The sequence below is a fragment of the Nelumbo nucifera genome, chromosome 4 (assembly GCF_055504915.1).
Source record: "Nelumbo nucifera cultivar China Antique chromosome 4, China Antique-T2T, whole genome shotgun sequence".
NCBI lineage: Eukaryota > Viridiplantae > Streptophyta > Magnoliopsida > Proteales > Nelumbonaceae > Nelumbo > Nelumbo nucifera.
The window spans coordinates 64,606,977-64,679,065 of record NC_142652.1 but is presented as its reverse complement, the minus strand read 5'-3'; the positions used below and the strand labels follow the sequence as shown (position 1 = coordinate 64,679,065).

General features: G+C 40.5%; 1 protein-coding gene and 1 non-coding gene across 2 annotated transcripts; one reads left to right on the top strand and one right to left on the bottom strand.

The window, feature by feature from the left end:
* The first annotated feature begins 2,459 nt into the window (after nucleotides 1-2,459).
* On the top strand, nucleotides 2,460-7,503 carry LOC104588955 (uncharacterized). The gene is made up of 3 exons (XR_002022224.2): nucleotides 2,460-2,634; nucleotides 4,931-5,850; nucleotides 6,919-7,503. It is a non-coding gene; the product is annotated as an uncharacterized LOC104588955 (transcript).
* Nucleotides 7,504-42,735: 35,232 nt separating this feature from the next.
* Nucleotides 42,736-60,080, bottom strand: LOC104588956 (SNARE associated Golgi protein family). The gene is made up of 5 exons (XM_010247103.3): nucleotides 59,888-60,080; nucleotides 44,704-44,985; nucleotides 43,950-44,186; nucleotides 43,618-43,835; nucleotides 42,736-43,113 (listed from the first exon to the last, which is right to left on the bottom strand). The coding sequence occupies exons 2-5, from the start codon at nucleotides 44,953-44,955 to the stop codon at nucleotides 42,843-42,845; spliced, it is 978 nt and encodes a 325-aa protein (XP_010245405.1). The 5' UTR covers nucleotides 44,956-44,985; nucleotides 59,888-60,080; the 3' UTR covers nucleotides 42,736-42,842.
* Nucleotides 60,081-72,089: the final 12,009 nt, after the last annotated feature.

Below are 72,089 nucleotides of genomic sequence, written 5' to 3'. Positions count from 1 at the left end.
CTCCATCTCCTCTGTCTCATTAACTCCTTTAATTATCTTTTCTCATTAATTATGCCATTAACTCTCTTTCAATAACTCATGCCATTATTTCTCTTTCCTATTCATTACTCCATTAAATTGCCTAAAATTCATTACCTTTATCTATATCTATATCCATTTCAATTTAATTATAATTTTGTAGACATTAGATATATTTATATTAAATTATAATTATCAATAAAAAATAATTATATTGAAATGGAGATATTTAATAGTATATTATTAGGCTAAATAATCTATTTCAATTTAAAAGATAATTAATATTTTAGTAATTAATTAAGTAATTTATATTTCAGAATAAATATTATTTAATTCACCTCAACAAATAAACCAGTGTTTTAAAATTTGACTTTGAGGTTGAATAGTTTTCTCGCCTCTAGGCCACGGGTCAACGATTCATTTGTCTGGATTGGACAAATCAAACATGACACATCATTAATCTATATATGTATAATATGATATAATATATTTACATTTTGTGTGTGTGGTGTATTATTTTAGGTTCAATTTGTACTTTTCATTTTAGTTTTTATTTTTTATATATGAAAGAGCCGAAAATTAAAATATTAAAATTTGAGGCTATAAAATGAGTTTTTTTTTTTTGTATAGTGGGGTTGTAAAGATTTTGAAAAGTTACCCAAATAAGAAGATCAACTTAATAAGACAACTAAGCACAAAGTTAAGTCCTCTAGAAGTTTTCAATACATTGAATATTGTAACCCATGACCCAATGACTATGTTGAACGGATTTTGATCTAATCAATGTTTTTTGACAAAATAATAGGTTTTAGGAAACCCAAAACTAGAAATAGGGCTAGGTAATGGTTCAAATGGTTAACTGTTTGAATCAACGATGAGTTGAAAAAATTGCATAAAGCATCATAAAAAGTATAATCCATTTATATTCCATTTGAAATAACAGAAATTAATTAACCATAGTAGAAAATAAGGTAAAATAATTATTAATTATTATTATTATAATAACAACAAATAAATTAATAAAAACTAATAAGATAAATTAGAAACCAATATATATTTAAAATTAATATAAAAAACTATACAAACTTATCTAACAATTATTACTTTTATAATTAATTTTTAATAACAAGCTTAAATTCCATTTAAAAATAAAAATTTAATATAATTAATTAAATTTAATAAGGATTAATAAAAATAAAAGTCAATAAAAATTATTAATCTTAAATATAGTTTAATTAATTTAAAATCAACTTAAATTCTATTTAAAAATGGGGAAAATTATAAAAACCTCATTGGGTTTTCTAACAATCCTATGAACCTCCCCCTATATATGTTTTGACCTTAACAAAAACTTCCCATATTGTTTTGAAAAAAGGTGCAAATACTTTCCTTCTGTTAACACTCGAAATAGAAAATGTTGATGTAATACATTAATTTTCTTTAAATACAAAATTTACCCTTAACCAACTTTATTTAGAAATAATTATAAATAAAAAATTACCTAAAAATAATACAAAAATAACTACAAACCATAAAATTTAAAAAATTAATAAAAAAATAGCATAAAAATAAAAAAATAATATAGATTTATCTAGAACATAGGAAATTAGCCACTCTCACTAAAGTGCAACTTGAATTGTGATCATGAATAAACTAGACATGACCCAGAAAAAAAATGCTTGAATTAGACTTAGATGAGCACCAATTAATTGGAAATGCCATAAATCTCTTTTCTCAATTCTTTTTAATAAATCCATTAACAGTAATCGAATAGTTTTTAAGCCTTTTGTGAATGTACATGAAGCTTCAAAGGATGCAATTGCTTTCTTTGAAGCTAAGTGTTTTTTAACTTTTTGAAAAAGCTAAATAAAACCACAAGAAAATCCAACCAAAGCGTGAAGATAATTTTTCATATTTTGTAATTTTGGGCCCCTAAATGCTTTATAATTTATACTTTTTAAATGTGTGCATCAATTGCATGAACTATTTGCTCATAAAATAAAATAGATGCTTTTCTAATAGTCGTTGTGATGAATTTAAAAATAATCAGATCATAGATTTACAAGCTGTGTCATCAACCATTATGATCCCCATCTCTGTTTTGTTCCTTTCTTCTCTTACACTGCATTTGGAGGTGCGAAGTACACTAGCACAGCCTAGCTGTATTTCCAAAACGGCACACTAGCACAGTTTCTCCCACAGTCCATTTAGGGGAAGAAACTGACTGTCCACGTTAGGGCTCTCTTTGCGTGACACGTTAGTTCACTTTGTTGCAAATGACTGAACTACCATGTCGTTAACTGCTTACTCGTTTTAACTGCTTACATGGTGATGGGTTTTCTGGTTCATCTATTTTAATTACTAATAAACCCTCATATCAAGGAGGGCCTTTCTGGGTATTTCTTTTGTCGATTATCTTCATGTCTGGTGAAGGGAAATCCGAGGATGGTGATGGCGATGACGAAGAACCAGTTCGCAGAGGGGACGCGAAGAAGAAGCATAGAGGGTCTGGAACTGGAAGGAATATCAGAGATGCTAAGCAGTTGGTTACGCTTCCATTCAGAAAGGCCAAGAAGCTTTGCAGAAAAAAGAATTATTCTTCCGCAAGGAATCCAGGTAAGGGCGGATGCTACCTATGTTTTTTGCAACCTCCTCTTACATCGGATTCAACGGTTAGCTCTGAGACAAGCGATCCAAACAACCCAGCTTTCTCTTATGGGTCATTGAAATCTCTAATAGAAAAGAACGACTTTTACTCAAGGGAATGCAATATCCACTTAGGTAGCTAATATGGAGGGTAAGACACTTATTCCTTTTCTTGTTTTTTGTGATGGTTGAAGATTTAAGGTTCAGAAAGGTTGGAAGTTAGGAATTAATCAAATTGGTGAAATGGGTTATCGGATTTCGTGATCGTTAAGCTTCAGTTGGTCTTCTTCCTTTTTTTTTTTTTTTCTGAATTTGGTTAGATGGGCCTGATAAATTGCAGGACGAAACTATCGATTAGTTAAAAACTCATATCCTTGGGAATGCTCATAGCTCACTGAGATTCGTTAGTCGGAGAGGTTGAAGTTGATATTATCCTCATCCCATGAGTTTGAATCAAGACAACCTTTTGCTGGGCTTACAGAAGAAGGAAAGAGGACAAACAAAAGATTTAAGTGTTTCTGTTTTTGAAGGTTTTAAGCAGAAATCCATGAAGAGGAAGTGCATGTGAAGATTTCGAGGAAAACACATTGATTCTCTAATGCGTGGGCGGAGTTGTTCATTCTTTTTTCTTGTAGAATTTTGTAAATTTTCTTTCATTTTCATGGTATTGTCTTTACCAAATGCACATAAGATTTCAGTTTACAAGAATAAAAAATGCCATTCGTTTGTTCTGTTTTGATTCAATTAGCAGGACAGTCTTTCAGAAACCCTCAACTGTTGCCTGTTGGACAATGAGGAGAATTCTCTCCATTCATCTTGGAAGTAGTTAACCACAGTAACAGCCATGCGACTTTTAAGACCTAGTACTAAGTCTTGCATTCAGAAAATTGCTTAGAATTGCAGATAATGAGTATTGATATACCTGAAATTTTAAGCGTGATGAATCTTAGTCTAAAGAGGCTTGGACCTGATCTTGATGATTCGGTAAGTGGTAGAACTTATAGGTAGGGGGACCAAATATTCGGGAATAAAAGTCATGCCATCAATCTCATAGAGAGGATGTGATTACTAATATACTTCAAGTTTGAAGTTCCACTTGTTCTATTGAGGACCAAAAACCGGACCAGGTATGTATTAATTTCTCCAATTGGGGAAAGAGTTGGAAATTGCATTTGGTGTGGGTAGATACACAAATAATGAAAGTACCATCTGGTTGCATTTGGATTTTTAGTTTAGCTGATAGTACTTGGAGGCTTGGAGCAACAAGAAACAGAAAGCTACTTCAGGAGTTGTAGCTTCATTGAACTACATATCTTGGTGCCTTTGATTGAATGTTGGTTTCCTGGAATATTAGCTGTACCTTAACCTGCAATATTTGTTAATCTTTATAGAGAGAATTTGATATTTAGCAAAGTTTATACAAGGGGAGATCAGATACTTTTCATTTATTAAATGGTTTTACATTCAAATGGCCTTTATATCAATCCTAGGCAATCAATTTAATGTCTCTGGCTGTAGATTCTGTGGGTAAACTACTTTATCTTGCCTGGTTCAGTGCAATAGTTCTTGATTGTTATTTTTAGAAGTCATTTGTGTTTGAGACTGGAATCTATCAAATAAAGCATCTGAGCTATGCATTTTCTTTTAATCCAAATTAATCTGGTATTTCTTAACTCCTTACATCCACCACTTCATACTTCTTTGTTTCTTGCATAAGATACAATGTATCTTTTATTATTTTCCCTAGGTAGTTCACTATAGATTTACTATGCTCTAGTAATTTCTCTAAGTTCCAAGCAAACATGAAATCTTTACACAAGTGAGCACTGAGCACTCTAGCTACTTTTTTGTTCTACTGATCAACCCTTGAATAAAGGCCATTACCCAATGTTGGTCCCAGCTTTCTTGGTCCAGGGATGGGCAGACTGGTGGATACGGACCTAACCTTTGTCATTTTGTTGCACAAAATGGCCACCTTCAGACTTGAACCTGCATTCTCATGTTTGTCAGTTTGACTTTGACATTTTACTATTACACCAAGTAATGGCCCCTGGTCTTCTGATCTACCTTTGAATGTATATATGGAAAAGGTTTGGCTAATCAGGTCAGGTAGGGCTTTTCCCTACATGGCCTACCCTAGCTGGGTCTTCTATGTTCTAGTCACCTCTCAACAGTTTTCTATTGTAACCTGAGGATCAATCAAATACCTGAATGACTCGATTATTATATGTGAATCTGAAAGAGCATCAATTTGTTTTGTCTGCAGTGGGAAATGTTGAGGTTGGAGCATTGCAGGTGACTAGGACAATCCGTGGCTGTCATTCTTTCAGATACCTCAATTGAATACTGAATCATGAGAGTGATTGATTCTCTTTGCCAAGCATTGGTGCCAATGACTGAGAAAATAAAGGCTTGATGCTATCTTCTCATTGCCTATAAATAATGGTAATAGATCACCAATTATTGAAATTGAAGTAATCCATTGACTGAGAAAATAACTGAAGTATCATGTTCCTATTTTCACAGGTGGATTAACCTTCCCCCTCCCCCTCCAGGATCATTCATCTTTTCATAGCATTCAATAGGTTCCCTTCAAAACCCTGTGACAGTTTGATGCAGACAAAGAGGGAATTCCAAATGAACTATGGTTTTGTTGGGGAAAAATGAACACAAGCTTAATATAGTTGGGGGCATCTTCTTTATTAAAAAAAAAAAAAACACTTGAATTATTAAATTGTCAGAGCACAAATATTGAGTCGTTTGCTCATTACCTAATATTTTTTTTAAGAAAAAGAAAAGATTTATTAAGGATTAAAAAGAATGGAGCTTTAGACATTACCCTCAAAACAAAACTAGGAGCAAAAGCTTGATACAAAAATCAAAAACAGACAAAAAAACTAAGAAGAATATCAGGGTGATAACCTTTGTTTATTCTAAATGATCTTCATGCAGTTTCTGGTTGAATCGTCTCTTGGGCCTTCTTAAACTTAGAATTCTTTTTCTTCCTCTTGTTTTCCACTGTCAATCTTGATTTGAATCATTCTTCTCCTTGGAAATAGTAGGTTTAATTAGATTTTCACCAACTTGATCACCTTTCTTCGCAGGAGTAGCTAATTGATCAAAGTTCACTTTGTGCCTTGCTTCAGAAACACCTTGAGCTCTATATCAATGAGATAAACCGTAAAGGTATTGCATGTTTTCATTGATTTCAATCTCTATATCATCCCAACACCATTAGTTCACAATAGGCCAAGGAAATTTCAGCCATTTACCACTGCACTTCTCTTATGCCTCTTGCAACAATGTTTTTTTCCACTGGAGCCTTCTTAGGCTTTGGAGAAAATTTTGGTTGGGTACTATTACCTTCACGTGCTTATTCCATCACCTCTTGCATTTCTATGTCGTAGTGCTTCTGATTATTTCTATCTTCCTGCTCTTTCTATATATCCATACTAGCATTGTGTTGAACACTATTTGTGCCATCCTCTTGTTCAGTCACATGTGGTTCGAGGGTTTGTGCAAGTGTGACCTAGTCTGCACCGTTATCGTTCTTTGATTCCTTGAGACACTCCAACCTATTATCTCCTCTTGTCCAACCACCATCTCTGGCTCTCTGTCTAGGATAATGGAAGCCTAAGGTCTGCTTTGTTTGGTCACACCAGTCGGCTAGAAGATTTGCTTCTCCTTCTGTTAGAGGATGGTGACTACTTTTTAATTCTTCTTCTCATCATGCTTCTTGTTCAAGCGACAGACACCCTCGCCATGCCCTATCTTGTTGCAATAGATACAGTGCTTTGAGAGATTGTCATATACAATCTGCTACCAAAATCCATCTTGGCCTGTGCCTATCCACAATCGTTGGGGGTTATCTTTCAACAAATCCACTTCTACATAGAGACATGGGCTTCAGTAGTACGAGTTAGGTTCAGAGTAGCGGTATCCACTTTTGGATTTTCCTTGCAACTTGGGCAATCAACCTGATATGAGAGTGGTTATATAGATTAACAGGAAGATTAGAGAAAGAAATCCAGACCGAAGCAATGGAGGGTTCAATCCCTAGGTCAAATGAAAGGATCCATTTGAGTAGACAAAACTGGAAATCCTTTATACAGACTTGTTCCCACAATCAAACTCTCAAATACTTTTCTTCATGAGCAAAAAGAATGATAACATTATAAGAATCCAAAGCAGTAATGATTAGGCTCTTCTTTAGGTGAAACATTCTAATAAAAATTTCTTTTATTTCTTGCAAAGGAGGACGACCATGGACACATTTTCCAATCAAAGCATACTTCAGCGGTGAGAGGGATCTCTGTATCTCTTCAGGAAATAGCACGGCTGGCTCATCCCAATGGAGAGTAGGGCTTCTCTCTTCAATAATGATATTCTCAGGGACTACAGGCGTTAAGACAGTATCCAACCGAAGTAATTAAGCAAAAGACGGCAGCTGGGTATGGGGAATACCTGGTGGATCTGATGGCTTCTCTAGGGTTCCCATCCTAACGAATCGATGCTTGCAAACTTCAACAACCTGATCTCCAACCCCCCAAAAAAGTGGAGAGGAGGAACTCAAATCATCACACTTGCACTGGAAGTAAAGAAAGTGGAACTAACCTACCATTTGCTGTGTATTTACCAACAGAAAAAAAAAGAAGGGTATCTATTTACTAACAGAAGAAAAATTAGGAAGCCCCTAGCCCTGAACTAACCTACCATTATCTTTGTTGCTACCTTCCTTTCAAATTTCAATCAATTATTCGTCAATAAGCTTTAATGTCTTCTCTTCCAATACCAATCATTGTTCATCACAATCAATAGAAGTACTTGTCTTTGTGCTTATTTAAACTTTAACAAAGTGATTGCAAGTATGAGAGATGGGAGTCTAGCATCGATCACGTTGGAACTTAAGCTTTGATATTTGGATAATCGGATTTTAACATTTAACATATAATATTAGCAGTTAGGTTTTCGGTGTGTTGGACATTCTCACTTGATGGTTTCAGTCACAACTGTAGGCTGTAATTTATTAAATCCTAAGTGTTAAGTGCCGTCATCTCCTTTACCTTGTGCTCTCGAACAGAAGTAAACAAAGAGTGCTCATGACCCTGTATTTCAAACTGCAAAAAAAAAAAAAGGTATTTCAAACTCTTATGGAACCACCCAACAGAACCATCAAAAGAATATGTTTATCAAATGCAACAATTAATAAAGAAATTAAAAAAGTTAAAACAAAAGGAAATCGAACTCACCATCTTTCGTGAAATGTAACAGAATAAAGATGCCTAGGTACGTCAAGAGTCTTCTACTATGCTCCTGGTGAAGGAACTTGGATTAACTTGTTGCTCTTTACCATGAACATGCTACTTCAATTGGGCAACGACGTATGGATGAAGAGTTTATCAATTTCAATCGCAACTAATATCAATTAGCAACAAAGGACTACCTTTGAGCTTCCACAGCATTTATACTTTCAGAAAGCCTTAGGTTGTGTTTGGTTGCAATGCAAATTTATTTGTACTGATGCAAAACCAAGGAAGTACAAATGATTTCAATGTAAATTGTGAATTATTTTTTATGGTGCGCGATCTGGTCACTCCTAGCTGGACGTGGCTACGCTCCTAGCTGGTGACGGACGAGAGATACGTGAGGAAGAAGATGAAGGAACTTGGGGGGCTCATCCGGTGGGAACACACTGATGGTTAAGTTAGTAACCGGACTGAAAGCGGGGAGAGAGAGAGAGAGCTGCAGAGAAATCAAAGAGATAGAGTGATGATCACGATACCTTCGCCCCTAGGGGTCAGGGTCCTTATATACTAGTATCCTGACATGTTTGGTGCAACCACCTCCGAATCTCTACTGCGGCGATTTGCTATCAAATAACGGCTTGGAGTGGTTGGCCGTTATTTGTCAGAGTTGAGCTGTCGGGAAAGGTGATCGCTACAGAGTACGGTCCTACTAAACAAGAAACAACCTCCAGGGTTGGCAGGCACGACGCCGCCAGGCGAGAGACATGGGTGCAGTCTCCAGGTTTGGTAGGTACGGTTGTCAGGCAGAAAATCCCCTGCGATACGCCGAACTTCTCTACAGCGAGCTACCTTACACCGAGCTATTGGTGAGGCATCGAGGTGCTTTTCTACCTGAGGCATGTCTCCGAGGTAGCCTACTTAGGTTTGGACAGGAGCGAACTTATTCTAGTTAGGGAGCTGACGAGCTTAACCCGAAGTGTCTTCAGTTCGGGGTGCTCCCTACTTGGGAGAGTCTTAGCTCGGGGTGACGGAGTATTATCTTGTAGCAAGCTGCCATTCATGGCGAGCTGTCAGGCTGGGTTATAGCGAGCTCGTTACGCTGAGTTGGAGCGAGCTCGTTATGCTGAGTTGTCACTCACGTTGAGTCACGTCCACGTGTCCCCTCGTTATGAGATCTAGCCAAATCACTCTCCATCAATTGCCCCCTACTCCCCAGGCCAGGGGTCCTTACCTGGTGCGGGGAGTTCACGGCGTGATGGGTGGATTTGGCTCGAGGTTCAGGCCGTCCAGTTAGACAGTTCGTCGGTCAGACCAGTTCGACTGCTCGGCTCAACCATGTATAACCCAGGTCGCATGCGGTTTACGCGCGGATGTCACACGATCTATAGACTCCGCGGATGCCAAAAAATGCGCTAAACTGATTTCGACCTTGAGGGTCATGCAACCGGTTTTCTTAGGAACCGTCAGATCTTCTTGATTTCGACCGTTGATCCCCTGACCTTGTGGCCATAAATATGGGGGGACCCGAGTCATTTTCTCCGCCATAAGTTCACTAGCATTCGCCTTGAGGTCGCGGTTAAAGTCCTCAGCTCGGGTTTTCTAGTTCGTCAGTTTTTCAGTTCGGTCTCTCTTCTTGGTGAGTCTCCCCTAGCTTTTCTTTTTCAGTTTGGTTCAATTCGTAGTTATCTCGCAACTTAGTTTTGATAGTCTCTTGGATGAGCCCGAGGAAGGTACCTCGGCTCAGGTTGGTCCTCCCGAAGTGGAGTCATCCTGGGAGGCACGAGAGGCCACGGATAACCCGACGTCCACTTTGTTAGACAGTTTGTATGCCCTTAGCTCCAATCAGTTTTGATGTACTTTAGACATTTAGTGTAAATGAATAAAGTGCATGTTTGATTCATGTTGTGTGGTATGTTTTTGTGTAAGACCCTTAAACTGGACACTTAATGAGAATCATGTTAGTTTAAAATGTTCATAGTTAGTGGATCGGTCTGGGGAGACCTATCCTGATAAGGATGACACTGATGTGCCGCCAAGTTGGTTGGGGAGGCTTGTCTTAGCCACCAGGGTGAGACCCGAGGTACGTGTAGTGAGGATTCAACTTGAAACCTTGAATTGGACCAGATTTCCAATATTGTCTTGGACCTTAGTGATGAGTGGGCAAAACTGGAAAGTTACACCTGACCCCTAGACTCGATTTGATACTACATTAGGTGGCGGATTTGGGTTGTCTTTGATATGCCAATCAGTGAGATCCTTAGAGGGGGTCAAAACCTAGGTATGTTGGGATGGTTCATGAACCCATCTGAGTGGGTGATCATAGTGATAGGATAAGCCCCTTTGTTAGACAAAGGTAATGATCGGGGATGCACTCTCTTTGATGGAAACCAAAAACTGCTGGCAGTCGATTTCAACCGTTGGAATTTTGTTTTGCAAAATATATTTATGATATAACATATGTGTACGGTTTCAACTCGTTTGCAAAAAGGTTTTAATCCCCGGGGTCCATCTTAGAGGAGAGTGCAACACTGTGCCTTGTAGTCGAGGGAGAGGTCCTCTCTTGTCGGGCAGTGTTTTGGATCATTATGGGATGAGAGGTTAAGTGTAAGGCCATTTAGGGTTGTACCTGATGGGCTAATCTTGCATCTGCCCACAGTCCCTAGGTTTTTATAAGATGGCTTGGCCCAGGGACCACTTAGTGTAAGTGTTGGGCCCATAGAATCCAGGTGATGGGCTCAAGGGGTTCACTTTCTAGTGAATTCGGCTAGGCCTTGGCCGAACCCATGTGGCTGATGTGTAGATCAATGCTTGGGTCCCACGCCATACAAAGAAGCCAAACTGGGTAGCAGTTTGGAAGCCTATTGAGCACTTGATGCATATTGGGCCTAAAGCCCATTTCGAACTAGGCTGATTTTATCAGTCACTTAAAGGGGCAAATCTGAGGTTAGGTCAAGCCAAAAAAGGATTGGGTCTTAACCGTATCCACTCATGGAAACCAAATTCAAATTAGGATTTGAATTTGGTAACCTCCTAATAAGATCAGGAGTGGGCTGATCTAATCTGCATATAGGATTAAGAAGACTCCTTATCCAAATACAGATTTGGATTAGGATAACTCCTAATGAGATTAGGAAGTTTCTTAATCATTAAGAAAAGAGGAGAAACCCTAATTTCGAATTACAAGAATTCAAACCTTAAGGGTATTCGCAGAACACACTGCATCTTGAGATAAGATCTCAGAGAAAACCCTAGAGAGAAGAAAGCTATTCACCACCTTCTGCTCTAGCTCTCTCCTCCAGTAGCCGCCGCCATCTACTGCTAGTTCATTTTCTCTGTGAGGGAAAGATCAAGAAAGGTTCTTGACATCAATCTTTACTGAAAGGTTGACCGTGTGTGGTGCTCATTGCTTCCATCGAGTTCTTCAGAAGGACTTGGTTCGTGGGACGAACACTGCTGGTTCTGCTTCATTATCACTGTGTCATCTTCAGTGGGAGCGATTCTTGTGAGTTTCTTTAGGTGTGAACACCGACATTGGGAGATACTGTTTCTCCGGATCAGGTATATCCCTTCCCTTCTCTTTTGGTTCAGATCTGGTTCGGTTTTGGTTCAAGTCAGATCCTTGAATACTGTATTCTAAATTTAGGGAATATGATTCCCAATTGGAAGAAAGGTAAGAAATTTTTGAAATTCGCCCACCCATTCTGCACCATTTTGGCATCCATATGATGGATCTTACCATTCTTTCAGTGGTATCAGAGCCACAGGTTCAAATCTTGAATCAAATAAAATCAGATCTGAACCTGCGCAAATGGGTAGAAGGTGTTCTACCCGAATTTGCGCAGATAGAATTTTATTTCTAGAAAATTGTTTCTAGATGTGGGGTGATTGATCTGAAATTAATTTTATAAATCTGAAATTGATTTAGAACTATTCTTTATTTATTTCTTGATTTATTGGGATGTTCGTATATGGAGATCGAAGTGCAGTTTCAGCGCAGAATGTCTGCGCATTCTATTAGCAATATTCTATTCATTCGGTTTGTAATATTTTTTTTCCTAGACTGAATGTATAGGATTCAATAAAGTTGTAATTAATTAATAGAAATTAGGATTTTTGTTTTTTTTTTATTTCTTGATTGAAGTTGGCGGCGGTGCTGGAGATTCGTAGATATCACTATCACAATCTGCGTTTTTGTAGTTTATGAAACTGCAACCTTGTGTTCTAATCTCTGTTTTGCAGGTGGATTTTGTACGAACAACCCCATATCTGATTTATGATTGTCTGTAATCAGATTTGTTAATTTCAGATCTTTCTTGAACTTGATTCTTGAATTGAAAATTAGCTTCAGACCATTTTCTGGGGCTTCCTCTTTGCCCTCCTCTTCTTAACAGATTTGCCAGTTTCAACAAGCATGGCTATCGGCTCATCCTTTCTAATCAGTTCCTCGGCTCGTTGCAACATCTTGCTGAGCTCTTGAACGCTGACATTCAGCTTGTTCATATTATAGTTCACAATGAACGGATTGAAGGACGAAGGCAAGGAGTTAAGAATGACGTTTATCTGTGTGACCAGATATAGCCCGGACCCAAGGGCCTCTAGCTCGTTTATGTAAACCATCATCCGGAGACAATGGTCATGAACTTGCTGCCCCTTGGTCATCTGTGCGGTCATGAACTGCTTAAGGACCTTTTGGCGAGTAGAACAGTTCTACTCTTCGTACATAGTTTTTAGACTGTCCAATATGTCTTTGGTGAGTTCGATCTGATCGAATTGCCTCTGCATCGAATTGTCAAAAGAGGCTATGATATAGTAGCAGGCTAGGGAGTTTTTCTCCTCCCATTCTTGGTATTCGCTCCTACGGGCTTCTGAAGCCCTGTCTCCCGGACGATCCGGTGCAGGATTCATTGCCACTTTATCTAACTTTTTTGAAGTCAGGACTAGCATAAGGTTTTTGTACCAGTCAGCATAGTTTGGGCCCTTAAGTTTGTTGTCGTCAAGCAACTTAGCAAATTGTCCATTTGATATTTTCTGGTAAAATAGCAAAACGTTAGTCCACAACCTTAGTTTGATTCACGTTACCTACATAGATATGGCTTTTAATCTATGTTCCATTTCCATTTGTTCATCTCTAAGATTTCCCTCTTATCTCAATGACGGAGACGGCGAAATGTCTCTGGAAATGTGGGAAATCACATAGGGTGCATGGAGCCAACTGTTTCAGCTGCATAACCCCACCACCTTTCTGTGAAGGATCGCATCCACTCATCGTATGAGTTTTCCCTTTGGCCTCTGTCAGACAAGGTTCATAGCCATTTTAGGGTAAACCTTTCTGTCCAATGAGTGCTCACTCATCATATTCAGGTTATGCCAAGGTACCGTGAGAGAGTTCCCATTTTCTGGTGAAGCCCCTCCCACATCGGTCTGTGACGCCCCTATCATCTTGACAGACCCAACAGCAAATAGATAGCCCAATTTTATGGTGCGTTTCCTCATTACTGAAGGACCCATCATCGTGCTAAAGACGAAAGGCCTTTAGAGAGTCCATCATATGGATCTCCCTATCACATGCACTCATATTACTACAGGGAACAAGTGATTACGCCCTAGTTAATTTAGGTCAAACCAAAGTGGCTCCCACTAACTTTCATAAAAACAAATTTTTGGCGGCCCAATTCGGCTAAGGTTTCCGCACGTGTCCCTTTTCAGGGTTGTGGGGCCCACCACAAAAGGAAGGGGTCATCCAATGACCGTACGGGACATCATGGCAATGATATGCATTCAGCCATGGTCTGTGCGAGAGCCACTAACGTATCATCATGGGCCAAGTGCTTATGGCCCATGGTCGCAGCACATCAAACATCCACACATCACATGTAAAGGAAGAATTGATCCAATTAATTACTTGTTGTAAAGTCCATTAATAAGCCCATTTATAATCCATAATATTAACAATTAACATTATCTAGGTATATGGGTTGAATAGTAGTTAGCAGTTCGGTCCATATAGCTTTTACACAAAAGTGGGCTTTTGCAGTTTTAACTCTTTAAAACTGGGCTTTACAGGTTGGGCCAAATTGGTTCTTCCAATTAAAGATTAGTTTCAAACCTGAAAGTGGGAGAAATCAAGGCTGAGAACAGCCCCGTTTGAACCCTAGATTCAGTCAAACAGCTTTGGTCCAATCTGGTCCAAAACGGTCCAAAACCAATTTTTAATTCAAGAAACAATTCAAAAAAAATCTGAAATTAATATTTCTAATTTTAGACAATCATAAATCAGATATGGACTGTTCGTACCACCTAAAAAATAGAGATTAGTAATCAAGGGTGGTAGTTTCATAAACTGCAAAACGCAGAATGCGATATCACGATCTGCAAATCTTCAGCGCCGCCGCCATCTTCAATCAAGAAAATAAAAAATTACAGAAACCTATTTTCTATTAACATTCTTGATTGAATCCTATACATCCAGTCTAGAAAAATTAAAAAAAAATTATTTTACAGACCGAATAGAATAGAAACTGCAAAAAGATTGCGCAGACTATCTGCGCCAAATCTGCACTTTGATCTCCATGTACGAACAACCCATTTAAATCAAGAAATAAATTAAGAACATTTCCAAATAAATTTCAGATTTAACAAAAATTAATTTCAGATCAATCGCCCACATCCAGAAACTATTTCTAGGAATAAAAACAACAATATGCGCAAATCCAAGTAGAACAACTTCTGCCAATTTGCGCAGGTTCAGATATGATTTTCTTGGTTCAAGATTCGAACCTGGCTCTAATACCACTGAAAGGAGGGAGAGATCCATCGTATGGATGCCAAGAATGCAGTGGAATAGGGTGGGCAAATTTCAAAAATTTCTCTCCTCCCTTCCAACTAGGAATCATATTCCCTGATTTTAGAATACAATATTCAATGATCTAATCGAACCAAACCGAACCAGATCTGAAACCCAAGAGAAAGGGAAGGGTTATACCTGATATGAAGAGTCGGTATGTCCCAACGTCGGTGTTCACGCCCAAAGAATACTCCCAAGATCTGCTTCCACTGAAGATGACAGAGTGATGCTGGAGCAGAACCAGCAATGTTCGTCCTACGAACCAAATTCTTCACATGGATTCCGTGGAAGCGAAGAGCACCGTACATAATCAGCCTTTCAGCAAAGACTGATATCAAGAACACCTTCTTGATCTTTCCCTCTCAAAGAGATCAAACCAGGCAGTAAATGGCGGCGGCGGCTGGAGGAGAACTCTGAGATCCTATCTCAAATCGCAGGAGAATTTTTCTGCTCAAAACCCTTGGTTCGAATTCTGATAATTCAAGATTAGGGTTTCTCCTCTTTCTTAGTGATTAAGAAACCTTCTAATCCTATTAGGAGTTATCCCAATCCAAATCTGTATTTGGATAGGGAATTATCTTAATCCTATCTGCAGATTAGGTCAGTCCACTCCTGATCTTATCAGGAGGTTACCAGATTCAAATCTTTATTTGAATTTGGTCTCCAAGAGTGGATAGGGTCAAGACCCAATCCTTTGGCTTGCCCTAATCTCATATCCGCCCCTTTAAGTGGGTAATTAAATCAGCCAGTTCGAAATGGGCTTTAGGCCCAATATGGATTAAGTGCTCAACAGGCTTCCAAACTGCTGCCCAGTTGGGCTTCTTTGTATGGCGATGGACCTAAGCATTGATCTACACATCAACCACATGGGTTCGGCCCAGCCTTTGTTACAAGGCCTAGCCGAATTCACTGGATAGCTCAGTGAACCGCTTGAGCCCATCACTTGGACTTTATGGGCCCAACACTTACACTAAGTGGTCCCTGGGCCAAGCCATCTTATAAAAACCCAGGGACTGTGGGCAGATGCAAGATTAGCCCATCAGGTGTAACCCTAAATGGCCTTACACTTAACCTCTCAACCCATAATGATCAAACACTGCCCGACAAGAGAGGACCTCTCCCTCGGCTGCAAGGAATAGTGTTGCACTCTCTGCTCACATGGATCCCGGGATTTAAAACCATTTGCAAACATTTTGAAACCATACATATCTATATATCTTATATATAAATTTTTCCAAACAAAATTCCAACGATTGAAATCAACTGCCGGCAGTTGGGTTTCCATCAGAGAGAGTGCATCCCCGATCATTACCTTTGTCCGACAAAGGGGTTGATCATGTCACTACGATCACCCACTTAGATGAATTCTTAGACTATCCCAACATACCTAGGTTTTGACCACGCTAAGGATCTCACTGATTGACATATCAAAGACAGCCTAATCTGACACCTAGTGCAGTATCATAATCGAGTCTAGGGGTCAGGGGTAACTTTTTAGTTTTGCCCATCAATCTCCAAGGTCTAGGGCAACACTGGAAATCTGGTCCGGTTCAAAGATTCAAGTAATCCTACACTGCATGTGCTTCGGGTCTCACCTAGGCAGCTGAGACAGGCCACCCCAACACTTGGCAGCACACCAGTGTCAGTCTTGGCAGGATAAATCTCGCTAGACTTATCCAACGGCTGTAAACATTCTAAACTAGCACGAGTCTCATTAAGTGTCCAGTTTAAGGGTCTTACATAGAAACATACCACACAACATGAATCAAACATGCACTTTATTCATTTACACAAAATGTGAAAAGTACATCAAAACTGAATGAAGCTAAGGGCATAAAAAACTATCTAACATCCTTATCCAAATACAGATTTGGATTAGGATAACTCATAATGCCAACTCTAGCTCTCTCCTCTAGCAGCCGCCGCCATCTAGTGCCAGTTTGTTTTCTCTGTGAGGGAAAGATCAAGAAAGGTTCTTGACATCAATCTTTGCTGAAAGGTTGATCGTGTGTGGTGCTCATTGCTTCCATCGAGTTCTTCAGAAGGACATGGATCGTGGGACGAACACTGCTGGTTCTGCTTCATTATCACTGTGTCATCTTTAGTGGGAGCGGTTCTTGGGCGTTTCTTTGCACATGAACATCGACATTGGGAGATACTGTTTCTCCGAATCAGGTATATCCCTTCTCGTCTCTTTTGGTTCAAATTTGGTTTGGTTTTGGTTCAAGTCAGATCCTTGAATATTGTATTCTAAATTTAGGGAATATGATTCTCAGTTGGAAGAAAGGTAAGAAATTTTTGAAATTTGCCCACCAATTTCGCACCCTTTTGGCGTCCATATGTTGGATCTTACCATTCTTTCAGTCTCATCGAGGTCAGGCGCCAGACAGGTTCGGCCCCTCAACGCTAATTGTGGATAAACTTAGGGCTTTGATTGGTCGATACTGCCTCCCGTAAGTGTACACCTGCAGTCTCCCCGTAACTAACTTCCCTTGGGAGCACGATCATAATAAGATTGTAATCTTTGAAGAGTAGCTCGTGGCTGGTTTTCGCTTACCTCTGCATCCCTTGATCATTGAAGTCCTGAAGTTTTTCAACATCACTATAAACCAATTACACCCGAACTCGATTTGGAATGTAGTAGGGACGATCTCTCTTTTTTACGAGTATTGTCTGCCTCTGGACCTTGAAATTTTTTCTTCTATTTTATCGATCAAGAAAAATTCTTCCTGCGTCCTTCTCGAGCATAGGCGAACCTATTACCTGTCACCTCACCCGGGCTTTAAACTTTTACATGAACTACCCAATAGGATTCCGGCCTAGAAGCGAAGTTATTTCATAGTTCGTAATCCCGCAGGGTGGCCTTTCCCTACCCATTGGAGGGCTGCCGTTCAGGATTCCGGTGTTAGGCTGGACCTAAAGACAAGGGAGATGCTCCATTCGTGGGCAGAGCTTGGCTTCCACTGCAAGGACTACCTTGCCGAAGATAAGCTCGTGCAAGCCAGCTTGAGTCCTGGTAGGTCGTCTTTCGTTTAGAGTTATTTTTTACAGTTGGTATTCTTGTTGATGTTGCTAACGCCAGGTTTTGTTGTATCTCCCATGCATCTCAGCACGAACAAGCTTCTTGGGCGGATGAAGGGAAAGAAGAAGAAGCGAGCTACTAAAAGAGCTCTTACTGAGTCTCCAGAGCCCATCATCCCTGAGCCCAAACAGCCTTCCCATGCGCCACCGGTGATTGACTTGGAGACGGAGAAGGTCCCACCTTGTGCGCCCGAGACATCCTCGGGGCCCGCCCCTGCAACGATTGTTGCTTCCCCGGGGAGCGGAGAGGCAGTTCGGAGTATCCTGACTCCGCAATACAGCCTTCAAAAGAGCAAAGAGGCTGTGTACTCTGAGAAGGTCGCAAGTTGGGCTAAGCTAACGCCTGCTCAGCTCGGAGCTCGGGCAACTACCCACTGCATGGTGGTAAGTCTTGTTTTACTTTGATTTTTTATCTATAGCCTTGGCAGTACTAACTTATATTCTTGGCAGGTGAACTCCATCGTGCATGCCTTGACTTACCAGTCTGAGCAGCACTTAAAGCAGGCTCTAGCTGTTGAGAGTTCGTCTCGTGAGGCTCATACTGAACTGAATTTAGCTCGTGGCAAGATCCATCATCTAGAGAACAGTGTGCGAGCTCAAAAAGAGCTTATCGAGTCACTAATGTCAAAGAAGGCGAATCTGGAGCGTAAGGTGGAGAACCTTGAGGCGGATGTCAAGGAGCAGACTGAAATCTTTCTCCAGGCCATGGAGGAGGCCAAGGTCAAATCTATCTAGGATTATAAGAGCTCAGAGGAGTTCAAGGGAGAGCTGGTCGAGACTGGGGCGGAGGGCTACCGTGAAGGCTTCAAGCTCAATAGGTGACAGATCAAGCCCGAGTTCCTGCAGCTCAATGTGAGTGCCATCACTACCTCGCGAATCACAAAGGAGGTAGCCCTTGAAGCTGTTGAAGATCCAGACTCGGAAGTGGAGAGCGACGGTGACGACATTGCAGAGACCAATGCCGATGACAAGACTGGCTCCTCCGCCGAGGCTTCGGGCAAGAGCGACGAGTGCCCCAAGTAGTCTTTTGTACTGTGAGCCTGCGAGCTCAACTTCTTTTCTTCTTTCCCCCTTTTGTAACGAACTCTTTATAATGAAATACTTTTTTTGTTAAGTGTTGCGCAATTGATCTTCTGACCATGGTGATGTGTTAGACAGTTGTATGCTCTTAGCTCTAATCAAAATGATGTACATTATGAATTTATTGTAAATGAATAAAATACATATTTGATTCGTGTTCCTATGCAATTGATCTTCACAGCCAGTGGGTCGGTCTGGGGAGACCTATCCTGATAAGGCTGACACTGATGTGCCGCCAAGTCGGTTGGGGTGGCCTGTCTCTACCACCAGGGTGAGACCCGAGGTACATGTAGTGTTGGATTAATTGAATCTTTGAACCGGACCAGATTTCCGGTATTGCCCTGGACCTTGGAGATTGATGGGCAAAACTAGAAAGTTACACCTGACCCCTAGACTCGATTATGATACTGCACTAGGTGTCGGATTGGTCTGTCTTTGATATGCCAATCAGTGAGATCCTTAGTGGGGGTCAAAACCTAGGTATGTTGGGTCAGTCTGAAAATTCATCTGAGTGGGTGATCATAGTGACAGGATCAGCCCCTTTGTCTTTATGTACAAAATCTAAGAAGAATTTTGATTTCTGTTTCTAAACTGTGTATGGATGGATATACTGTCTCTTTTAGTAATATGAATACTATCAAAAGGAACAACAAATTCATCGCATGCGGGGAACTAGAGAATGGTTTTTATGTTCTACATCCTTCTCTAGAAGCTAACCTAACCGAAACTACGTCGGTCAAAATCCCCAAGAAAATGACTCATGACATGGTTAGTCCCATGTGCCTGTGGCATTACTGACTTGGCCACATCGGTATTGACTGAATCACAAGATTGGTAAAGGATGGTCCTTTGGGTTTTCTAACCGTAGAAAACCTTCCCACTTGTGAGCCTTGCCTTAGAGGCAAGATGTCAAAGCGGCCATTTAATGGTAAGCCTGAAAGATGTACAGGCACACTTGACCTTATACATAGTGATGTATGTGGTCCCCTGAGTGTTAGGACCCGCAACCAACACGTGTATTTCATCACCTTTACCGATGATTTCTCACGATATGGTTACGTGTACCTAATGAGACATAAATCTGAATCCTTTGAAAAGTTCAAAGAGTTCAGACAAGAGGTCAAGAAACAGTTAGGGAGAGAAATTAAGGCCCTTCGATCAGATCGAGGCGGCGAGTATCTCTCTAACGAATTCAGGGACTACTTGAAGGCCAATGGGATTATCTCACAGTTGGCTCCTCCTGCAACACCCCAGCTTAACGGTGTTTCAGAGAGGAGGAATAAGACATTGCTAGACATGGTCCGGTCACTTCTCATATGCTCAGAATTCCCACATCATTTTGGGGATATGCGTTAGAGACCGCAATTTACGTGCTGAATCAGGTTCCAACCAAATCGGTTCCGAAAACTCCATACGAACTATGGACCAGAAAGAAACCAAGTTTCAGAAACTTGAAGATTTGGGGTTGTCCTACGCACGTTAAAAGAATGAGTGTAGACAAGTTGGAATTCAAGACTAGTCATTGCCTGTTTGTAGGCTACCCAATGGATTCAGTGGGTTATCTTTTCTATGACCCAAGTGAGCAGAAAGTGTTCTGCAGTCGAAATGCCATATTCATAGAGATGGATTATATCTTGGACACTCATCGTCAGGAAATAGTTCTTGATGAGGAGAGCTCAGGATCAGTGGGAGATGTCCCGTAGGTTCCAGGTAGTGACCAACCTAGAAGATCCACCTGGGTATCCAGGCCACCAGTCCGTTATGGTTATGATCAGGATAGTTACCTGGTGGAAGCCTTGACTAGTGAAGAGGATCCAGTGACTTACGCGGAAGCTATGTTGGACATAGATTCCCAGAAGTGGGTGGAGGCCATGAGAGCTGAGATGGACTCGATGGAGGCCAATGGAGTCTGGACTCTAGTAGATCCCCCCTCCGGGGTAAAAGCAATTGGTTGCAAATCGATCTATAAGAGGAAGAAGGGCCCCAATGGCAGGATTGAGACATTCAAAGCTCGTTTGGTGGTGAAAGAGTATACTCAGAAAGAAGGTATCGACTATGAGGAAACCTTTTCTCCCATGGCCATGCTTAAATCCAATAGGATCCTGCTAGCTGTAGCAGCATACCATGACTACGAGATTTGGCAAATGGAAATCTTACTGAAGATATCTACATGCAGCAGCCGCAAGGCTTCATTGTTGCTGGTTAGGAGCACATGGTATGTAAACTTAATAGATCGATATATGGACTTAAGAAGGCTTCTAGGAGTTGGAACATCCATTTTGACTCTACCGTCAAATCGTTTGACTTTGAGCAGAATCCAGATGAGCCCTATGTTTACAAGAAGTCCAGTGGGGATAAGGTCACCTTTTTGGTGTTATATGTGGACGATATCCAACTCATTGGGAATGATGTAGGAATGTTGACTTTGGTCAAGTTATGGATTTGGCAGCAGTTCTCCATGAAAGATCTTGGAGATGCTTCCTATATACTGGGTCTTCGACTCTATAGAGATAGATCGAAGCGGATAATTGGATTATCCCAGGCTGCTTACATTGACAAAATTGCCAAAAGGTACTGCATGGAGAACTCCAAGAAAGGAAACATTCCTTTCAGGCATGGAGTCACTCTCTCCAAGAAGATGTCTCCCAAGATTTCTGAGGAGGTTGAGGGCATGAAAGACGTTCTCTATGTCTCAGCCGTAGGGAGCATCATGTATGCCATGCTGTGCACTCGCCCTGACATTGCTCAGGTAGTGAGTGTCGTAAGTAGGTTCCAGGCCAACCCAGGGCAGGAGCATTGGACAACTGTGAAGAACATACTTAAATAACTTCGAAGGACAAAAGAGTTGTCTGGTATTCGATGGTAGTCCACTGCAAATTCTGGGGTATACTGATGTTGATTTCCAATCGGATCCCAATGATAGAAAGTCTACATCTGGGTATGTTTTCATGATAGGATCGTGTGTTGTTTGCTGAAAAAGCAGCAAACAGGGGTCCACGGCAGACTCCACAACCTAAGCCGAGTACATTGCTGCAAGTGGGCTAATCTTGCACCTGCCCACAGTCCCTGGGTTTTTATAAGATGGCTTGGCCCAGGGACCACTTAGTGTAAGTGTTGGGCCCATAGGGTCCATATGATGGGCTCAGGGGGTTCACTGGGCTCTCTAGTGAATTCGGCCAAGCCTTGTAACAGAGGCTGGACCGAACCCATGTGGCTGGTGTGTAGATCAATGCATGGGTCCCATGCCATACAAAGAAGCCCAATTGGGCAGCAGTTTGGAAGACTTTTGAGCACTTGATACTTACTGGGCCTAAAGCCCATTTCGAACTGGGCTGATTTGATCAGTCATTAACAAGGGGCGGATCTGAGATTAGGATGAGCCCAAAATCTTATCTAATCTGTAGATAGGATTAAGAAGAGTCCTAATCCAAATACAGATTTAGATAAGGGCAACTTCTGATATGATCAGGAGATCCTTTCTTAATCATTAAGCAACTGGAGGAAACCCTATTCGAATTACAAGAATTCGAACCCTAGGGGATTTACAAAAAACACACCCTGCAGTTTTGTGAGATAGGATCTCAAAAACCCTAGAGAATAAAAAGCAGTTCGCCATCTTCTTCTCTAGCTCCCTCCTGTTGCAGCCACCACTATCCATTGTAGTTCATTTTCTCTGTCAGAGAAAGATCAAGAAAAGTTCTTGATATCAGTCTTTGTTGAAAGGCTGATTCTATTTGGTGCTTGTTGTCATCCAAAGGATTCTTGTGAAGCATTCAGTGTGTAGGACGCACTCTGCTGGTTCTGTTCCACAGTTGCTGTGTCATCTTCAACAGGAGCAGATCTTGGTGCCTTCTTTGGGCATGAACACCAACTTTGGGAGATATTATTTCTCTAGATCCGGTATAATTACTCCCTTCTCTTTTGGTTCAAATCTGGTTCGGTTCTGGTTCAAGTAGGATCCTTGAATCTTGATTCTAAAATTAGGGAATGCGATTCCTAATTGGAAGGTAGGTAGAAAATTTTTGAAATTCGCCCACCCATTCTACAATTGTGTTGGCGTCCATACGATGGATTCTACCATCCCTTTCAGTGGTATCAGAGCCATAGGTTCGAATCTTGAACCAAGAATTCAGATCTGAACCAGCACAATTCGGTAGAAGCTGTTCTATCCGGTATTACGCAGTTTGCTGTTTTATTTCAAGAAACTGTTTCTTGTTGAGGGCGATTAATCTGAAATTAATTTTGTTTAAATCTGAAATTTATTTAGAATGGTTCTTGATTTATTTCTTGATTTAATGGATTGTTCGTACCTGGAGATCGAAGTGCAGATTTGGCGCAGATTGTCTACGCATTCTCTTTTGTAATTTCTATTCAATTCGATCTGTAAAATAATTTTTTTTCTATTTTTCAAGACTGAATGTATTGGATTCAATCAAGGATGTAATTAATTAATAGAAATATGATTTCTATTTTATTTTAGTTTCATGATTAAAGAAGACGTCGGCACTGGAGATTTGCAGATGGAGGGATCGCATTCTGTGTTTTACAGTTTATGAAACTGCAACCCTAGTGACTAACCTCTGTTTTACAGGTGGTGCGAACAGTCCATGTCTGATTTATGATTGTCAAAAAGTTAGAAATATTAATTTCAGATCTTTCCTGAATTAATTCTTGAATTGAAAATCAGTTTCAGACCATCTCGGCCCATATTGGACCGAATCTAGGGTTCAAAAGGGGATTGTTTTCAGTCCAGTTTTCTCACACTATCAGGCCCAAATCTGATGTTCAATTGCAGGGATTAATTCGGCCCAACCTGTAAAGCCCAGTTTTAAAGAGTTAAAACTGCAAAAGCCCACTTTTGTGTAAAAGCTATATGGACCGAACTGCTAACTGCTATTCAACCCATATACCTAGATAATGTTAATTGTTAATATTATGGATTATAAATGGGCTTATTAATGGACTTTACAAAAAGTAATTAATTGAAAACTGTAAAGCCTAGTTTTAAAGAGTTAAAACTACAAAAAGCCCACTTATGTGAGAAAAGCTATATGGGCCAAACTGTTAACTGTCATTTAGCCCATATACCTAGATGATATTAATTGTTAATATTGTGTCTTGTTGGGCTGATTGATGGGCGTTACAGCTAGTGATTGATTGGATCAATTCTTCCATATCATGTGATGTGTGGATGTTTGATGTGCTGCGACCATGGGCCATAAGCACTTGGCCCATGATGATTCGTTAGTGGCTCTTGCGCACACCGTGGCTGAATGCACATCAATGCCATGGTGTCCCCTAAGGTCATTGGATGACCCCTCTTTGCTTGGTGGGCCCAACAACCTTGAAAAGGGAAGCGTGCGGAAACCCTAGCCGATTCTGGCCCACCAGAAATCTGACTTTATGAAAGTCAGTGGGAGCCACTTTGGTTTGACCTGAATTAGAACTAGGGCGTAATTTTGTTCCCTCTGGTAATATGAGTGCATGTGATAGGGAGATCCATATGATGGACTCTCTAAAGGCTTTCCATTATTAGCACGATGATGGGTCCTTCAGTAATGAGGAAACGCACCATAAAATTGGGCTATCCATTTGCTGTTGGGTCTGTCAAAGTGTTTCATAAGACGATAGGGGCGTCATAGACCGATGTGGGAGGGGCTTCACCAGAAAATGGGAACTCTCTCATGGTACCTTGGCGTAACCTGAATATGATGGGTGAGCACTCATTAGACAGAAAGGTTAACCTAAAAACGGCTCTGAACCTTGTCTGACAGAGGCCAAAGGGAAACTCATACCATGAGTGGATGCGATCCGTCGTAGAAAGGTGGTGGGGTTATGCAGCTGAAACAGTTGGCTCCATGCACCCTATGTGATTTCCCACATTCCAGAGACATTTCGCCATCTTCGTCACTAAGATAGGAGGGAAATCTCAGAGATGAACAGATAGAAATTGAACATAGATTAAAAGCCATACGAGGAGTTCACCCATACGAGGAGGCGACTGGGTATTGTAGTGTCGAGGTTTAGCTCGACACTTTGGCCCTTAGGCTCGAGGAGCGACTTCTGGTCCACTCAGCTCAATAATTATAGGTAATATTGCCTTAGGTTGACAATATTCCATGCTCGAGGTACTTGCTTTCCTTCTAGGGTTTCGAGCTCATACGTTCCTTCCCCAAGTACCCTCTTTGCTCGGTAGGGTCCTTCCAAATTTGGCCTGAGCTTACCAACACCGGGCTCAGGTACCATGACTTTACGAAGAATCAGGTCTCCGATGCAGAGGTTCTGCTTCTTGACCCTGGTGTCAAAGTACCGAGCTACTCTCTGTTGGTAGGCCGTGGTCCTAATGTATGCGAGGTCCCGTACCTCATCAAGTAGGTCGAGGTTGGTGCATAGTTCATCCTTGTTTGCTTCATCGTCATATGCTTCCAGGTGTAGCTTAGGAACCCCAATCTCGGCTAGGATCACTGCCTTTGTGCCATAAGTGAGGTTGAAAGGGGTCTCGCCCATTGTGGTCTTCACCATGGTTCGATAAGCCTATAGTACACTGGACAGCTCGTCTACCCACAGTCCCTTAGCTCGCTAGACATGTCTTTAGTCTACGGAGAATGGCTCTGTTTGTGACCTCCGCTTGACCGTTCACTTGAGGGTGCACCACCGAGGTGAAATTTTGTTGTATTCCCATGTCTTTGCACCAGTTTTGAAACTTAATGTCCTCAAATTGTTTAACGTTATCAGAGATGAGCACTCGGGGTAGTCCAAAACGGCAAACTATATTCTTCCAGAAGAAATTCTGCACACTTCGCGACGTGATCGTTGCGAGAGGTTCAGCCTCCACCCACTTAGTGAAATAATCAATGCTACCACTAAGCTGTCTTGTCGCTAGTGGAAATGGTCTGAGTATATTGATCCCCCACTGTGCAAAGGGCCAAGGGCTGGTAAGTTACTTTAGGTTGGCAGCGGGCTAGTGGTGGATGTTGGCATGCTTCTGAGACTTGTCACACCTTCTCACGAACTCAATCGCATATGCCTTCATCGTTGGCCAATAATATCCTTGTCATAGTGCCTTCAAGGCGAGAGCCCTGCCCCCTATGTGTCCACCGCAGAAGCCCTCATGAGTGTCACGGAGCACAAGCTCAGCTTCAGAAGGTCGTAAGCAGTGCAGATAAGGGAGCGTGTAGGATTTTTGGTATAGCCGTCCATCTATTACGACATATTAGCCTGCCTGACACTCTACCCTTCTGGTAGCATTACAATCTACAGGGAGGGTCCCGTGTAGCCGGTAGCTCGCGAGTGGATCAACCCAGCTTGTCTCTGCTTGTACAACAAGAGCGACCTCCTCTGCCCCCTGAGAATGCTAGGCCGAGGCAGGTTCTCTATCTACACGGTTCTCATGGTGTTATCGCTTGTGCTGGCTAATCGGGACAGGGCGTCGGCTTCAGTGTTCTCGAATCTCGGGATCTGCTTGATGAAGTAGGACTGAAAGTTGAGCAGAGCCTTTCTGACTTTGGCTAAGTAGGCAACCATGGTTGATTTGCGAGCTTCATATTCACCGATGACCTGGTTGACCACGAGCTGAGAGTCGCTGTAGATAACGATGTGCTTAGCTTTCACTTCACTCGCTAGGGCCAGCCCGGCTATCAACACCTCATACTCCGCTTCATTGTTGGACGCAGCGAACTCGAAGCATAGTGCATACTCCAATTTCACACCGCTTGGCCCATATAGAACGATTCTAGCCCCTCTACCCTGCTGATTTGACGAGCCATCCACATGGAGGATCCAGGGCTCCTCATTCTAGGTCGGGTTCGGTCTAACCAGGAGAGAGGCCGCACTGGTCGAAGCTTCCTCGCTGTGGTCGGGCTCGTCCGACCTGGGGACTTCAGTGCTGAAAGTGCATTCCGCGACAAAGTCAGCTAAGGCTTGGGCCTTGAGTTCACGGCTTGTACTGGATGTCGTACTCACTGAGTTTGATGGCCCACTTCGTCAACCTACCGGAGACCTTGGGCTTGAGCAAGACTTGCCTCAGAGGCTTATTAGTGAGGACGACGATCGCATGAGCTTGGAAGTACGGTCGAAGTCTCCGAGCTGCAACAACTAGCGCGTACGCCAACTTTTTGATCTCTGGATACCTCGTCCCTGCTTCCTGCAACACTTTGCTAACAAAATAGATGGGTCATTGGACCCGATCTACTTCTTTTATCAGTACCGAGCTTACTATCTCATCACTCGCGGAGAGGTATAGTTCCAAAATATCTCCCTTCTCAGGTCGGGTTAACACCGGGATGCTAGCGAGGTACCTTTTGAGCTCGTCAAAAGCGAGCTGACACTCTTTGGTCCATTCGAAGCCCTTGCTTCTTTTAATTGCCTTGAAGAAAGGAATGCAGCGATTTGCCGACTTAGACATGAAGCAACTCAGAGCGGCTATGCAGTCGTTCAACCTCTGAACCTCCTTCAATTTTCAGAGTGGTCTCATATCTAAGATGGCCTTAATCTTATCAGGGTTGGCCTCAATGCCACATCGATTGACGATGTTACCTAAGAATTTACCCGAGGTGACACCGAAAACACACTTGTTTGGGTTTAATTTCATGTTAAACTTGTGCAAAATTTTAAAAACAGAATGTAGATCTTTTATTAAATCATTCAAAAACAGGATTTTGACGACCATGTCGTCTACATAGCACTCTACTTTTTTTCCGATCAGTGGCTCGAACAATCGGTTTACAAGTCTTTGACAAGTAGCCCTGACATTTCTCAGCCCAAAAGGCATGACTTTGTAGCAGTACATGCCTAGTTCGGTTATGAAGGCTATTTTTTCCTCATCGGCAGGGTCCATTCTGATCTAATTGTAGCCCGAGTAAGCATCCAAGAAGCTCAACAACTCATGCCCTGAGGTCGCGTCCACCAAATGGTCTATCTTGGGAAGTGGGAAGCAGTCCTTCAAGCAAGCTCGATTCATATCAGTATAATCGACGCACATGCACCATTTACCGTTGGCCTTTTTTACCAGAACGGGGTTGGCTACCCAACTCGGGTAATGGACCTCCTTGATGAAATCGGCTGCGAGGAGCTTCCCAACCTCTTCGTCGACTGCTCTCCAATGCTTTGGGGCTAGGTTGTGTTTATTCTGTCTAACGGGCCTAACTATAGGATCAGTGTTCAGTTTGTGAGTAATGACTCCGGGGTCTATGCCGGGCATCTCTGCCGCAGACCATGCAAAAACATCTAAATTTTTAAGTAGAAAGCTTACCAGTTGAGATCGTAGAGGCTCCTCGATTGAAGCACCAATCTGGAGAGTTTGAGCTAGATCGTCTGCCAGAGTAGGTACAACGACCGTCTCTTCTATGGGCGTAGCTCGCTCTTCATGCTGCTCTGTAGGTCACTCCAACTCGAGGTCGTCGGCCACCTTGGCTTTCCCTTTCAGGGCAACGACGTAGCATTTGCGAGACTCGAGCTGGTCACCCCGTGCTACCCCTACTCCGAAGTCCGTTGAGAACTTCATAGTCAAGTAATAGGTGGACACCACTGCGCATAAAAAGTGGATGATTGGCCGACCTATTATGGCATTGTATGGGGAGGGAGTCACAACCACTAGAAAAGTGTGGTCGAATCTCATAGTACTCGGCCATGTGTCGATCTCCACAAGTACTGTAACTCTCTCTAGGGGCCTGACTTCCTCTCCGCTGAAGCCCACCAAGGGAGTGTTCGCGGGCTTGAGATCGCTTTCCCGAAGCTGAAGTTTGTCAAACGCGGCCTTGAAGAGTATATCCGCCAAATTGTCGGAGTCGACGAGGACGTGCCTTACCTCGAAATCATTGATTCTCATCTTTACAACGAGTGCATCATCGTGGGGGTACTGGACTCTACGCACGTCATCTTCGGTGAAGAAAATCGGTTCCTCTACCCTTGGCCGCTTCGGAGGATTCCGCTCTTCTCTTTCGAACTCGCGAGCCGAGGTCCTTGCTGCGGCTGAGGTGCAGCCCGCGACGATCAATCTGCCGGTGATCATTTGGATTGTTCCCCAAACTGGCCTCTCTTTGGGTGGCTGCCTCTACGGCTGCTCATTTTGCCTGTTGCTGGACTCAGGAGTGTCTCTACCTTGCTCCCTCTGCCGTCCTGTTTTATTATCACTTTGTACAAATTTTCTCAAATACCTGCGACGGATGAGTTCTTCTATCTCATCATGGAGGTTTTTACAATTTTCGGTGCTATGACTGTGATCTCTATGAAAATGGAAATACAGATTTTTATTTCTACTATTCGGGTCTCCTCTCATCTGAGGTGGCCACTTCACATAAGACGCATCCTTGATCGCCATGAGGATTTCTGCTCGCTTCACGTTCAAGGGCATGTAGTTCATCCTTTCAGCTGGAGGAGCTCGGAAAGACTGGTCTGGCTTTCCTCTCCGAGCTAGTTCTTTCTTCCTCTTATTGTCCCTATTGGTTGAGGTCTCACCTTCTCTTTTCCTCTTCTTCAGTGGGTTCTCATTCTTCTGGTTCATCTCCTCCTCTGTTCCGATGAACTGGTCCGCGAGCTTGAGGAATTCGGTTACGTCCTTGGGCTTGTTGGCAACCATGTGCCACTTGAACTCTTTGTGTGTTATGCTTATTTTGGCTACTGTGAGCCTCACTGTAAGGTCTAGATCAGGTATCTGCAGACATGCATCATTGAATCTCTTGATGTAGCTGCGGATAGATTCTCCCTCCCTCTTGACTATGCCGAGAAGGCTTTCTTGGGACCTCGGACACCTCTTGCTGGTGATGAAGTGTGAGGTGAAGATTTGCACGAACTGCGCCCAACTCACTTGCCCTGGCTAAGTGCATCTGTGAATGAAAAGAATCTACATGATCATACGGATCGAATGATCCATCATACTTGTCCAAGGGAGGTACCTTGAAATCTTTTGGCATCGGGATGGCTAGGAGTTCGGGAGACAGGGGAGATGGTACAGAGAGAAGCTGAGTGGCTTTCACTGCTCCCGAGCTCGCTTCTTCCATCCTTTTGAGGAGTTTGGGCAAGTTCTGGGCTATAGCTTGGCGAGCTTTGCGGCGTCTCCGTTGCTTCTTTGTCAGCTCCGCATTGGTGCTGCTAGCCTCTGTGTTATCAGGCATAGTTCTCGCAGGGAATGGCTCGCACTGCAGGCAATGGCTGTGAATTGGACGACCTTGTCTAAAGTCTGTGGCCAGGGCCTCGAACCGGTTTTCTATGAGCGGGATCTCAAACTCTAAAAGCCGAGGTGATGCAAGTCTGTTAGGCTAAGAATCTCCTGTCCTGACCATGTGTGGCAAGGTGGGTGTGACTGGCTTCTCCCTCCTGTTGCGGAATGAGACTTGGCTCCTAGGGGGATTCTGGGTCTGGGAGGTCTCTCCCCGGCGAAGGGCGTTTTCACTCTGATAGCGAGGCTTAGCTTGTTGTGTGGCCGGATACCGAGGTGGAACCGGCTGCTAGTTCTGAGGCAGTAGTGGAAACTGTTGTTGGTATTGATGCTGATAAACCTGGTGTAGCACTTGTTGCTGATATAGTTGGAATTACTGGACCTGTTGCACTTGAGCTTGCATAGCTCGCATGCAGTGTACCAGGTCTTTAAGTTGGTTTTGTCCAGTCACCGGGGAAACAACAGATGGTTCAGCGAAAGTTGCACCCACCGTGGAGGGGAGTGGAGCATTCGCAGGAGCCATGATCTGGGGCACGTTCAGAGTAGGAACTCCATTCACAAAGAGTGGTAGGGTGAACTCCATCCTGTAAGCATTCATGTCTGAAAGGGATGGTAGAATCCATCGTATGGATGCCAAAACTGTTGCAGAATGGGTGGGCGAATTTCAAAAATTTCCTACCTACCTTCCAATTGGGAATCGCATTCCCTGATTTTAGAATCAAGATTCAAGGATCCTACTTGAACCAGAACCGAACCAGATCTGAACCAAAAGAGAAGGGAGTGATTATACTTGATCTAGAGAAATAATATCTCCCAAAGTTCATGTTCACACCCAAAAAGACACCAAGATCTACTCCTGCTGGAGATGACACAGCAACTGTGGAACAGAACCGGCAGAGTGCGTCCCACAAACTGAATCCTTCACAAGAATCCTTTGGAAACAACGAGCACCGAACTAAATCAGCCTTTTAGCAAAGACTGATATCAAGAACTCTTTCTTAATCTTTTCTCTCATAGAGAAATCGAACTGTAGTAGATGGTGGCTGCTACTGAAGGAGAAGGCTAGAGAAGAAGATGGCGAACTGCTTTTTCTTCTCTAGGGTTTCTAAGATCCTATCTCAAAACTGCAAAGTGTTCTTTTTTGTGAAATCCCTAGGGTTCAAATTCTTGTAATTCGAATTAGGGTTTCCACTAGTTGTTTAATGATTAAGAAAAGCCTCCTGATCATACCAGGAGTTGCCCTTATCCAAATCTATATTTGGATTAGGACTCTTCTTAATCTTATATGCAGATTAGATAAGCTCTTGGGCTCATCCTAATCTCAAATCAGCCCCCTGTTAATGACTAATCAAATCAGCCCAGTTTCAAATGGGCTTTAGGCCCAATAAGAATCAAGTGCTCAAAAGTCTTCCAAACTGTTGCCCAGTTGGGCTTCTTTGTATGGCATGGGACCTAAGCATTGATCTACACACCAGCCACATGGGTTTGGCCCAGCCTCCATTACAAGGCCTAGCTGAATTCACTAGAGAGCCCAGTGAACCCCTTGAGCCCATCACATGGACCCTATGGGCCCAACATTTACACTAAGTGGTCTCTGGGCCAATCCATCTTATAAAAACCTAGGGACTGTGGGCAGATGCAAGATTAGCCCATCAGTTATTATCCCAAATGGCCTTACACTTAACCTCTCAGCCCATAATGATCAAGCACTGCCCGACAAGAGAGGACCTCTCCCTCGGCTGCAAGGAACAGTGTTGCACTCTCTACTTACATGGATCTCGGGAATTAAAACCATTTGCAAATATTTTGAAACCATACTTAGGTATATATCATATATATATAAATTTTGCAAAACAAAATTCCAACGATTGAAATCAACTGCCGGCAGTTTGGTTTCCATCAGAGAGAGTGCATCCCCGATCATTATCTTTGTCTGAGAAAGGGGCTGATCCCGTCACTATGATCACCCACTCAAATGAATTCTTAGACTCTCCCAACATACCCAGGTTTTGATCTCCACTAAGGATCTCACTGATTGGCATATCAAAGACAGCCCGATCCGACACCTAGTGTAGTACCATAATCGGGTCTAGGGGTCAGGTGTAACTTTCCAGTTTTGCCCATCAATCTCCAAGGTCCAGGGCAATACTGGAAATCTGGTCTGGTTCAAGGGTTCAAGTAATCCTACACTGCGTGTGCCTTGGGTCTCACCCTGGCGGCTGAGACAGGCCACCCTGGCGGCTGAGATAGGCCACCCCAACAGTTGGTAGCACACTAGTGTCAGCCTTGGTAGGATAAATCTCCCCAAACTTATCCAATGGCTGTGAACATTTAAAACCAACACAAGTCTCATTAAGTGTCCAGTTTTAGGGTCTTATACAGAAGCATACCACACAACATGAATCAAACATGTACTTTATTTAGTTACAATAAATATTAAAAGTACATCAAAACTTATTGAAGCTAAGGGCATACAAAAATTGTCCAACAGCTACCACTTGCACTTAGGCCCAATCTGGTACAAGTTGGAGTCCCATACTTTCCACATGTTTCTCAAACACCTTCTGTGTGAGTGGCTTAGTTAATGGGTCTACCACATTATTCGCTGATGCTACCTTCTGAATCAGGACGTCCCCTCTACCAGCGATCTCCCGCAGAACATGGTACTTCCTCTCGATGTGCTATGACTTCGAGTGGGCCCGAGGCTCCTTGGCCTGGGCTATCGCTCCATTGTTGTCACACAACAACGGAATGGGTGATGTGCTGGACGAAACGACTCCTAATTCATGAATGAACTTCTTCATCCACACGGCTTCTTTGGCAGCTTCACTTTCAGCAATGTACTCGGCTTCGGTTGTAGAGTCTATCGTGCACCCCTGTTTGCTGCTTTTCCAACAAACAACACACGATCCTATCGTGAAAACATACCCAGATGTAGACTTTCTATCATCTGAATCCGACTGGAAATCGACATCAGTATACCCCTGAACTTGTAGTGAACTACCATCGAATACTAGACAAAACTCATTTGTCCTTCGAGAGTATTTGAGTATGTTCTTCACAGCAGTCCAATGCTCCTGCCCTGGGTTGGCCTGGCACCACTTACAACACTCACCGCCTGATCAATGTTAGGGCGAGTGCACAGCATGGCATACATGATGCTCCCTATGGCTGAGGCATAGGGAACGTTTTTCATGCCCTCAATCTCCTCAAAAGTCTTGGGAGACATCTTCTTGGAGAGAGTGACTATGCCTGAAAGGAAAATTTCCTTTCTTGGATTTCTCCATGCCGTACCTTTTGACAATTTTTTCAATGTAAGTAGCCTGGGATAATCCAATTATCCACTTCGATCTATCTCTATAGAGTCGAAGACTTAGTATATAGGAACCTTCTCCAAGATCTTTTATGGAGAATTGCTGCAAAATCCATACCTTGAACGAAGTCAACATTCCTACATCATTCTCAATGAGTAGGATATCGTCCACATACAACACCAAGAAGGTGACCTTATCCCCACTAGACTTCCTGTAAACGCAGGGCTCATCCGGATTCTGATCAAAGTCAAACAATTTGACGGCAGACTCAAAACAGATGTTCCAACTCCTAGAAGCCTGTTGTTGCTGCTCTTCACTAAGATCTCCATTCAGGAACGCGGTTTTGACATCCATTTGCCAAATCTTGTAGTCATGGTATGCTGCTACAGCTAGCAAGATCCTAATGCATTTAAGCATGGCCACGGGCGAAAAGGTTTCTGCATAGTCGATGCCTTCTTTCTGAGTATAGCCTTTCGCCACCAAATGAGCTCTGTAGGTCTCAATCTTACCATCGGGGCCCTTCTTCCTCTTATAAATCCATTTGCAACCAATTGCTTTTACCCCGGAGGGCGGATCTACTAGAGTCTAGACTCCATTGGCCTCCATCAAGTCCATCTCAGCTCTCATGGCCTCCACCCCCATCTAGACTCTAGTAGATCCGCCCTCTAGGGGATTTTCACGCAACACACCTTGCAATTTTGAGATAGGATCTCAGAAACCCTAGAGAAGAAAAAGCAGTTCACCATCTTCTTCTCTAGCCTTCTCCTTCAGTAGCCACCACCATCTACTGCATTTCGATTTCTCTGTCAGAGAAAGATCAAGAAAGAGTTCTTGATATCAGTCTTTACTGAAAGGCTGATTCAGTTTGGTGCTCATTGTCTTCTAAAGGATTCTTGTGAAGGATTTAGTGTGTAGGACGCACTCTGCAGGTTCTATTCCACAGTTGTTGTGTCATCTTCAGTAGGAACAGACCTTGGTGTCTTCTTTGGGCGTGAACACCAACTTTGGGAGATATTATTTCTCTGGATCAGGTATAATCACTCCCTTCTCTTTTGGTTCAGTTCTGGTTTGGTTTTGGTTCAAGTAGGATCCTTGAATCTTGATTCTAAAATCAGGGAATGTGATTCCCAGTTGAAAGGTAGGTAGAAAATTTTTGAAATTCGCCCACCCATTCCACAACAGTTTTGGCGTCCATACGATGGATTCTACCATCCCTTTCACATCATGTATGCCATGCTGTGCATTCGCCCTAACATTGCTCAGGCAATGAGTGTTGTAAGCAGGTTCCAGGCCAACCCAGGGCAGGAGCATTAGACTGCTATGAAGAACATACTCAAATACCTTCGAAGGACAAAAGAGTTTTGTCTGGTATTCGATGGTAGTTCACTACAAATTCTGGGGTATACTGATGTCGATTTCTAGTCGGATCCAAGTGATTGAAATTCTACCTCTGGGTATGTTTTCACGATAGGATCGTGTGTTGTTTGCTAGAAAAGCAGCAAACAAGGGTCCATGGCAAACTCCACAACCGAAGCCGAGTACATTGCCGCAAGTGAAGCTGCCAAGGAAGCCGTGTGGATGAAGAAGTACGTTCATGATTTAGGAGTGGTTCCGTCCTGCACATCACCCATCCCGTTGATGTGTGACAACAATGGGGTGATCACCCAGGCTAAGGAGCCTCGGACCCACTCGAAGTCAAAGCACATCGAGAGGAAATACCATGTACTGCGGGAGATCGTTGGTAGAGGGGATGTCCTGATTCAGAAGGTAGTGTCAGCAGATAATGTGGTAGACCCATTAACTTAGCCACTCACACAGAAGGTGTTTGAGAAACACGTGGAAAGTATGGCTCTCCGGCTTGTACCAGATTGGACCTAAGTACAAGTGGGAGCCGCTGGATAGTTTTTGTATGCCCTTAGCTGCAATCAATTCTGATGTACTTTTGATATTTAATGTAAATAAATAAAGTACATGTTTGATTCATGTTGTGTGGTATACTTCTGTGTAAGACCCTAAAACTGGACACTTAATGAGACTTGTGTTGGTTTTAAAATGTTCACAGCCGTTGCATAAGTCTGGGGAGATTTATCCTGCCAAGGCTGACATTGGTGTGCTGCCAACTGTTGGGGTGGCTTGTGCCGCCAGGGTGAGACCCAAGGCCCACGCAGTGTAGGATTATTTGAACCCTTAAACCGGACCAGATTTCTAGTATTGCCCTGGACCTTGGAGATTGATGGGCAAAACTGGAAAGTTACACCTGACCCCTGGACCCGATTATGGTACTGCACTAGGTGTCGGATTGGACTGTCTTTGATATGCCAATTAGAGAGATCCTTAGCGGGGGTCACTGATTGACATATCAGTGATTGGCCCCCTCTAAGGATCTCACTGATTGGCATATCAAAGACAGGCCAATCCGACACCTAGTGTAGCATCATAATCGAGTCTAGGTGTCAGGTGTAACTTTCCAGTTTTGCCCATCAATCTCCAAGGTCCAGGGCAATATTGAAAATCTGGTCCGGTTCAAAGATTCAATTAATCCTACACTGCATGTGCCTTGGGTCTCACCCTGACGGATGAGACAGGCCACCCCAACATTTGGTCGCACACCAGTGTCAGCCTTGGTAGGATAAATCTCCCTAGACTTATCCAACGGCTGTGAACATTCTAAACTAACACGAGTCTCATAAGTGTCCAGTTTAAGGGTATTACACAAAACACACCAAAGGAACATGAATCAAATATGTACTTTATTCATTTACAATAAATGTCATAATGTACATCATTCTGATTGGATCTAAGGGCATACAACTGTCTAACAAGAAGGCCTTTAGAGAGTTCATCATCTGAATCCCCCAATCACATGCACTCATATTTCAGGAGGGAACAAAAGGTACGCTCTAGTTTAATTTAGGTCAAACCAAAGTGGCTCCCACAAACTTTCATGAAGCCAGATTTAGGTGGGCCCTAAACGGCTAGGGTCCCGCAGTATCCTTTTCAGGGGTGTGGGGCCCACCACTAAGGGAGATCATCCAATGATCTTTAGGGACACCATGGCAATGATGTGCATTCAGCCATGGTGTACGCAAGAGCCACTGTCGAATCTACATGGACCAAGTACTTAAGGCCCATGTACGTAGCACATCACACATCCATACATCACATGCAATGATAGAATTGATCCAATCAATTAATATCTATAAAGCCCATTTTAATCCATAATATTACCAATTAATATTATCTAGGTATATGGGCCGAATAGGGTTTGGCAGTTCGGCCGATATAGCTTTCCTGCAATTTGTGGGCTTTTGCAGTTTTAACACCTTAAAACTGGGCCTTATAGGTGTGAGCCTAATTAAGCCTCTTTATTAACCATCAATCCCTTGACCCAAAAGTGGAAAATTAGGGCTGACAATCAGCCTCCATCGAACCATAGGTTCAGTCCAACCAGTTTGGACCAACCTGGTTCGAATGAGTCTAGGGTTTGATTTTTAATTAAAGATTTAATTCAAGAAATGATCTGAAATTAATTTACTGATTAAAGAACAAGCAAGTATCAGTCATAGGGCTGTTTGCACACCTCCATCCTACAAAACAAAGGTCAGAACACAGTTTGCAGTTTCATAAACTGCAAATTGCAGATAGCGATCTTGATATCTGCGAAATCTCCTTTTGCACCGCCTTCTTCGATCAAGAAATTAAAATAAATAGAAAACCTAATTTCTATTAATATTACATCTGATCGAATCCTATACATTCACTACGCCAATCAAGATTTCGATCCCCAGTTGTACGAACAAGCCATAAATCAAGAAAATAATAAAGAACAATTCTAAATAAATTCCAGATTTATAAAAATTAATTTCAGATCATTCGCCCTTTAATTGGGAACCGATTTCCCAGAAAAACCCTAATCTGCACAAATCGGGTAGAACGCCTTCTGCCCATTTGCGCAGGTTCAAATCTAATTTAATTTGGTTCAAGATTTGAACCATGACTCTGATACCACTGAAGGAATGAGATATCCATCATATGGATGGCCGAACCCTACAGGAAGGTTGGGCGAAATTTCAAAAATTTCCTCTCCCCTCATCTAGGAATCACATTCCCTGTTTTAGAAAATCTGCATTTTCAACGATCAATCCTAAACCCTAAATCAAACCAGATCTGAAACCAAAAGCAGGAGAGAGATATACCTGATACAGAGAAACAATATCTCCCAACGAAGGTGTTCACGCCCAAAGAAAAACTCCAAAGACCGCTCCCACTGAAGATGATACAATGAATGTTGGAGCAGAATCAGTAGTGTGTTCGTCCAACGAATCGAATCCTTCACAAGAATTCGCTAGAGGCTGTGAGCACAACTTCATATCAGTCTTTCTCCAAAGGTTGATACCAAGATCTAATCTTGATTGTTCCTGCTTGAAAGAGGAGATCGAACTGGCAGTGTGGCGGCGGCGACAAGAAAGAGGCGGTAGAGAGAAAATAGCGCAGTGATGCTATGTTCTCTCTTCTGTAACTCTTGCTCTAAGAGTGAGGATGTGATGATGCTAGAGGCTACCGCCCCCTCCTCCTTTTATAACCTTAAAGGGATCAGCTCCTAATCCCATTACGAGTTGCTGATCCAAATCATATTTGGATCTGAATTCCCTTTAAGTGATAAGGATAGAACCTTATCTTATCTGCAGATTAGATCAACCCTCTCCTAATCTTATTAGGAGGTTTCCATATCTGAATCTGTATTTAGATCTGGACTCTCTGAGTGGATAGAGTAAGACTATCCTATCTGCTGATTTAATCCCAGATCCGCTTCTCTATTTAACTAATCAAATCAGCCCAGTTCGAAATGGGCTTTAGGCCCATGAAGTCTTAGTGCTCAGTATGCCTCCAAACTACTGCCTAGTTGGGCTTCTTTGTATGGCGTGGGACCCAAACATTGATCTACACATCAGCCACATGGGTTCAACCCAGCCTCTGTTACAAGGCCTGGCCGATACACTTTTATGGACAGTGCACCCCCTGAGCCCATCACATGGGCTCCTAATGGGCCCAACACTTACACTAAGTGGTCCCTGGGCCAAGTCACCTTATAAAAGCCTAGGGACTGTGGGCAGATGCAAGATTAGCCCATTAGGTATTACCCTCAATGGTCTTACACTTAACCTCTCAGCCCATAATGATCATGCACTGCTTGACAAGAGAGGACCTCTCCCTCGGCTGCAAGGTATAGTGTTGCACTCTCTACTCACATGGATCCCGAGAATTAAAACCTTTTGCAAACATTTTTGAAACCATAATATATCCGTATATAAAATATATTTTGCAAAACAAATTTCAACGATTGAAATCGGCTGTCGACAGTCTTTGTTTCCATCAGAGAGAGTGCATCCCCGATCATTTCCTTTGTCCGACAAAGGGGCTGATCCTGTCACTATGATCACCCACTCAGATGAATTCTCGGACTGTCCCAGCATACCTAGGTTTTGACCCCCTCTAAGGATTTCACTGATTAGCATATCAAAGACAGCCCAATCCAACACCTAGTGCAGTATCATAATCGAGTCTAGGGGTCAAGTGTAACTTTCCAGTTTTGCCCACTAATCACCAAGGTCCAAGGCAATACTAGAAATCTGGTCCGGTTCAGGGTTTCAAGTAAATCTACACTGCATGTACCTCGGGTCTCACCCTGACAGTTGAGACAGGCCACCCCAACATTTGGTGGTACATCTGGGTCAGCCTTAGCAGGATAAATCTCCCCAGACTTATCCAACAGATGTGAATATTCTAAACTAACACGAGTTTCATAAGTGTTCAGCTTAAGAGTATTACACAGAAACACACCACAATAACATGAATCAAATATGTACTTTATTCATTTATAATAAATGTCATAATGTACATCAATCTGATTGGAGCTAAGGGCATACACTATCTAACAACATGTGCCTTTGTTATCAACAATTTTCCCAAAGCTTTATTTATACATTAAAGTTACATTTGGTTTGAGAGAAGATTTTGTGGAATGGATGGGATTGGATGAGAAAAGGGAAATGGGTTGAAATTTTTCACATTCCATTGTTTGGTTGAAAGAAAAAATAGTGGAAAATCAATTCCAATAATAATAATAATAATAATAATAATTAATTATTAAATAAATAAATAATTATTAATTATTAATTTATTAAATTATTATTAATTATTAATTATTGATTATTAATTCATCTTTTATTTTTACTAGTTAGTATTTTATTTTATTCATATTTATTATTAATTGATTAAATATTTATTTTATATTATTATTATTATTATTATTATTATTTAATAAGTAATATTTTTAAATAATTATTAATTGTTTAATAATATTTTTACTATATAATATTAATATTAAACAATTAGTCGTTAGTAATTAATAATTATTTATTTATTAAGTTAAATTATGTTATTAAATTTTATTAAATAATTAATATTTAATAATGGGTCGTGGGTTTGATTGATGTACTACTAAAAATACCACAAGGAAGGTGTTTCTTTTATGTTAAACAAGTAACAAATTACTCCACCTTTTCTACTTTTCACACCAAAATGGTGTAATTCCACTTCCAAGAATTGTGAATTGTAATTTCACCATACACCAAATAACATTGGAAAGGGAAAGATATTTTGAGAATATTCCATTTTTCCTTCTCATTCCACAAAACAAATGGAGCCTAATGGTCCCAATTGAAACCTCTAACCTAGAGTTTTCAAAATCGGACCGGACTGGACGATCAAACTAGAAAAATAGGGAATCAATCACCTGACCAGTTCTGTTTCACCCCAAAACCGCTTTTTGGCCAAAAACCATTAATATGGTTAGTGAACCACTAACCTGGGCAGTTAAACCGTCAACCCGGACAACAATTTTTGGCCTTTTTTGTTTTTTAATTTTTTGTTTTATTTTTGTCAAAGCAGACCATCTATTTGGATTGTTCAACCCGAGAAACAACCCCAGAATAGTTCCCTATCCGGTTCAGTTTTAAAAACCTTGCTCTAACCCATACAGCATGACAAGATTCTATTGGATCATAAAGAATCCTATTGGCACCCAATATGTAGGTTATATACCTACAATTTAGCAAGCCTAGATCAATTATGATATATTTGTTGTGGCCATTGCAGTATTCCTAGTAACATTAAAATACATAATCACAAAGTTATGTGAAAAATGAATTGGGATATGCTCCTCACAAAGCACGCCCCACATTGACCTCACAACCACATTCCACCATGTATTAGAAACATCTCCCCATGAATAATAAATACAAGTATAGGAGATGTTCTCGAAGTACAGCCAAAACATGCTATGAGGTCGGTGCGAGGCACACTTTGACCACCGATAAAGGTTATAGCCACCATAGCCCTATGGTTGTTGACATAGGTCAACAAATTGCTAATTCTTTCTATTTCTTTTGCCTATTTCTATAGACTATCCCAACAATAGAAAACTATAAATGATTTTCATTGTAGGAAAGAATCATAAATGGATCTATCAATTCAATTCATTGATCTAACAATAATTAATGCCAAAAACAAGGTTTCTAAAACAGGACCAGACATGGAACCATTCTAGGTCCGGTTCCTAGGTCGAACGACCTGACCATCTAGCCCGAATGGACAGCCCACTCTAACAAAAAAATTAAAATTAAAAAAAAATCCAAAAACCATTGTCCGGGTCAGCGATTCAATGGTTCAACTGTCTGGGCCAGCTGTTCACTAACCAAATCAATATTTTTTTTTGTGAAAAAGTAGTTTTTGGGTGAAACGGAAACCAGTTCCTAGTTTTTCTAGTCCAACCATCCATTCTGATCTAGTTTTGAAAACACTTGCCAAATTTTAAGAAAAATATGAAAATTAATTTATATATTCTACATGATTTTCATGATAAGGAAGAACCATAAGATGCGTGTATCAATGACCTATAAAACTCATTGGTCAACAACAATTTAATGTGCCTTTTTTGTAAACAACTTTATTTGTCTTGCAATGAGCTTTTAGTAGATTGGAAACTCAAATTGTTTGATGTATTGTTAGAAAATTTATTATATGAAAATTGTTAAAAGAATGGAACAATAGAATCTTTAAAGGAGTGGAGAAATCCAAGGAGGCAATTGTAGAAAGGATAATCATTATGACTATTCAATGGTTGAAAACTTTGGATTTGTTTAAAGATTTTTCAATTGAAGACATTTATAGGAATTGGGAAGTGGTGGCATCTACAACATTTATAGGAATTGAAGACATTTATAGGAATTGTGGTCCTCACCAACACAACAAAGAGTGAAATTGAACTTCGATGGGAGTTCTAGAGTTAATTCGGGCCCTTTAGGTATAGGAGTATTCAGAAATGAAAATGGCAGAATTGTGGCTATGTTTTTAAGACCAATAGGAGTGGGGGACTTGTTGAGAGCGGAGGTGATGGCACTGCTTCAAGGTGTAAGATATGCCAAACAACTGGGGCTACACCAAATTGAGATAGAGGGAGACTCTAAATTGTTGATTGGAGTGGTTACAATTTGGTAAGTTGGGAACCTGGATTTATAGACAACCCATAAGAGAAATCCTCAACACAACAAGGGAGATCGGTGCATGCTTCAAATGGACAAGGAGATCAACTAATGGTTTAACTGACACATTGGCTAAACAAGGGACTATGAGGGAGAGAATGTTATAGGCAGTTTTGTAAGAAAGATTACTGGGGGCTCAACACCTGTTTAGGGGTTGAAAACTGTACTTAACTCTAGAAAGTTATTCTTAAGTTGTATTAATGAAGTTATCATTTCCAATCAAAAAAATATGATTATATGATATGTATATGTCATTCACTCCCAGTATTGTTGATTGTTATGTATCTCTACTAAAGTTTGCATTTACTTTGTATTTATACCTTATTCATAGTTATTTCCACTTTATATTTATTATTATTGATGTATTTTTAGGACTTGTACAAATTTCCCTAAAATATTCAAATGTATCCATTTCTTTCAAATATATCCATATTAATCCAAAACCTATCAAAATAGGTATCCATATTCATCTTCAAATCTATGTTTATACGATACCAATACTTACTGATATCAAAGTAACAAAATACTTTGAACCCTAAAAACACTTTGAACCTTGCTTTGTCTAATAGATGTAAACCTCTTGTAAATGGAATCTAAAATACACGAGGTTCAATTTTTAAAGATATCCATTACGTGTCAACTAAAGATATCTAGTCTTTTTTTTTTTAATTTACTGTAAAAGAATTCACTATACAAATGGTTAAGTTGGTCAGAAGACAATTTGTATGGACCATGGAAAGCTCATCAGTGGTTTACGCACTCATATTTTCTCTGGTTCTCCCCTTTCTAATTACAAATATCTAACAAGCATCCAGACCGATCCCATCTTTAAATAGCCCATTCCTTAAATCTCTGTCACACATAGAAAGATGAAACCCATGAATGTTTAGGCCTTTCAAGTGGAAGCTTTTCCATCTCAATACTGCTACGGCCATCGAAGGTGGCTGCGTCTTCCACATTACCCTCTGCCGTTTTAAGTTCCTCTAACGCTCTCTTGGCGTAGACTGTAAAGGCAACTGTGGTGACTATCGCAACAATGAAGGAGATGATGTTGTAAACGATTTCCACAGTAGTCATGTGATGCTTACCATACTTCACATCTGCTAAAGTTCTTATTAACCGCCCGCTGCACCCAAATCCACCACACGGAAGAAGTTAGGCAGTGACAAGGTACAATTGCAGGGATTTCCAAAGAGAAGTTAAGTGAATTTAGGGAGCCGGATGGCATTTCAGATGCATCCAGTCCCTCCAACCTAGTCTCTTGCAGAGTGGGTAGCCATTAAAAACAGAGAAAACAAACTCTTTCTACTCATCAAGTGTTATCCCATCAGTTGAATGCCTCTACAAGCAAAACAACAGAAGTCTAGCAGTAATAAAGGCCTTCCCTCATCAATCCAGAGGCTGGCAAGGGGCAAGCCAAAAGGCCATTACCAATATGGGGTCTTCGGAGGGGTGCCAACTGGATACAGCCCTAATCATTGGCTTTTTTCCCCCTTTTTTCAGCACAAAGTGGCCGCTCTCAGACTCAAACCCGTAATGATCCCTTGACCAAGGATAGACATCTTTCCTAATTATGTTTTGTTTATGAACAAATAAGAAAACGATTTGGTGAGACTTCAATATTACTAACCTATAAATGTAAATGAAAGCTTCAGGCACCATTCCGGCAATTGATCCGCATAGATAAGGCCAGAATCTCATATTTGTTACCACTATAGCATAGTTGAAAATTGTGTATGGAAATGGTGAGACCCTGAAGAGAGCAACCACTCGAAACTGATGAAACCAGCTCCCTTCCCCCGCCAGCCTAATAACAGCAGCTTTCTGGGGCCATCTTTTCAACCATTGCTGCATATTTTGAGAAATGCCAAAATCAAAATGCAAGCAAAGTCAGAAACGTAGCAGCAGTGGTAGTAATAGTGATTGTAGCAGTATTCTCATTCTGCCCATGGCTGCTCTTACCTGTATACGGTCCCGGAACTGTAAACCAATCAAATAGGGCAAGACCATCCCAATGGTTGTTCCAACCATGATTATCACAAATCCAAGACCATATCCAAAAATCATCCCTGCAAGCCACATGGAGGGTCCAGATGGGATTAAGAGAACAGGGAATAATGCCAGAGAGGCAACAAGCACTGCTGCAAGAACTGGCCGTCCAAAGGCAGTGGCTTCCCATTGCATTACTGGGAGGAGAACCTGCAGCACATAACATTGACAAAGCTTCAAGATCAGAAGTAGATATGTACTCGGTGCTACCACATACAAGACCAAAATGCCCATAGACAAATTGAGGATAAAAAGACATCATGCTTAACGTCTCTGCATGTAGGATTGATAATAGTACAAGATTTAATGAAATGATATAGTAATCATTTTTACTATTGTCTATCCATCTAGAGAGGTTTATATTTTAAGCAAACAATTATAGCAATACAGAAATATATGTATCAGCAGACCTGTCAGCAAATTCAGGTTCTCTAGGGTGAACCCCTCAATGGAAATCTACATCCAAGAAAAAAGGTTCTAAAATGTTTACTTTCAGAATATAAGGAAATTTCGAAGTAGATAATGTATCCTGCACTTTACATATATAGCTCATAGACTCATTACTCATCTCATTTATATTTAGGCATAAACTGCCCAAGCATTGCCCCCTTGCTGAAATGGAAGGTCTCAAAAAGAACAAGTGAGAAAGAATTAGTTGAAGAGATACCTTCTCAAAAAGAAAGGGTACTCCCCATTTCAGAAAAATGAGGAGAACTATTATCAAAACACAGAACCATAATAAAGCTTTCATCCACCAGACAAGAGATTTGGATCTTGATTCTACTTGAGGTTGTAAAAATTCAACTTCTGACGTACTTGGATTATCTGATATCACAAGCCTTGCATATTCACTTTCTTCTCTCACATGATGGCTTGAGTTAGCTCTCAGCTTTTCGTGTCCCTCAGATGAATTGGGCATCTTTGCTGATAGCCTGATACCCTACACTATCTGCTAATGGAAGCATGGTATCAGATAGACAACCAAAAGAAGCAAGTAAATAGTAAGAAACCAAAATGCACATTTTAAAAGCCATTATTGGTATTGGAAAAATCATAGTTGACAGAGAAGTCATGAGCCACTCCCTATATTAAGAATGAAAATCCTGAAATTATTTTAGACCAGGAATTAAAAGTTTAACCATTAATAATTCAGAAATTGGTCAATCTTATTTTAGTCTGACTTGACTTAAGTCCCATAAGAAAATAAGATATGTTGAATAAACAAAAATGATAAATTGATAATGCGTAATGGCATTAATACATAGATGATCTCCACAAAGCAAAGAATATAGTTCATGTACTACAACCAACACATTTGCATCTTGCCCTGAATTTCTTCAACTTGCTTCACTTCTATCTTTTCTTGATCGTTAACCTCAAGCTGACCATGGGTGTTGGAAGTTCCTTCTTCAACAATTCCAATCTTTTCTTAGCCTGCACCATTTTGATCTTCAATGTTTACAACTTCTATAGGTTGAAATTCTTTATTCACAAATTTAATTTAGGATGGGCATCAACATGCAAGAAATCATCTTCTTTATATTCAACTTTGTACTTTCTTCTCATTGTCTTCAAATTCTTTGTTGTAACCAGCTGCTTCTCTATCTTGAGAGCCAATTAAAAGGCATGATGTAAGTCATAAATCTGAATTGTAGACAATTCATTCTTGATATCATCCCTTAGTCTATTCATGAAACAAACTATTATGCCTTTCACTTTCTGTAATGTCACATCTAATATATAATTCATCAAACTTATGCATATATTGAACTACAAATAGCATACCTTGCTTAAGACTACTCGACTCCACATATAAATCATCATGGAAGTATTGTGGAATGTACTTTTCTTGCAAATACCTCTTCATCTCTGCCCATGTGGTAATAGGATATTCACCTCTATTTTCTAGTCACTGCTCAAGAGTTCTCCACCATACTTTAGCAAAGCTCAAAATGTTCATGCATGAAAACCTAAATTGTTGTTTTTCAAACATATCATGCCATTCGAAATATTGTTCTAGTTTAGCAATCTAGTCAAAGAATGCTTGTCGGTCTTCATCTCCTTTGAAATTAGGCACTTCCCTTTCACTTCTAACGTTCTTGAAAACCTTACTCCTATAGTTGACATTACTAGATCTATTTTCTTCCACCAAATTCTCAAGTAAATCAACCATAGACCATTCATATGGTTCAAAACCCTATCATCATTGATTCTAGATCCATGAGATTGTTTAAATGATACCCCAAGCCTATAGAATCAGTCACTTTGTGAGAAAATGGTGATCAACCATTAGCTCTGATACCAAAACTGATGTAATAGGGCTGGAACAAACTATTACAAGATAGAAAGAGAGAGAGAGAGAGAGAGAGAGAGAGAGAGAGAGAAGAGAAAGGGTACAGAAAGAGAACAGAGAGAGAAATCCTAAGGAATCACTCCAAGGGTCCTAGGATCACTCTAGGGTTTGTAGGAACCACTTAATATAGAAAACTTGCAAGAGAGGTCTAAAGAAATATTTATTAGCTTCAAAAGAAAGAGAATACATCTATTTATAGAGTGACTTGTGTGGCCCAGAATACCGTTCACCATAATTACAAAATAGTCGTTGCTTGTCTTGTGCATCAAGAAACATAATAACTTTCTATCTACTAATGCAAATAAATTGAAAATTGAAAGAGAAACACTACTAAGCTAGAGGAACAAAATGCTATAGACCAAGCCCACATGGGGCTGGTCAAAATGACGAAAATACCCATACTGTCCAATATACAGAAATACAGAAAATTCCAAATTTGATTCTTCAGCTCCTGCATTACTACACTGCAACAGACGTGAAACTGAAGCAACAAGTGACTTTTTTTGGTTTTGCAACTCATCGAGGTAGTGACCTTAGCTTCTACTCACGTAGACAGAAATACGAATTTAGGGGATCTTTGTGGCTCTAAAACAAGACCAACAAGAGAGGATAAACACCTGACAGCAGAACTCAAGCAACTTCTATTCCAATTCCAAAGATAAAATGCCTAATACAAAGACTAAACAGCCTTTTATACTGTCAAGCTCAAAAAGATTACAACTTTTGGTGCCAAAAACATCATTAGAAAATAGCTAAACAACAAAAAAGATAAACCATGTAGACACCTGAAAGCTAAGGAAACTGAAGTTTCAAGTGTGTGGAAGCTCTGCTTGTAGATGATCGGGTGGCTGGCATGATCTGTGTTGACAATGGAAGACCAAGTCAATGTTTACTATAGGCACCGAGGAGAGGTCGCAAGGTGGGGAGAAGTGATCTTGCCTCTCATGGCACTAGGTCTCACAATCATGGGCTTTGCGAGATTGGTAGTCCAACCACTTACCTCACAACCTAAAGCCCTAGCCACCAACTGCACTTCATCATCCCGTAAATTCACCCTCGCTACACAACTCTTGTTCCAATTGATTTTCAAATTAGAGACTCTCTCAAAATGCATCACTACCAATCTCAAATTATCCATCTCCTCAATTTCCCCTTCACAAAAGAGAATGATATCATCCACAAATTGTAGGTGAGTAACAATCACTTGTTGCCTCCCAACTCTCCATCCTTTCAGTAGATTTCTTGAAATCAAGACACTTGGGACATCCACTACTAAGGTAAAGAGGAAAGGTGACAAAGGGTCTCCTTGTCTAAGGCCCCTCTTTGCAAGAAAGAAGTCCCTAGCTACTCCATTCACCAAGATTGAGAAGTGACAAGAGGTAATACAACCCTTCATTCACTTACACTATCTCTCCCCAAAACCTCTATTCCTCAACACTTCTAGTAAGAAATCCCAATCCACCAAATCACAAGCCTTTTCTAAGTCAAGTTTACAGATGAGACCCTTTTCTCCTTTTCTTTTTTTGTAATCCACACATTCATTGGCTATTAAAATCTGATCAATAATTTGTCTCCCTTTAACAAAGGCCCCTTGATTCAGTGAGATTAAGGACTGACTTTCTTGAGTCTTAGTGCAAGAACTTTAGAAATGATCTTATACAAACTCCCAATCAGACTGATCGGTCTAAAGTCCTTGGGCTGAATTGCAGGCACCTTTATAGGGATCAAAGCTATGAAAGTAGCATTTGCACCCGCATTTATTTTTCCTCTTTCAAAGAATTCCAAAAAGAACTCCACTAGGTCATCACCTCAGATATCCTAACAGTCTTGATAAAAAGCCATAGTGAATCCATCCGGGCCCGGGGCTTTTGATCTTTCCATAGAGAAAACTGCTTCCTTTATTTCTTGAACCTCAAACGGTTTTTTCCAGGGGTTCCAACAATTCCCTTTCTCCAACATGCCACTCAAAGTCGGTTAGAGTCTCTCTTGCTCTACTAGGGCTGTCATAAATGGATTTAAAATGCTTCGCAAAAGCTTTTGCAATCTCTTCCTCTCTTGCCATTATTGCCCCATTCCATTCCAAACTTTCCACTATGTTCTTCCTCTTTCTTCCACCTGTCGAGCTATGGAAAAATCTTGTATTACCATCTCCTTCATTCAACCACTTGCATCTTGATTTTTATCTCCAACTTATCTCTTCTTTTTTGAGAATTTTCTCCAATTCTTGTTTCAACTTCCATCTCTCTTCCCTTTCTTCACGCCTCAATCCTCTCTCTGCCTCAACAACATCAAGTTCTTGAATCCTTTTACTAATAGCCTCTTTTCTGTCTTCAATTCTACCAAACTATTCTTTGTTCCAAGCTTTGATCCTGGTTTTTAGTTTTTGTAGCTTCTTATAAAACCTATATCCCTTCCACCTAAACTCCACCCGATCCTCTTCCCACCATTCTTTCACTTTCTTTTGAAAGTCAGGATGTAACAGCCACATGTCAAATCTAAAGGGGCAAGGTCCTCCTCCTAGTCTTTCTTGAGATAGTCTAACTGGACAATGATCCGAAGTAGATCTAGGTAGTGCCCTCATCACCAAACCACCCCATTCTTCCTCCCAGTTTGAAGATAATAAATGTCTAGTTTACAACAAAGTGGTTCTTCCTGAAAATTAGACCAAGTAAAATCAGCGTGCACCAACAGTAGCTCCCTTGATTCAAAAGAATCCACAAAACGGTTGAACTTCCTCATACTTGAGGTGATCCTATGGTTGGGGTTATTTGTTTCAGTTATAAACCTGATGACACTAAAATCTCCTCCCAAGCACCACGAACCCTCCCACAATCCCCTTATAGTTGCTAATTCCTCCCAAAACTCCTCCCTTTCTCTATACGAATTTGGCCCATAAACATTTGTTAAAAGCCATTCCAATCCATCAATTCTTCTTCTGAATTTCACTGTAACCGTATAGTTACCGATTAATTCTTCTGTACAATCCAAATCCTCGTTTTTCCAAATTGTTAGAATACTCCCTGAGGCCCCCCAAAACTGTGCAAAAGCCAACTCAGTCCTCTAGCCGACCAAATACTTCTCACCCATCTCCTATCCACCTCTAATAGTTTTGATTCCGAAATCAACACAATATCTAGCTTTTCTTTTCTGAGCATTTCCTTTATCACTCTTCTCTTCCTGGAACTCCCCAATCCCCTTACATTCCAACTAATAATCTTCATTGAGAACCTAACTTATGAGCAACCCTAAAAACCACCTTTTGCTAACCTGACTACCTTCCTTTTCTCCCAGAACACCCCTTGTCATAGTCCACTTCACACCTCAATCTCTCCACTTCACTCAATTTCTTCTTCCTCCTTTTAGGTGTCCCACCTCCAAGCTTTTTCTTCGAAATATCTTGTTCTTCCACTCTTTTCTTTTTTTGACTTTTCTTCCCAATTCTTCTCTTTGTTGTTTTTTGGCCCAATTTTACCCTTTCTCCCTCCCTTCCCCTTACTTGGGAACTAGGAACTGGAGTGTCACCCTCTTGTTCCTTTTCAAAATTCTCCCCTAATTCCTCTCTACCAAGAGTCTAAAGGTCTACAAAATTAATCCCCAAATCCTTTCTTCTTCATCCACAGTATCCTACAGAGCCTCCACATCCTCTAACATCTTTGTTACTTCAATTGAATCACTAGGACAGTCAACTTTTGGAAGAGTGTCAGTAGGATGGGTAGCCTTTGGACGAGTGTCAACTTCACCTGTGGGCTGAGATAAAACAACTGGGGAAGGGGGCAGATTAGTATCAAAAACTCAAGGAATACAAGAATCAAGACAAAAACTAGAAACAATAAAACCTGACATGTCGCCAGTTGAGTTTTCTGGGAGAGGAATCCTCAAGATCAACCTGTGTTGCACTAATAGGGGAGCAGGGATTGCCTGTTTCTTTTCCATTTGCTGGGAGAGACTCAAAAAAGGACCATTTAGTGAAGTAGGAAGTAGTTTCTAGGAAAAAGGAAGTGGGAGGTGTAGGCATTGGCAATATCATATTAAGAAATGTAGCTTTGTTAGGAAAGTAGTCGTGGAGATTTCCTTTGGAGCAGGACAGTTTGTGGCACTTGGTGGTGGAAAGTATTCATGGGATGGCAGCTAATGGATGGGATGCTGGCGTCGACCCTAGGGCTTCTCATTTCTCCCCTTGGAAAGCTATTGTTGGAGTCTTGTCTTCCTTTCAACCTTTCATCAAATTTGATGTGTGTTCAAGTAATAAAATTTTGTTTTGGGAGGACCTTTGGCTTGGGAACACCCCCCCTTAAGGATAGATTCCCGGTAATGTATTCTCTTTCCCTAAATAAATTCAAAACCATCTCCTCACTTCGTGTGTCTGAGGGGACTTGGGATTTGGGTTTGAGAAGACGGTTGAGGGATTCAGAATTGGCTTCTGCAGATGAGTTATTCACTGTGTTGAATTCAGTTTTCCTAGATCTTTCTTGCCCAGATAATAGAATTTGGAAAGAGTCCTCTTCAGGGACTTTCTCTTGTTCATCTTTCTTCAATGCCTTAGTCCAATCTTCTTTTGTGTCTATCTCTTTTCCTGCTAAAGAAATCTGGTATTCTCCTATGCCGCCAAAAGTTAGGGCTTTTTGTTGGGAAGTGGCTCTTCAAAAGATCAATACTATGGATGTACTTCAAAGAAAAAGAACAGACTGCAGCCTTTCCCCACATGTCTGTTACCTTTGCTTAAGAAATGGTGAGACGGCGACTCGTCTTCTGATTTCTTGTCCTTTTGCTTATTATTTATGGAATTGGTTCCCCCCCCCCCCAAGTGTAACCTTTTTTACTCTAGCTTCTTCCAACAACCAAGGAAAAGGGGCAAGGTAATGTGGAGAATAACAAGAGCTGCCATTCTATGGTCAATTTGGGAAGAGAGAAACAATAGGATCTTCCAAGGGCAAGAAAAATCCAAGGAAGCACTTGTGGAGGTTGTCAACATCAAGGTTATGCACTAGCTGAAAGTACATCATCTCTTCAAGGATTTCTCCTCAGCAGACTTAATTAGAAATTGGAGTGTTATAGCAATATCCTCGCCTTCCTCCCCTGTGGTACAAGATTGTTGGGTACCACCGCCTCAGATCAAGGTGAAGCTAAACTTTGATGGAAGCTCCTTGGGTAATCCAGGTCCGTCGAGAGTTGGGGGTGTGTACAGAAACGAGGAAAGAAAAGTCTTGGCCCTTTACTCGGGCCCAATTGGGGTGGGAGATTCATTAAGGACAAAAGTAATGGCCTAAATTCAAGGTTTGAAATTGGCGAAACAATGGGGCATGCAGCAATTAGAAGTGGAAGGAGACTCCAAGCTGGTAATAAGGTGGATGCAAACTGGAAACCTAGGAGTGTGGTCTCTTAGACAACCTCTAAGATAGATTATTAGCTTAGCAAGGGAGATTTGGGTGCACTTTAATTGGGTAAGAAGGTCAGCAAATGGAATGGCTAACACTTTAGCTAAGCAAGGAGTTACTAGGGAGGCTTTGTCTTGGAAATGTTTGTAAGTTTATTTTCTTTTTCCATCCTTTTTGTGGGTGGTAAGACTATAATCTTTTAATTATCTAATGAAAGTTACCGTTTCCTATCAAAAAAAAAAGTCTTGGAATGTAAGGGGAGCTCAACTCAATAGGCATTGTCATTAATCTTCTCGATGATGCGATAGTCCAAACTTCCTATTCTACAATTTGTGAGGTTTGTCTATAGGGAATCAATTAAGAGAGAGCACGACCCAGATTAAGTCTCCCACGTTAATGGCCACCTTTCTTTAGATGCTTATCTGCCTAGTCCTTATAGTAGGAGTTTAACATTAAATATATCTAAAGTCTTGGAATGTAAGGGAAGCTCAAGCCAATAGGCATTGTCATTAATCTTCTCAATGATGTGATAGTCCAAACTTCCTGTTCTACAATTTTTGAAGTTTGTCTATAGGGAATAGTAGAAAGCCTTATGTGCTGATTTCGGCCAAGCTTCTTGTGAAAGGAAGAGGAGAAAGTTGGGGGTTTTAGCAATAGACAGAGGAAAGGGAAGAAAAGGAGAAGAAGGTCCACTAGGATAGTGATACATAACCCCTGGTAGGGCGGCAACTCAACTAAGGGTTAAGGCCAGCAAGGAATTCAAACACCCTATACTTCTCTAAATGTCTTTGATAGGTAGCTGCATCCTTGGTGGTTTCCCAAGCAAAGGTCTCTAGATGGTCGATCTCCTGCCACAGGATCTTAAGGACTGAAAAATAGGCTGCAACAGATCTATCTCCCTGCCTTGTGGCAATAATTTGAATTCTCAGTTGATAAGCCCTAGCAACATTCTCCCTTTGTGAATAGGTTTCTACAACCCCATCCCATATCTCCTTAGCAGTGTTTGCCCATAAAAATTTTTACTTATACGTGGCAACATAGAATTACACAACCATGTCATTACCATATAATTTTCCTGCACCCACCGGGAGTTGCCAGTTTCGGGTTTCACCTCTTCACCAGTAATATACCCCAATTTTCCATGAGCCCCAATGGCCATCTTTGCAAATTGGGACCATTCCAAGTAGTTTGTACCATCCAACCTAACTATAGTAATGGTCCCAGCTCCGAAGGGGTCTCCAGCACCTCCTCCCACTGGTCACATTTCATTCTCGGGCTTATATTCAACTCTGTGTCCCTCCATGTGTCTCAAAAGAGGCACAGAAAACAACCAAAAAATGCAGCAAGAACAAACAGAATACCTTCTGGAACCAACGACACTCCTTTGGTATCCTGGACTTTCTTCCCACGAAAGATTCCTTTTCGGTGGGATGGAAGAAGAGAGAGAAAAAGCAACTGCCCTCTCTAGAAGCCTCCAAACCACATGGAACTTGAATCGCTCCTTACAAAAAACCCAGAGGAACCCTAAAAAATTAGGGCGCCACTACCTAGGTCAAAATTGAAGAGTCCAACAAAATCAAAATTGTTCCCCTTTCTCCAGTTTTTCCTGATTCTAATGAGAAACCCTAGACCAGCTATAGGGCATACAGATCCATCAAGAAAATCCAAAAACTGGGCTTACCTGAGAGCTTCGATCAGCCTCTTAAATCTCCATGTAGTCGGCCGATCTAGGGCTACAAGAGTGAATCTCTTCAAGAACCTTTAACCTGCTCTGATACCAAGCAGAAAGCCTTATGTGTTGATTTCGGCCAAGCTTCTTGTGAAAGGAAGAGGGGAAAGTTGGGAGTTTCAGCAATAAACACAGGAAAGGGAAGAAAAGGAGAAGAAGGTCGACTAGGATAGTGATACATAACCCTAGCCGCCAACCCCTCATTCTATTTATAATTAACTTAAATATGGGATATTACAAAGATGCCCCTAGTAGGGTGACAACTCAACTAAGTACTTACAATTCTTTTAAAAATAAAAGACTAATGGGCCCAAGGCCCAACAACTTCTTAAATTAAAAGAAAACAAACTAAACATAAATCGGCCCAACATAAATCAACCCACTCAACAAGAATCAATTAGGAGAGAGCATAAACCTAGATTAAGTCTCCCACATTAATGGTCACCTTTATTTTGTGCTTATCTACCTAGTCCTTATAGTAGGACTGTAGGAGTTAGATGCTTCAAGTTGTACCTTGACTTTGATGCAGGTCTCTTTATTGGTGTGTGAGCATGTCATCCACCTTTACAAGAGGCTTTGTTGGAGTGGGCAACTTTTTAAGCTCTAGAGGACCCAAAGGGTTAAACGCATATACAATTTGGTAGAGTTCAACCAATTGTAGCAATGTGTCCCATGACTGAGGAGACTTGCTCAACTCCATTTACAGAAGCTTTCTAACTTTGCAATTCACTACGGTCCGGTCATCGATCTGTGGGTGGTACAAGCTATTAAATTGGAGCTTGATGTTGAACCTCACCTAGAGTATCTCCAAAAGTGTTCCACAAACATACGATCTTGATCTAAGACAAGATCAAAATCTTATTTTTTATTTTGATCACTTCCCTTGGGATAATTTTGACACTTAAGTACTGTTAAAAGGTTTAATTTGTACTATTTTCTAAATAAGGGCATAATGGTCTTCCAGCATTCTTTAGTAAGAGGGCTGCCCAATTGATAGCCTTTTTTCTCTCCCCAAAAATCTTATTTTTGTTATATGTTTCTTCTTCCTTCCCTTTCACTTTTCCTCCGTATTTAACTATCCATCCACAAGTTGGTATCATAGCAACACCAACCATTTTAAACGAACATTCACCAAATGGAACACCTGGTAGATGTTAGATAGTGTATGCCCTTAGCTCCAATCAGAATGATGTACATTATGACATTTAATGTAAATGAATAAAGTGCATATTTGATTCATTTTATCATGGTGTGTTTCTGTGTAATACCCTTAAACTGGACACATATGAGACTCGTGTTAGTTTAGAATCTTCACAACTGATGGATAGATCTGGGGAGATTTATCCTGCCAAGGCTGACACTAATGTACCGACAAGTTGGTCGGGGTAGCTTGTCTCAACTACCAGGGTGAAACCTGAGGTACATGCAGTGTGGGTTTTCTTGAAACCCTGAACCGAACCAGAATTTCAATATTGCCTTGGACCTTGGAGATAAATGGGCAAAACTGGAATGTTACACCTGACCCCTACACTCGATTATGAAACTATACTAGGTGTTGAACTAAACTATCTTTGATATGCCAATCAGTGAGATCCTTAGAGGGGGTCAAAACCTGGGTATGTTGAGACAGTCCGAGAATTCATCTGAGTGGATGATCATAGTGATAGGATCAGCCCCTTTGTCGAACAAAGTGAATGATCGGGGATGCACTCTCTCTGATGGAAAACAAAACTACCGGTAGTTGATTTCAACCGTTGAAATTTGTTTTGCAATATATATATATATATATTATATATATATATATATATGTATATATATATATAATATATATATATTATGGTTTCAAAATGTTTGCAAAAGGTTTTAATTCCCAGGATTCATGTGAGTAGAGAGTGCAACACTGTACCTTGCAGCCGAGGGATAGGTCCTCTCTTGTCGAGCAGTGTTTGATCATTAAGGGCTGAGAGGTTAAGTGTAAGACCATTGAGGGTAATACCTGATGGGCTAATCTTGCATCTGCCCACAGTCCTTGGGTTTTCATAAGGTGGCTTGACCCAAAGACCATTTAGTGTAAATGTTGGGCCCATTAAGAGCGCATGGTGATGGGCTCAGAGGTTCGCTATTTCCTACAGTGAATTCGGCCAGGCCTTGTAACAGAGGCTGGGCTGAACCCATCTGGCTGATGTGTAGATTAATGTTTGGGTCTTATTGGGCTGAACCCAGGCATTGTACAAGGATAGCCAACTAGGCAGCAGTTAGGAGGTTAAGTGAGCACATAGACTTAATGGGCCTAAAGCCCAATTCGAATTGGCTTAATGAGATTAATTAAAGAGAGGCGATTCTGGGATTTAGATCAGCAAATAGGATAAGGGATTATCCCCTATCCACTCAGAGAGTCCAGATCCAAATAAAGATTTGGATCATGAAACTCCTAATTAGATTAGGAGGGCTAATCTTTATCTACAGATAAGATAAGGGATTATCCCTATCCACTCAGAGAGTCCAGATCTAAATAAAGATTTGGATCAGAAAACTCCTAATTAGATTAGGAGGGTTGATCTTTATCTACAGATAAGATATGGGATTATCCTTATCTCTTAAAGAAAGTTCAGATCCAAATACAAGATTTGGATTAGGAAACTCCTAATGGGATTAGGAGAACCTTTCTTTAAGGCTATAAATAGAGGAGCAGGGCAAACCTCAAGTTCATCCATCAGTCTACTGATTTAAGAGAGAGGACAGCATATAGTTTGACTGCTTCTGTCTTCTTCTCTTGCTCTCTCCTACTCCGGCCGCCATACCAGTTCGATCTCCACCTGTGGGAGCGATCAAGAAGTGTTCTTGATATTACCTTTTGGTAGAAAAAGTAATCAGGTTCTTGCTGAAGAGCCATCTTGTTGATTCTGCTTCATCAAATTCTTGGGAGAGCCCTGTGGGAGTCCTCCATCAGATTCTTGCTGAAAAATCAGGTTCTTGCTGAAGAGCCATCCTACTGATTCTACTTCATCTTGCACCGTGTCATCTTCGGTGGAAGCAGTCTTTGGATCTATCCTTGGGCGTGAACACCTTCATTGGATGTTATTGTTACTTCGTATCAGGTATAACCCTCCACTCCCTTTTTGGTTTCAGATCTGGTCTGGTTTAGGTTCAAGATTGATCCTTGAAAATGCAGTTTTCTAAAATAGGGAATGTGATTCCCACATGAGAGAGAGAGAAATTTTGAAATTTCGCCCAACCTACCTACAGGTAGACCTGTTCATGGGCCGGGTAGCCCGATGGCCCGGCCCGCACCCCAGTCGGGCTTGGTCATGTAATTAGGCCCGCGGGCCTGACTTCGGGCCAAGCTCGGGATTTGTCAAAAAAGCCCGACTCGGCCCGACTCAACATTATATATTTTATAAAATATATAATATGTATTTTATATATTATATAAAATATATAAATAATATTTAATATATATTTTTTATCCTTTTCTTTATAATTTCTCTCTCTCTCTCTCTCTCTATTTAGCCGCTTTAGCAGTAGTAATAGTAATAGTATGGGCTAAATTTCGGGCCCGGGCTTCAGGCTTTTCTGAGGGCCAGGCTCGGGCCCGAGTTGTAGGCCCGATGGTCGGGTTGGGCTCGGGCTCAGGCCTTAGAAAATTCTGTTAATACAGAGTGAAAGCCCGGCCCGGCCCATGAACAGGTCTACTTGCAGGGTTCGGCCATCCATATGATGGATCTCTCATCCCTTCAATAGATACAGAGGGCTGCCCAATTGATAGCCTTTTCTCTCTCCCCAAAAATCTTATTTTTGTTCTATGTTTCTTCTTCCTCTTTCCTTTCACTTTTCTTTCCCTATTTAACTATCCATCCACAAGTTGGTATCATAGCAACACCTACCATATTAAAGGAACACTCACCAAATGGAACACCTAGTAGATACCTACTTGTATCAACAAATTGAGTGACATCAACAGGCCATAAAGACAACATGAACCCCTGGTGACAACTATAGATTCTAGTAAGGTTTGATTTTAGATGGAATTTGATTACAATATCTCTTGGTTTCCCTTTTTTTTATTTTACAATGAAAAAATTAGGAAAAAAAGGCAATTCCCATGTTTATGATTTATATACATGGTTGAAGACCGCTAGTTTGGCCTGAAGTTAGTGCCATCAATGGTTGGGTTTGGTCCAGGCTAAGGTAGACCTGGTTCTAATGGACCCGACTCAAATGTTGTAAGGGTTGGGTCTGGTCCAGGATAGGTACTCAAATGTTGTAAGGGTATTTTAGTCATTGTCTTTGTATGGGTTAGATTTGTGATTATATTTCTCTATCAAGGGCAATGATGTAGTTGTACACTTATTTTTCATAATGAATAAATGTTAGAGAGAACAAGGTTAGGGGCTCATTGGAATCACCCTCCTTCCCTCTTCTTCTCCTTCACTTAAACCCTAAAATCTAAACCTTCCCTTTTTTTCTTGTTCACAACCAAATGTAGCTTTGTAATATGCCAATATACATATACAATTATATATAGTTGGTTTAGATCTTAAATGGTTCAGAGCAACCAAAATCGATTTCTACCCAATTATAATTGTAATGCAAACCCAGACCTCATATAGGTCAATTCGCTTTGGATCTGCTGTGTCTGCCCAACCCATTATCAACTCTACTTTACATACTACTTTTTGAGAGATGCAGCACTTTGTCTGGCTCAATTTGTGGCAATTTGAATGTTTGATGATTTTTCTTTTGTCCTATGGTATAATGAGAGAAAGAAACGTCAATAAGGAGTCAATACTTTGGCAATTCAAAGATTTTTATCTTTAGATTTATTATTTTATCATATTTTTAAATCAATTTTTTAATTTTATATTTGTTATTGACATGTACCTACACCATAAGTTTTGGAGGTTGACTTGCTAGAAACTAGTGGATGCCTGCATTGAAGTTAGAGCCCATGCCATGTTTTAAACCAAATGCTATCTAGGGGCAATAAGGAAGACACTCTTAGCCAATTGGCCTCCTCTTCCCTACTAAAACCATGTCAGTGCACCCTATTTTTTGCCAACTCTCAAATGTCCTGCCATGACTATGTTGCTAAAGCACCAAGTTATAGTATTCCTTGGTAGAGCATGTACCATTTTTATCGCACAAAATAAAATGTCATTATCAAATAATGGTCCCAGCAGTCTAGGATCTGGGGAGGGGTGGACTGTACATGGATCTACTCTCCAACATTTTTTTTTTACAAGTGACTGCCCTCTCACATTTGACAGCCTTGGATTTTACCATCATACCAAGTGATGACCCCATTTGTATCCAACAAAATAAAATATGCTAAATGTAAATGCATGTCTATCATGTGCCCATATATGGGACATAGTCACGTCCAGCATTCAGTGTTCTTTTTCCTTTTTGGTGTTCAAACCCTTTATAGAATTATAAATGTACTCGGAGGGGTTTCCTCCTGATAATCAGTTGATAATTTCATTAGGAGATTATTTCATCGCTCATTGACGACATAGACGCTTCCAATTTGTATGATCCCCCCAAGGGTTCATTCCAACATGAAAAATATCTGTAGAAGAGTGAAAGTTATGAGCTCATCCACATAAAATTCTTAAGGTCCAATCCTAGGAACATTGGCTGATTGACTAGAGAAAACTTAACTACACAATAAAATATCTTGAAAAGAACAGGGGCAATGATAGTTCTTTAACTTGCAAAAAGGCAAAAGCTTGCATTTTTTATCAGTCTTAAAGCAAAAATACTGAAGTTTGCCTTAAGCCCAAACTAATTTAACATGACTTACTGCAAGCCAAGTTTATTGCCAAAAAGAGGTTGAGATATAAGAGAAACCTCAAGTTTCAAGGGCTTTTCCATATATTCATTTTGTTGTTTTTTTTTTCTACGACTTCTTCAATTAAAGCAAGTAGCAACTACATAAGGACCTTTGGTTAATTCTCCAATAAAGAAAGATGAGGTTATCGCTCAATTTTATGTTGTATCAAGGACAAACCCTAACTACCACTATTACACTTTTCAACCGTCGTCTAGCTAAAAACTCCTCCGTTATCCCACAATAGAAATCTTTCTGAATAGTTTCTACGTTAGAGAATCACCAAACTCAAGAACTTGCTACACTTTGTACCTAGTACTCGAAATGGATTTCACTGAACAGGTATACAAGAACAGACATCCAGTTAATCAGAATCTTTACTAAATCCATCCCCCCGCCCCCCTCAAAAAAAACATTAAAACAGCAGCAGGATATCCAAGCCATGGAAGAAAAGTATCTGGAAACATCCCAAGAAAAAAGAAAAGAAACAAGAAAAAAAAGGAAAACCAAATATTCTTTTTCAGAATTGGAATCAACTGGAGTTATAAGAAAAATGAAGCTTACCTATACAAAAATGCTTTGCGAGTTTCTTCAAGAAGAGGAACAAACCAAAAGCCTCATATTTTATGTTAGGATCGAAGAATATGAAAAAGAAAAGGGAGAGTATTAAGAGGAGTTCGAAGGAAAGGGGTTGTTGCTTCCTTGCTGGTGCTGAAAAGAAAATTCAAAACTGACGACGGAATAGAACATTCGGCAAGGGAAAGTTTCAACTCTTGAGCTTTCCTTGTAAAATTGCAATACTTCTTTTCACTTTCGGTAAATTGCTGAAACCTCCCCTCAAATTTTTGATCGTTGCTAAAACCTCCTTTAAATTATGATAATTTCAATCACCTCCCCTAAATTTTCTGAATTTGTTAGAAATCTTTATTGAAAGGCATAAAAATGTCCAAAATATTCATTCAGACTGATTCTTGAGTGGTGACTCAGCTGGATGAGTGTGAATAGCAGTGTGTTTTGATCAGTAGATCCGAATTCTTGAGTGGTGACTCGGTTGGTTCTCCCACCATCGTATCTTTGAGAAGAGTTGTCAGATTATTGTTGAAAAAAAGTAATGTAGGATGCCAAGTAAAAAATGAAATACGACCACTATGGGGACAAAAGGCAATGATTAAATACCTAAAAAAACATGATATATATTTAAGTAACTTTGAAAGCCATGTGATATATATGTTAGTTTCGTGTACATTTAAATAATTAAGTACAGTAATTCAATGAAACTTCAGAGTATATTTAAATAATTAATCCTTTACGCTCAGTTTGGAAAGAGTACAAATACAAATATATAGAGTATAAAATTTTATATATTTATATTATTTTATATGTAATTAAAATATACATATTTGTAGTTGTACTCCTTTCAAATTGAGCCTAAATAAAACTTTGTGATAAATACATTTTTATTTCTAGATTTCAGCCCTTTGCCATCACCTTTATCAAAGAGTGATTCATCTTTGATGCCTTAAGAAGGTTGATCTTTTTTGGAGTCTTATTTGGCAAGGGTTTCCTTCAAATCATTTGAAAATAGAATAATCCAATTTGTAGAAGATATTAGGGGTGCAAGTCAAGCAAGGTTAGGTTGGGTTGAGGTCAACTCTAATCCAACGTAACTCAAATTGTTGAACCCCCAATGTTGGATTCAAGTTGGGTTCAGGTTGGTCTTGAATTAGCCCGACTTTTCTACTTCCGTTTGCCTGCTAGATTATAAAGGTTCATGTTAATTAAATACTAGCATTATTATGTGTGATAGTTTTATGTTTTAGATAAAAATGCATAGACTTGTAGCACATTTGGCTTGTAGGAATAGGGGTGTTGAATCGGAATTCCAATTGTTTGGTTGGATAGAATCGGAACCCCATTTCTATTCCTGGTAGAACGGCGTTCTCCTATTTAAGGGAATAGTCATTCCCTCCCCCTTCCTTTAAAATGAAATTTAATTCCACCTTATTCCAATTTCCATTTTGATTCCTGTCTGAATTAAACAATTATGAGAATAGACCATTTTGATTATGATTTTGAGAGTTTCAATTCCAATTCCAACTCCAATTTCGACTGTGAGCCAAATAAGCCGTTAAAATTTTTGACATATGATATACATGTATGAATAGATAAATATGTATATACATAAATATATACATACTTGCAACAAAAAAATAAACAAATATATAGACTTAGGTAGGGGTGTAAACGGATCAAATTCGAATCGGATCAAGCAATATCCGAATTCAAATCCGATTAGAAAATCTGATGTCTGAATTCGATTCAATATCCGATGGATATTGAAAATTAATATCCGATTTCGAATCTGATTAAATATTTGAATATTCGATTCGATTCGAATTTGATTAATTAATTATTTTAGATAATTAATAAATATTTTATTGATATACAATATATAAATTATTTATATAACATAATTATTATATATATATATAAATTATATAAAATATTTTATATCATATATAAGAATTAAATAATCAATCAAATTTGGATATTTATCGAATCGAATCAGGTCATATCCAAATTCAAATCCGATTAACTATTCAGTATGAATAAGATATCCAAATTCGACTGATTAAATATTCAAATTATCCAAATTCGATCCAATTATATCAAATATCGAATTAAAAATCAGATTTTCAAATACTATTTACACCCGTAGGTAGGTTTAGGTGATGTTTATAACCAATCCTTTTCTCCATGTGAGAAAACGGTTCTATGTTGTTTTCTAACAAAACGGCTTTTTTGTTTGTTTGCGATTATATCTTCCACCTTGGCGCTTTTCAATATCACATCAGCTATACCTATTACCTTCTCGGCTTCTCCGGCGTTTTCTCAAAAAACGTTAAAAAGTCATATCACACCTTTAACAATGTCCAAATCATGGTCTCAGAAAACATTTTTTTTGGAAAAGCAAATATTTTTTTCTAGCACCGATCTCCTAGACTCCTGTGTGTCCCTGTTTTATTTGTAAATCACATTAATTCAAAACATGTCCTTAGCTTCTGTGTACTGCTTTGAAAATTGCAGGTAACATTATGGATCATGATGATGAGCACTTGAAATTTTTTATTCATTTTTCCTATCCACTCTCTAGCCACTGTGAATTGTATACATCTTTATTCTGTGATTGTAATTCACTGCGGTTGAAAAACATTGCAATTTATATTCAGTGGGTGGATGTTTCCAAATTCTGTTCATGTCAATTTATATAACATTGCAGTCACACATGAAAAACATCGCATCCTCCTATATAGTATTATATAGTATGTTATGAATAGACGTAAACAGAATTCTAATGAATAAAAGACCTGGAGTCCATAAAACAAGGTTTGTAGCCACTCCATTCAGAGACCGTTTTATGATGGATCCAACGGATCCCACTTTTATGATGGGTTCCAGTCTACAGTCTAGTGGGTTAAAAAAAAACAAAGATAAACAGATGCGTTACTGTCAAAAGACAAAAGGGTCTGCTCGACCAGGGAGGCTACTCTTGTCATTTAGTCTCCGACGACCACAGATGCCGTTCATATTCAACGGTTCAACCCAACGTAGAAAGTAGAAACAGTGTTGCTGCGGCAGACGTCTGACAAGATGGCGAAAAAATCAAAGAAAACGCGTCGGTTCAAGATTTTTTTTTTTTTTCCTCCCAGTGTCCCCAATTCCCGTGTCCATCACAAGAGGAAAGAAACACGGAGTCAGAAATTGGAAACTGATTCCTGGAAATATATCCTCTTTCCTTCTTCTACCGAAAGAACCCAATAAAATAAGATAAGAATGGATTGACCAATACATTATGGGACAGGCAGGTGACGTTTGATTGCTGGGTCTGAACTCTCAACTCTGAAAATAATTAAAAGTTATTTTTATTTAAATATTAATTTTATATATCATATAAAGCATTTTACCTTTTTATCCATCTATCTACAATCATTATCATCGTCATCATTATTTCAACCAAATTACTCACTTTGATACCTTCAATCAACCATTCATAATGGGAGAAAAATTAAAGAGAATGTTACTCATAGAATTAGAGCAGCATATATGATTTAAGTGGAATGCTATAATGTTATACAGAATAAAGTGTCAACAATTAATAAAGAGCATTGTTTAGAGAGGAGTATATATATGGGCAAGAAAAGGATGCAATTAAGGATGAGTGTTAAAACTAAATGATAGGATTAATTAAGTGCATCATAAAGGATTTAACACTTTAACATGAGGTGTCGAATGATATGTAGAAGAGAGGATCAAATGAACAATTCACTATTAACTAGTAACCCGGTCGTAGATAAAATTATAATCAACCTCCACGTGCTTCGTTCGGCCATGGTAAATTGGATTTGTAGCAAGGTAGGTGGCACCAATATTACTGCACCAAAGGACTGGAGGATAGGAGAGAGATACCCTTAGTTCTTTTAAGAGAGAGGTGAGCTAGACAATTTCAGATGTCAGCAAGTGCTCTGAACTTTGTTTCTGTACTTGACCAAGCTATAGTGGCTTGGTTGTGATCCCTCCAATTTATCAGATCTATGCAAAGAAAAACTGCCATACCTCCTATGAATTTTCTGTCATTTGCACAGTTGGCCTAGTCAGCATCACAATAATTATGAATTATGAAGTCACTAACTCACTATTAAGTCAAAATTGGAAAGCATTATTAATGATTCCTTTCAAGTAATGGAGAATTCTCTTCACAAAGGTCCAATGAATATTAGTGGGCTGCTGAAGAAATTGACAAGCTTTATTCACATTGAATGCAAAATTAGGTTGGGCGACAATGATGTATTGGAGAGAGCCTATAATGTTACGATATTATGAGGGATCATCAAGAGGCTGTCCTTCATGCTTAGAAAGAGAGAGATGTGTGGAAACCGGCTTGGAGCCATCAAGATGACACCGTTGAAGGAGATCCATATATTTTCTTTGTGAGAGTTGCAAGCCTGTTGGAGTGGAAATCACTTCTATACCAAGAAAATAATGTAGCAATCCAAGATCTTTAGGCTGAGTTTGGAAGGAGTACAAATACAAATTTATAAAGTGCAAAACTTTGTATTTTGTATTGTATTGTATGTATTTGTATAATACATATTTGTATTTGTACTCCTTCCAAACTCAACCTTAACAGCAAAGGAAGAAGCAAAGTGAGAAATAAATGACCAGTGAGTAGTAAATCATAACATAAACAAGTAATTAAATACATAATAATGCCATCATGATCATAGATAAAGAGAGAGGAATCTGAATTAGAAGCAGTGAACCCTAACTCAACCACTTTTGTACTAAGTTTGGAAAACCAAGCACGGGGGGGCTTGTTTTAAGCTATAAGAGCTTTATTTAGCTTACAAATGTGAAAGGAATACTGAGGTTCCTCAAATCCCTAAGGTTGGTGCATATAAAGATTCTCATGCAAGTAGTCATGCAAAAAGGCATTACTGATGTCAAATTGACGAATTTGCCAACCCTTGCTAAGTGCAATACTAAGAATAGTACGAATAGTAGCCAGTTTAACAATCAGGCTAAAAGTATCTCCTACATCAATACATGGTTGTAGAGAGAATCCTTGAGCAACCAATCTCGCCTTGGATCACTGAATGGTACCATTTGAATTTTGTTTGTTCCAAAAAACCACAGAGCCAATAACATTCATGTGAGACTCGTAGGGCACAAGAGAGTCCACATGCCATTTTCCATTAGAGCATTAAATTCTTCACACATAGCTCTCCCCCATTGAGCATACTTGTTAGCTTGAGAAAATGAGGTTGGTTTAGTAGGTAACAAAGAATAGTGTGTAAGTAAAGCTTCCAATAAAGGGTGTCATGTAGAAGCACGAGATTGGGATCTAGAGTCATTGTATGAGACAGAATTGGTTGAGTAAGAAGTTGGGCATCTCTCATGATAGACTTCATCTATCTCATCTTAGGAGTAGGAGAAGGAGAGAGAGGATCTAATGAGATGATTGGGGATAACAACTGGTGTAATTGGTGTGGGAGTAGTGTTAGACAGTTGTATGCCCTTAGCTTCAATTAGAATGATGTACATTATGAATTTATTGTAAATGAATAAAGTACATATTTGTTTCATGTTCCTGTGGTGTGTTTCTGTGTAATACCCTTAAACTAGACACTTATGAAAATCGTGTTAGTTTAGAATGTTCACAGCCGTTGGATAAGTCTGGGGAGATTTATCCTACCAAGGCTGACACTGGTGTGCTGCCAAATGTTGGGGTGGCCTGTCTCATCCACCAGGGTGAGAGCCAAGGCACATGTAGTGTAGGATTAATTGAATATTTGAACCGGACTAGATTTCTAGTATTGCCTTGGACCTTGGAGATTGATGGGCAAAACTGGAATGTTACACCTGACCCCTAGACTCGATTATGATACTGCACTAGGTGTTGGATTGGGTTGTCTTTGATATGCAAATCAGTGAGATCCTTAGTCGGGGTCAAAACCTGGGTTTGTTGAGACAATCTGAGAATTAATTTGAGTGGGTGATCATAGTGACAGGATCAGCCCCTTTGTCGGACAAAGGTAATGATTGGGGATGCACTTTCTCTGATGGAAACCAAGACTGCCGGCAGCCAATTTCAATCATTGAAATTTTGTTTTGAAAAATATATTTATATACCGATATACATATATATATATATTATGGTTTCCAAACGTTTGCAAAAAGGTTTTAATTCCCGGGATCCATGTGAGTAGAGAGTGCAACACTGTTCCTTGCAGCCGAGGGAGAGATCCTCTCTTGTCAGTCAGTGTTTGATCATTATGGATTAAGAGGTTAAGTGTAAGGCCATTGGGTTTGCATCTACCCACCAAACCCAAGAAGCAGAGGAAAGACAAGGCATCAGATGCCTGTCATTTTTGTAAATAGACTGGCCAATGGAAGAGGAATTGTCCTCAATACCTGGAATCCAAGCAAGGTAATTTCGAATCCTGTGTCATAGAAACCAATTTGTTGGTAACTTCAGCGTCCTGGTGTATTGACTCCGGGGCTTCAACTCATGCGTGTAACTCACTGTAGGGGTTCAAGGTAAATAGAAGGCTGAGTGACGGAGAAGTAACACTTTACTTGGGGACTTCTGCAAGTGTTGCAGCTGTGGCCATAGGAACCGTAGAACTAATTTTTAGAGAAAGATCAATTGTACTGAAAGATTGTCTTTATGTACAAAATTTGAGAAGAAATTTGATTTCTGTTTCAAAACTGTGTGCGGATGGATATTCTGTCTTCATTAGTAATATGATTACTATTAAAAGAAACAACAGATTCATCGCATACGGAGAACTTGAGAATTGTCTCTATGTTCTCCATCATTCTCTAGAATAACATAGCCGAAACTACGTCGGCTGATATCTCCAAGAAAAGAATCCGTGATACAGTTAATCCTACGTGCCTGTGCCATTACCGACTTGGCCATATCAGAATTGATTGTATCACAAGGTTAGTAAAGAATGGTCCTTTGGACTTTCTAACTATAGAAGATCTTCCCACTTGTGAGCCTTGCATTCAGGGTAAGATGACGAAACAACCATTTAACGGTAAGCCTGAAAGATGTACAGGCACGCTTGACCTTATACATACTGATGTAGGTGGTCCCCTAAGTGTTAAGACTCGTAACCAGCACGTGTATTTCATTACATTCACCGATGATTATTCTCGATATGATTATGTGTACCAAATGAGACACAAGTCCGAATCCTTTGAAAAGTTCAAGGAGTTCAGACAAGAGGTCGAGAAACAGTTAGGGAGAGAAATTAAGACCCTTTGATCGGATCGATGTGGCGAGTATCTCTTTGACAAATTCAGTGACTACTTAAAGGTCAATGGGATAATATCACAGTTAGCTCATCTTGCTACACCACAACTTAAACGGTGTTTCAGAGAGGAGGAATAGGACCTTATTGGATATGGTCCGGTCACTTCTCATGCACTCAGAGTTACCCACATCCTTTTGGGGTTATGCATTAGAGACTACGATATACATGTTGAATCAAGTTCCAACCAAATCGGTTTCGAATACTCCATATGAACTTTGAACCGGAAAGAAACCAAGTGTTAGACACTTGAAGATTTGGGGTTGTCCAACGCACGTTAAAAGAATGAGTGCAGATAAATTGGAATCCAAGACCAGCCATTGCCTATTTATAGGCTACCCCAAGGGCTCTGTGGATTACTTATTCTATGACCCAGGAGAACAGAAGGTGTTCTGTAGTCGGAATGCCCATTTCTTGGAGGATGATTGCATCCTGAACAATCATTGTTAGGAAGTTGTTCTTGATGAGGAAACTCCTTAACCAAATATAGATGGGGATTAGGAAACTCCTAATGAGATTAGGAGCTCTCTTTAAGCCTATAAAAGGAGGAGTGGAAGGACCATTCAGCCCATCCCAGCATCTAGAGATTAGCCTATAAAAGTGGATGCCATCCTTAACTCTTTGCCTCCTTCCTTCAATCTGTTCATAATGAATTACAACATGAACAAGCTGAATGTCAGCGTTTAGGAATTCAGCAACATGTTGCAGAGGGTCGAGGATTTGATTAAGAAGGATGAGCCTGTGGCTATGTTTGCTAAAGCTAGCAAATCGGGCAAGAAAAAGAGGAAGGCAAAGAAGCCTCAGAAGAAAACTGCCAAACCTAAGAAGCAGAAGAAAGACAGGGCATCGGATGCGTGTCACTTTTGCAAACAGACCGGTCACTGGAAGAGGAGTTGTCCTCAATACCTGGAATCCAAGAATGGTAATTTCTAATCTTGTGTCATAGAAACCAATTTGTTAGTGGTTTCTGCGTCCTGGTGTATTGACTATAGGGCTTCAACTCATGCGTGTAACTCACTACAGGGGTTCAAGGTAAGCAGAAGACTGAATGAAGGTGAAGTGACGCTTTACTTGGGGACTTCTACAAGTGTTGCAGTTACGACGATAGGAACCGTAGAGTTACTTTTTAGAGAAGGATCCATTATACTTAAAAATTGTCTTTTTGTGCAAAATTTAAGAAGAAATTTGATTTTTGTCTCTAAACTGTGTGCGGATGGATATTCTATTTTTTTCAGTAATACGATTACTATTAAAAGAAATAATAAATTCATCGCATACGGAGAATTGGAGAACGGTCTCTATGTCCTACATCATTCTGTAGAAACTAACATAGCCAAACTACATCGACTGATATCCCCAAGAAAAGAGTATGTGATACAGTTAATCCCACGTGCCTGTGGCATTACGGACTTGGCCATATCGGTATTGACCGAATCACAAGACTAGTAAAGGATGGTCCTTCGGATTTTCTAACTGTACAAGATCTTCCCACTTGTGAACTTTGCCTTCAAGGTAAGATGACAAAGAGGCCATTTAACAATAAGCCTGAAAGATGTACATGCACGCTTGACCTTATACATACTGATGTATGTGGTCCCCTGAGTGTTAGGACCCGTAACCAGCACATGTACTTTATTACATTTACTGATGATTATTCTCGGTATGGTCACGTGTACCTAATGAGACATAAGTCCGAATCCTTTGAATAGTTCAATGAGTTCAGACAAGAGATCGATGAACAATTAGGGAGAGAAATTAAGACCCTTCGATCGGATTGAGGTGGCGAGTATCTCTTTGACGAATTCAGGGACTACTTGAAGGTCAACTGGATAGTATCATAGTTGGCTCTTCCTGCTACACCACAACTTAACGGTGTTTCAAAGATGAGGAATAGGACCTTATTGAATATGGTCTGGTCATTTCTTGTCCATTCAGAGTTACCCACATCCTTTTGGGGATACGCATTGGAGACTGCGATATACATGCTGAATCGGGTTCCAACCAAATTAGTTCTAAGATTCCTCCCAATGAGCTTTGGATAGGAAAGAAACCAAGTGTACGACACTTGAAGATTTGGGGTTGTTCGGCACATGTTAAAAGAACGAGTCTGGACAAGTTGGAATCCAAGACCAGTCGTTGCCTATTTGTAGGCTACCCAAAAGGCTCTATAGGTTATCTATTCTATGACCAAAGTGAGCAGAAGGTGTTCTGCAGTCAAAATGAACAATTCTTGAAAAATTATTACATCCTGGACAATCTTCGTTAGGAAATTGTTCTTGGTAAGGAGAGCTTAGATGTAGTGGGAGGTGTCCCACAAGTTCCAGGTAGTGACCAACCTAGAAGATTTACCCGGGTACCCAGGCCACCAGCCCATTTTGGTTATGACCATGATAGTTACCTGGTGAAAGCCTTGACTACTGAGGAGGTTCCCGTGACTTATGTGGAAGCTATGTTGGACATAGACTCCCTTAAGTGGGTAGATGCCATGACAGCTGAGATGGACTCAATGGAGACCAATGGAGTCTAGACTCTAGTAGATCCGCCCCCGGGGTAAAAGCAATGGGTTGCAAATGGATCTACAAGAGGAAGAAGGGCCCCGATGGCTGGGTTGAGACCTACAAAGCTCGTCTGGTGGCAAAAGGGTACACTCAGAAAGAGGGCATCGATTATGATGAAACCTTTTCGCCTGGGCCATGCTCAAATCCATTAGGATCCTACTAGCTGTAGTAGCATACATTGACTACGAGATTTGGCAAATGGATGTCAAAACTACGTTCTTGAATGGAGATCTTACTGAAGATATCTATATGCAACGGCCGCAAGGCTTCATAGCTGCGGGTCAGGAACACATGGTATGTAAACTAAATAGATCCATATATGGACTTAAGCAAGTTTCTAGGAGTTGGAACATCTGATTTGACTCTACTATCAAAACGTTTGACTTTGAGCAAAATCTAGATGAGCCTTGTGTTTACAGGAGACCAATGGGGACAAGGTTACGTTCTTGGTTCTGTATGTAGACGACATTCTACTCATTGGGAATGATGTGGGAATGTTGACTACGGTGAAAGTGTGGCTTTCTCAGCAATTCTCCATGAAAGATCTTGGAGAAGCCTTCTATATAATAGGTCTTCGACTCTATAGAGATAGATCGAAGCAGATAATAGGATTATCCCAATCTGTTTACATTGACAAAATTGTCAAGGCATACAACATGGAGAACTCCAAAAAGAGAAATGTTCCTTTTAGGCACAGAGTCATTCTCTCCAAGAAGATGTCTCCCAAGACCTCTGAGGATATTGAGGGCATGAAAGACGTTCCCTATGCCTCAGCCGTAGGGAGCATAATGTATGCCATGCTGTGCACTCGTCCTGACATTGCTCAGGCAGTGAGTGTAGTAAGCAGATTTCAAGCCAACCCATGGCAGGAGCACTAGACTGCTGTGAAAAATATACTTAAGTACCTTTGAAGGATAAAAGAGTTTTATCTGGTATTCGATGGTAGCTCACTACAGATCCAGGGGTATACTGATACTGATTTCCAGTCGGATCCAGATGATAGATAGTCTACATCTAGGTATGTTTTCACGATAAGATCGTGTGTTGTTTCCTGAATGTCAGCAAACAGGGGTCCTAAGTAGCAAATTAATAGTCCACAACCCAAGCCGAACACATTGCCGTAAGTGAGGTTGCCTTATGAATGAAGGTGTTCATTCCTGAATTTGGAATTTAGCACATCACCCATTCCACTGTTGTGTGACAACACTAGACCTACGTGAGGTTGATGTTAAGAGGTAGCATCAATGGAGAATATGGCAAAACCCATTGACTAAGCCACTGACACAGAAAGTGTTTGAGAAACACGTGGAAATCTGGGACTCCGATTTATACCAGATTGGACCTAAGTGCAAGTGAGAGCTCTTAGACAGCTGTATGCATTTAGCTCCAATCAGAATGATGAACATTATGAATTTATTGTAAATGAATAAAGTACATATTTGATTCATGTTCCTGTGGTGTGTTTCTGTGTAATACCCTTAAACTGGACACTTATGAGACTCGTGTTAGTTTAGAATGTTCACAGCCGTTGGATAAGTCTGGGGAGATTTATTCTGCCAAGGCTGACACTGGTGTGTTGCCAAATGTTGGGGTGGCCTGTCTCGGCCACCAGGGTGAGATCCAAGGCACATGCAGTGTAGGATTAATTGAATCTTTAAATCGGACCAGATTTCCAGTATTGCTCTAGACCTTGGAGATTAATGGGCAAAACTGTAATGTTACACCTGACCCCTAGACTCGATTATGATACTGCACTAGGTGTTGGATTGGGTTGTCTTTGATATGCCAATCAGTGAGATCCTTAGCCGGGGTCAAAACTTGGGTATGTTGGGGCAGTCTGAGAATTAATCTGAGTGGGTGATCATAGTGATAGGATCAACCCCTTTGTCGGACAAAGGTAATGATCGGGGATGCACTTTCTCTGATGGAAACCAAGACTGTCGGCAGCCGATTTCAATCGTTGAAATTTTGTTTTGCAAAATATATTTATATACTGGTATACATATATATATTATGGTTTCCAAACGTTTGCAAAAAGGTTTTAATTCCCGAGATCGATGTAAGTAGAGAGTGCAACATTGTTCCTTGTAGCCGAGGGAGAGGTCCTCTTTTGTCGGGCAATGTTTGATTATTATGGGTTGAGAGGTTAAGTGTAAGGCCATTGAGGGTAATACATGATGGGCTAATCTTGCATCTGCCCACAGTCCCTGGGTGTTACAAGGTGGCTTGGCCCAGGGACCACTTAGGGTAAGTGTTGGGTCCATAGAGCCCATGTGATGGGTTTTAGGGGGTGCACTGTCCATAACAGTGTATTCGGCCAGGCCTTGT

Bases quoted from the DNA above. Each gene is read 5' to 3' on its own strand.
- LOC104588956 (XM_010247103.3), bottom strand. From the start codon at position 44,955: ATGCCCAATTCATCTGAGGGACACGAAAAGCTGAGAGCTAACTCAAGC. The intron at 44,187-44,703 runs GTATCTCTTCAA...TATGTGCTGCAG, and splicing joins TACCCTTTCTTTTTGAGAAG to GTTCTCCTCCCAGTAATGCA. The intron at 43,114-43,617 runs GTTAGTAATATT...ATTTGGGTGCAG, and splicing joins GCTTTCATTTACATTTATAG to CGGGCGGTTAATAAGAACTT.